This window comes from Symphalangus syndactylus, chromosome 3 (assembly GCF_028878055.3).
Source record: "Symphalangus syndactylus isolate Jambi chromosome 3, NHGRI_mSymSyn1-v2.1_pri, whole genome shotgun sequence".
NCBI lineage: Eukaryota > Metazoa > Chordata > Mammalia > Primates > Hylobatidae > Symphalangus > Symphalangus syndactylus.
In genome coordinates, this window is record NC_072425.2 from 9,182,457 (window position 1) to 9,251,210 (window position 68,754).

Below are 68,754 nucleotides of genomic sequence, written 5' to 3' on the forward strand. Positions count from 1 at the left end.
ATTCACCCACAGCTGGAGTTTGTGCACCTTGCTGTGGATTAAAGCAGAAAGCAGACGTCACTGCAGGAGCTCAGTGACCTCCCCCAGCCCTGCCCACAGCAGCAGCCCAGTCCCAGACTCTGCAGAGCCCTGGACCAGCCAAACCCACCCCAGACGGCCCCTGGACTCCTAGTTGCCTCTTGGCATGCGTGCTCTCAGGGTGAATTTCCTATTGGGGAGTGTGGTCATCCCACAGCCTGCTCCAGTTCAGGTCCCAGCAAGAACCGAGGCTACACAAGCGGCCCCCAACACTGTCCTTTCCTGATGCCTTCTGTAGGTGTGCGGGTCTCATGTACCTGCTGCCCACGCTCACCCACGCAGCCATTCCTGCGGCCACCAGGGCTGCACCAGGTGGTGCATGGGGTTGAGGGAGGTGGGGTGCCAGGGAGGTCACAGGCGACCAAAACCATCTGTGATGAGGATGGCAGGTGGAGAGGGTACCCTGGCATCTCCATGGAGGGAGAGCAGCCCGTGCGAGGGGGCTCCAGCCCCTCACCCTCACAGCCCACCCCCCTGGACTCTGTTCCTTTTCTCCTTCCACTGTCCTGGTATAGGTGCTCCTGTCCAGGAGTTGAGCAGCACCTACTCCGGGCCTCTGCCACAGGGAGGCTGCCTCCCTTGTGATTTTCCGTGTCAGTCACAGCAAAGTCAGAGCCGTGAGAATGAGATCGTTTTTGCCCTTCTCTATGACAGAAAATGGAACAGCTCACAGATGTGGGGATCCACCGGCTACCTCCCACCCCACTGTGCCCTGCCCCTCCCAGCTGGCTCAGCCCCAACCCCCATCTCCCTCACAGCTCCGTCCCCGATGGGCACCTGGAGCCCAGGATCAAACCACAGGCGCAGACCCAGACCACTGACGTCATGTGTCTCTGTCTCTCTGTCTGTCTCTCTCCATCTCTGTCTCTCTGTCTCTGTCTCTCCATCCCTGTCTCTGTCTCTCTATCTCTCCATCTGTCTCTGTCTTTCTCTGTCTCTCCATCTCTGTCTGTCTCTCTCCATCTCTGTCTGTCTCTCTCCATCTCTGTCTGTCTCTCTCCATCTCTGTCTGTCTCTCTCCATCTCTGTCTGTCTCTCTCCATCTCTGTCTGTCTCTCTCCATCTCTCTCTGTCTCTCCATCTCTGTCTGTCTCTCTCTGTCTCTCCATCTCTGTCTCTCTGTCTTTCTCTGTCTCTCCATCCCTGTCTCTGTCTCTCTATCTCTCCATCTCTGTCTCTGTCTTTCTCTGTCTCTCCATCTCTGTCTCTGTCTGTCTGCGTCTGTCTCTCCATCCCTGTCTCTCTGTCTGTCTCTCTCTGTCTCTCCAGCTCTGTTTCTGTCTCTCTCTGTCTCTCCTTCTCTGTGTCTCTGTAGGTCAGAAGGATGGCAGGCCAGACGCATGGAGGAGGGGGCAGAAGGACCTTCCTAGCTCTAGAAAATCCGGCCTTCAGTGCCTCTCTGCCTCAGGCTCACCCGGCCCAGGCCCTGGCTTAACAGGAAGCCCGTCCATGGAGCACCCAGGAGCGTGAAGCTCACTTCCGTCTGTTCCTCAAACTTCCACCCGTAACTTTTATTCCCAAAGGGAAATCTTACGTGCACCCCAGACCCTGGTGTGCCCCTCCCCGCAGCGGCCTCCCCCCAACCACCCCGCCTGTCTCAGACTTTGAGCTGGTGGGGAGGGAACCTGCCCGGGTGTGCAGGACCCTGGGAGTCTGAGAAGCACAGCTGGGGAGCCACTGCTCGGGGTTTTTGAATTTCTGTGGTGTCATCTCCTCATTCCTGCCCCACCTCGCCTCACTGCCCCTTCCAGAACCTTCCCACCAGGTCACATTTACATCAACAACTAGCTCACGCCAACCCCCATGTGAGCCACCTGGGAGCCACGGTCACTTCTACTCACGGTCAAAGTGTAGTCCCCTGGGTGTCTTCTCCCACGTAGAATTCTTTCATGCACTTTCCGTTTTTTCTGAAACAGAAGCAGCCTTCCTTGTGAGATGTGCCTGCTAGAGCTGGCGCTGTTAGGGTCACCTGGGGCATGGATAGGTCGCCGGCCTTGGGTTCGCCCAGGAGGAGCCGAGGGCTGCCATCCCACCTTCCGGGGAGCAGCTCAGACGGGCGGCCCTGAGTTCTATTATCGAGACCCTCCTGGGGGCTCAGGGCTCGGGGGGAGCCATAAGCAGTAGAGAAGCCCAGGGGGAAGGGGCTGGGTGCAGGGATTCAGCCCTGGGCTCTCCCAGGGGAGGAGGGGGTGCAGAGGTGGAGACCTGGGGGCGGGGTGGGCGGCCATCAGAGCCTGTCGCACGCAGGAGTAGGAGGCCTTTGAGCTGCCGTTTTCCAGGAGTTTGATGTCTGACATGAAACACAGACATGGGGGTGCCTCTGCCCTCAGTGATAGTCCTTGGTGACACCAAGCTTGAGGGAGTGTCATGGCCCCTCCACCTGGAGGCAGCAGGGCCTGGTGTCCAGCCTGTGGCAACCCTGCTGTGCCCCTCCTCCCCAGGTCCTGGGCTGTAGCAGCAATGGGAACCGGGCATGCACAGGGCAGGTGTGCACTTTCTCTCATGTCATGTTCTGAGCCAGGGTCTTGGGGGCCGCTGACTCCGAACCCCCTCCCAAGTTGGGCTGGCCAGCCTGGTGTGGCTCCTTGGCCCCCGGTGATGCTGAGGGGGTGGTGAGGGCTCCCTGCATCTTCTCCTGCCTGGGGCTGCTGGGTCCACAGCTGTGGGGAACACAGTAGGCAGGCCTGGCCGACGGCCCCAGGTTCTGAGCCCTGCTTGGACCCTGGCCAGCCCATGGGGAGGTCTCAGGTGGCCCCCACCCCGAGGGGAGCCCAGAGGAGGGAGGGGAAGTGTCCCATGGCTCCTGCGCTCTCCATTCTGCAGGTCCCCTCTGTGAGCACGTTCAGAGCCCTGTGAGTTCTCAGTGCAGTGCCCACGATGGGCCTGACTCAGCTGCCCCCTCACTGCCGCCTTCCCGTGTAGCAGGAGGCCCGTGCCTCAGCATCTCTGCCTGCAGAGTGCCGTGGGGTGCACAGGGTACTGTGGGGTGGCAGGGTTCCAGGACAGGCCTCAGGGGACATCGGCTGCCCCTCCACACCCTCCCCCCAGAACCCCCGGAGCACCTCCTGCTCAGGATGGAAGTCTGGCTGTCATACCGCAGGGCCCAGGCCAGGCCCAGCCCCACGCTGAGGGGCTGCAGCTTCATCGTCCCTGATCATGGCCATTTGGGGACATGGGGCTGTGGGGACGTGGGTCGGCGGGGACATGGGGCTGCAGGGTGGATAAATGGCTGCAGCTGGGAGCTTCTATGCACTGCTTCAGAGGCAGGGTGGCCCAAAGGGAACAGACCTAGGCTGCTCACCCACCAGCAACCTCCCCACCTCACACTACACGCCGGAATCAAAACATGTGGCGAGCCAAGGCCTTCTAGACGCAGAGCCAGGGCCTTCTAAGATGCTTCCGGCCTCGGGTGACATCAGCTTCTGCTGATAAGGTCAGGTGGGGTCTCGGGGCTGGGCTGCCCCCATGAGACTGGGATGGGCGTGGGAGAGCTCTAGACCAGGGCACACCTGAGGGCCCTGAAGTCTCAGCCCCACTGCATGTCACTTGATGGAGGTTCTGCATGTTTCTCTGGGAAGAGGCCATGGCTTTCCCTAAACTGCCAAGGAGCCTGTGGCCACCATGAGCTTAAGAACCACTGGAGATGAGGCTGGACTTTTGCCCCTGGGGCCTTGGACCCTGCCTCCCAGCCTCCAGCCGCAAGTGGCTTCCAGTTGCTTTGGGGACATAGAATGGACGTCACCGTGTGGGTGAGCTGGGTCTCTGGACCATGGCAGCTGGACAGGTGGGGCAGTGGCTGTCGGGGGAGGTGAGCAGAGGCCTTGCTGTGTCCCCGCAATGGCTGCCTGGGAGGCTCTGGCAGCCCTCCTGCTACTCTGACCTGTGTGTACACACGTGTGCCCGTGAACAGACGTGCCCGAGCCTGTGTGTGTGCATGAGTGTGAGTGCGAGCACACACGTGTGATGCATGTCCACAGACACATTTCTGTCTGTGTGGCCGTGAGCACGCGTTTGCTTCTGTGCACAAGAGGAAACCCGAGATTCTCTAGATGTTGTGGGAATGTTCACACTGTCCTCAGAAAGCCACACGCTTGTTCCCAGAAGCGACCTTGACAATGGTCAGCAAAGTGCGCAGGGGCCTGGCCAAGAGCTAAGGGTGGGGCTGGGCTGAGGGAACCAGGCCTTGCACCGTCTGTGGCTCCACAAAGGGCTTTACCCATCAGATCCCAGACACTGAAGCGAGGGGGCTTTCTGAGCAGAGAAAAGGCGGGAAGGAGGAGAGTGACTGTGTTCATTTGAAGGATAAACGGGAGGAACGGCCGAGAAACCCGGTAATGCAGGCGGACGGCAGAGTGGCAGGTAGCAGCTCTGTAGACATCAGCTCACCTGGCACACACCGCGTGCACCTCCAGGATATACTGGCTACTGCGCTGGGTATGCGGAGAGATGGCCACACGCGAGGTCCAGAGGCTTCTGGAACTTACAGCGCAGCTGGGGCCCCACACAAAGCTCCCCAGGTGGGGGTGGGGCTGTGACGGGCATCCGCCTTTCTGAGCGAGTGGGGCGAGGTGATGGGAGTAGTCAGGAAGTGTTTCAGAGGGGGGAACAACATGTGTGAGGGGCCCAGTGGAGCCAGCGACAGCCCAGCCCCCTACTCGAGCGAGCCCCGCCGGGGTGGGTCCCAGAGGCGCAGGGCTGTGGGGGCTCAGTGAAGGTGGGTGGTGGTCCATGAAATCACCAGATGGCTGGGCCAGGCCCCATGAGCTCCTGGCCCCTGGGCAGAAGGCAGGCTCACCTGCATGGTGGAAGCAATTAGTGGATACAGCTGGGTTTGCATTTTACAGGCCCCTATCAGTGTGGCGAGGGGCCTTCTGCAGGCCAGGGTCCCAGTGGAGGAGGGGAAGATCCGGGTATGTCCTCCCAGACCCGTGCTTGCCTGTGGGGTGGGGGCCGCAGCCAGTCCCTGAAGCCCCACTGCTCTGCTGTGGGCTATTCCTGCCCCACCCCATCTGCACACCTTCCTGGCCAGCTGGGAGCCGTTCCACGGGGACCCTGTGAGGCTGCCACCTCCAGCCTCGGAACGGTGACCATCTTGTGGTCTGGAGAGAACACATGTTCACTGAAAACAAATAGCAGGCCAGCTGTGGTGGCTCATGCCTGTAATCCCAGCACTTTGGGAGGCTGAGGTGGGTGGATCACTTGAGGTCAGGAGTTCGAGACCAGCCTGGCCAACATGGTGAAACCCTGTCTCTACTAACAATACAAAAATTAGCCAGGTGTGGTGGTGGGTGCCTGTAATCCCAGCTACTCAGGAGGCTGAGGCAGAAGAATCGCTTGCACCTGGAAGGCAGAGGCTGCAGTGAGCTGAGATCGTGCCACTGCACTCCAGCCTGGGCGACAGAGCGAGACTCCCTCCCCCCAGAAAAAACATTTACGTAGCAATGGGGTCTCCCTATTTTGCCCAGGCTGGTCTTTGACCCCTTGGCTCAAGCAATCCTCCCACTTCAGCTACCCAAATAGCCAGGATGTCAGGTGTGAGCACCCGTGCCCAGCCTATGCCATCAGGTCCTGCCTCTTCCACCCAGGGAATCCCACGGGGACAGCAGGAGGGCAGAGGGGAAACAGGCTCTGAGCAGAGGGAGCCAGGTCCACTCATCAAGGAGTGGCGGACCCAACAGTTGATGATCACCCTCCCCTGCCACACTGATGTCCCAGCCGACATGGCCACCGGCGACCCTGCCTGAGACACGAGAGCTGATCAGGAGCCATGGTTGGCCACTGGCCCGCATCCCAGGTGTGAAGGATAGGAGCCAGCATGGCCCAGGCAGTGTTGGGGACACCCATGGCCCCCTGGGGACGCCACTATCACTCACCAAGGCCAGGCTGGTGGGGCAGAGATGGAGGTCACCTGGCAGACAGTCAGGGCCCAAGCCTGGCCACACGGGCAGATAGCCCTAGAAGCGTCGGGTGTCAGGTGCCCCAGATTCTGCAGCTTCTCCCTCTGGGCGTTTCCATCCAAATGTGCCGCGAGGAAGCTGCCTCCATCCAGGCGACGGCCTTGGCGGTGCTCCAGGAACCTGCTCCTCCATAGCAAACAGTAGAAAACCCAGGCCGGGAACTCCTTTTTGAAAACAAGTGGGAAAAAATAAACAAACTGAAAAGAATTCTGCTGAGACAGCAAGCACAGCACTGGGACGCGCCGGCCACCCCCGAAAGGCACGGGAAGGGAGCTGGGACCCCAGTGTGCAGGTCACCCCGGAAGGAACCAGAAGGGAGGCGGGACCTGGGGCCGACAGGATTCTCCTTCAAGACCTCCTGCCTTGCAGGTGTGCTCGGCAGTTCTCTCCCTCCCCTCTGCCTCCCTCCCTCCCTCCCTGCTTCGCTCCTTTCCTCCTTCCTCATCAGCAAGTCAGCAACACTCTGGAGGCTGAGACCCACCTGGCCACTGTATGCTCTGGGCCTGCTGGGGGCTGAGCCTGAGGTGCCCTATGTCCGCCATCCTTCTTGCCCCGAACGCCCCCTCGGCTTGCTGGTTGTTATGGTCATGACGCCCACCTGTGTCCGAGGGTGAAGCTGCTTTCTTCAATGCACCATCACGGACATGGGGAGGCCAGTGCTGTGGCAGTGTTTCCAAATTAGCTTGACCCACAGGGCACCCCCAGGAACGCCTACCAAACGCCCCCACCTCATGAGGGGCGTGTCTCCCATGCACGGCCAGGGGTGCGCTTTGGGGTCTCAGAGGCAGCCCTATGGAGGCACCCCAGGCTGTTGCGGGGTCTGAGCATGCTGCGGTGGACAGGTGCAGCGGGAGGGAGGCAGCCGTGTGAGTCTCAGCTTCTCCGCCTCTGAGCCGGGCTCCCTGTGCACAGCTCACACGGTGATGGTCACTGTGCCTTGGTGGGCGGCTCAGTGGACCCAGCGAACATCCGGCTCACGGTGACAGCAAAGCCTACCTCGGAAGAATCTGGTTTAGTTAACTGCGACTCTTAGGCTGCAGAGCGAGCAGTGGGGGGCTCAGGCATAGCAGGTGTCTCAGAACTAGGGTTAGGGCCACAGAAAGATTCCCTGGTAAAAGTCCACATGGTCTACTTGGTGGGGCTTCCGAGTCTTGCCTGACAGTTGCTGTCCTCCGGGGTTGTCATACACGCAGATGAAAGCAGGATGGCTGGACGTCTTGGGTCACGTTTTCCACCAATATTTCTGTAAAATTTGGCCCGATTTTACCCAGGGCCCTTCCTCGCAATCAGAGGACTCAGGCGCCACCAAGTGGCCATCATGGGGACGTCAATGGACGGGGCTGCACATCCTCCCGGTGAGGTGAATTTTTGTGTGAGTTAAATCCTTCCCGATTCGAGGTGACAAACTCCTCGGGGGCCACCTGTGGGCTCGGCATCCATTCTGTCCATGCTCCAGCCCCGGGCACTCCAGCTGCCTGCAATGTTGGGCTTGCTTCTAATTTGTCACTGCATTCCCCGTTCTTCTATAGGGATCAGCACCAGTTAGAAAACCCCTGGAGGCTGAGGCAGGTGGATCACCTGAGGTCAGGAGTTCGAGACCAGCCTGGCCAACATGGTGAAACCTCATCTCTACTAAAAATATGAAAACTAGCTGGGCGTGGTGGCACACACCTGTAGTCCCAACTACTCGGGAGGCTGAGACAGGAGAGTTGCTTGAACCTGGGAGGCAGAGGTTGCACTGAGCTGAGATCCTGCTACTGTACTCCAACTTGGGTGACGAGAGCGAAACTCGGTCTCAAAAAAAAAAAAAAGAAAGAAAGAAAGAAAGAGAAAAGAAAAGAAAGAACTCCCCTGGACTTGTGCAGCGGAATTAAGTTGTGAAAACCCTGGAGGCAGATCCGCCATCAGTGGAGGGGATAACTCGGAACACATCAGCAGGGTGTGTGCTGCCCTGTGAGATTTGGGGTGCCACGTGGCCCCCCGAGCCTGGGAAAGAGGCAGCCCCAGGGAGAGGGTGTCCAGAGGATGCGGAATCTATGGCTAATCATCTATGTCACCATCTATGTGGTTGTTTAGGGATAGGGGTCGTTGGGGAAATAAAACCATGCTGAGGCCTGGCGGAGCTGGGGTCACATCAGGCTGGAGTGGGGCGGCTGTCCCAGGTCACGGGGGTCACAGGGGTCCCCATCGGGGGAGGGGGAGCAGCTGTGAGTTACGTGAGATGGGATAGTCAGCGTTTCCAGGGTGCTGTGGCGGCTCCCAGGGCAGGGCCGGGTGATGATCTGGGGAAACAAGGCTCTTCCCTTATGAGGGACCCATGGAGTCAGTGGCGGGGTGGGGACACTGTTGGGAGTGGCCGTGTCCAGTGCTGTCCTGAACACATCCTGACAGACCAGCGCAACCTGGGGAAGGCACCCACGCCTGTGCCCCACACTGCCCCATGAGGGTAATGACACAACACAGTACTCAAAGGCCACCCCATAGATTACAAAGCAGTGTCCTTCCTGTTCACCTCTGGTGGGTAGGTGTTGCATTGCAGTTTTAATTTACGTTTTTCCTGATGAATAACCATGTTAAACATTTATATATATATATACATATATATATATAAAAAATATATATTTTTTTAAGACAGTGTCTCGCTCTTGTCACCCAGGCTGGAGTGCAAAGGCACGATCTCGGCTCACTGCAACCTCCACCTCCTGAGTTCAAGCGATTTTCCTCCCTCAGCTACTGAGTAGCTGGAATTACAGGTGCCCGCCACCACGCCCAGTTTTTTTTTTTTTTTTGTATTTTTTTTTAGTAGTTCCTCTCCTATGTCTCACCTTTTTTGTTCAGTTCCTCAATCCAGGGGAAATCTCTTTATTTCACATTAGCCCAGAAAAGATCAATGGCATTTATGAGCAGATGAAGGTTGATAGCAAAGCTCTTCCTGGTAGCAACTTCCCTCATGCTCCGGAGAAATGCCCCGGAGGTCATGGGGTTTGTGTTTTTTAAATAGTGCAGAATTCGATTTGTAAATAACTCATTTAAGTTTTTATATCAATATTTATTTGATGAGTGGGTTTGTGATTTTTCATATTTTGTCCTTTGTGTGGCCTGGACCTCCAACATGAATGGCAAGCTCTGGCCATCTCAGCAGCACTCCTATCTAGTTCCTGAACATTTTAAAGCCCCCTATAGTGTCTTGATCCCCAAATATGATGGGGCCTACAATACAGAAACCATGAACTCAGCTCCCTCAACCCCTCAGCCCCCGAGTCCCCCAGCCCCCAAGCACCCTAGCCTCTGAGCCCCCCAGCCCCCAAGCCCCCCCAGCCTCTGAGCCCCCCAGCCCCCAAGTCCCCCAGCCTCTGAGCCTCCCAGCCTCCGAGTCCCCCAGCCCCTGAGTCCACCAGTCCCCGAGTCCCCCAGCCCCCAAGCCTGCCCTCAGCTGCATCCCCACGCGCCAGCCAGCACAGAGTCAGGGGACGGGGTTATTTATTGCTCAAAGAGGGACAGCTTAGGACAGGAGACCCCAGGCCGAGGCCCAGGAGGTCCCAGGGTCCCAGGAAACACGCCTTGGTCTTCGGCCTCCTCGTCCCTCCCAGGAAGGCAACATCCTCTCCGTCCGCACAGGGGCCGAGGCTCTGGGACCTGATGTGCACAAAGGAGGTCCCCTGTGACTCTAGGACCCTGCAGGGCACGGGGCATCCCCTCCCAGGCTGGGGGTGAAGGACCCCTGCTTGTGTGAGGGGGAGCCCCCACCTCACCCCCAGCCGCAGGCCAGAGGGGTTGTGATCCCAGGCCCACCTTCCCCTGAGCCCCCCACCCTCACTCACCCCCACCCTGGAGGGGAAGGCCTCATCCCGTGCCCAGGACACAGGAAATGGCATCTGGAGTGGCCAAACCCAGAGACGCGGGCACGTGGCCAGCTGAGCTTTTCCAGAGGCCCCAGGATTCCAGCCCATCGCTCAGGGTCAGCCCTGGGGAATGGACACAGTGGGGTCTGTTCCAGGGGCCCAGAGAGGCGACCTCAGGCTATAGGCAGGGTTGGTACATTACCCAGGAGGCAGGACCGAGCAGGAGTTCATCTAGACACGGCACTGTTCTGTGGGAGGAGAGGGGGCAGTGGGGGCATCAGTGGGAGGGGACACTTAGCTGGGGACACAGCAGCCCCAGAGCCAGAGGTTGGGGGATGACGGGAGGGGGACGGGACCCCACCTCAGGGTGCCTCTGCATCCCCAGGGGAGCCCTGGGGAGAACATGGGAGGGGCCAATGAGGAGTGACGGGTGCTGCCCTGAGTCCTACAGGGCCAGCGGGGGGCTTGGGCTGGGACCGTGGTGGTTTCTCCTCCAGCGGAGGCTGGGCCTGTCCTGGGCGGAGCTCACCTTCCACCTGGGTCATGTCCAGGAAGATCCGCATGTGCATGGGCAGTGTCCGGAGAAAGCTGATGAATTCCTCCATGACCTTGTCGTCCGCCTCCAGGGTCCTGGCTGTGGGGGACGCTGGCTCAGTCCTGGGCCCTGGGAGCTCCAAGGACCCTGCCTGGGGAGGGAGGGCAGGGAAGGAGGCCCCGGTGCCCTGAGGTTGGGCAGAGTTTGGTCTGGAGCAGGTTCTCAGACTGGTCTCCAGGGTTTGGCCACCGGGCCTGCAGGCTCCCTGTCCCCAGGCCCTGCTCCTTGGCTGGGCCCACTCCTCCTCTGCCCTGGGCAGCGCTGGGACCCACAGAGCTCAGGATAGCGTCTACAGGGTCACGGGAGGAGAGCACAGTGCCCGCCTCCCCTGCTATGTCGGGCTGCCCTCCCGCAGCCCAGGGCGGCTGATTTATAAAGCAGGGGGCATCTCCACAGCCCAAAGCCAATGGTCCATTTAGGGGCCCTGGGAACTCCCAACAGCACTGCTGGTGTGACGTGAAAAATGTCACCTTATATTCGTTTTCCAAACATGATTGTTTGAAAGACATTTTAGTATCTGACTTCTTATTTGGCAAAATTATTGAAAATCTCCATTAAGGAAGGCTGTTGGATTTATAGCCACCTGTCGGCCACACAGAGATGGTCAAAGTCACCTGCCCTTGCAGCTGACCTGCAGGGACACCTCCTTCCCGGTGTCCACAGTGGCCTCTGCGGTCCTTGGGGTCTGTGTCTGTCTCTCAAGTCCCCGTGTGCAACACTCCCCTTGTTTCTGATGCAACACTAAGACCCCCTCCCCCTCCTCCCTCTCCCACGGGGCTCCTGGGCTCCTCGGGAAGGCAACCCCAGGGGCCGGGGGAGGGCCGAGGTAACAGCTCCCTCACAGGCCCGCCTTCCATTCACGTGAGGACCGATCTGAACGTCTCATTCTGTGTCCATTTCCCACGGGAACCCCGGGGACTCGGACGCGCACCCAGGTACTGGCAGGCCAGGTTCTGCCTGGGGGTGCTTTCCAGGCAGAGGAACAAACATTCGCTGCAGTCGGTGTTGAACAGGAAGATCCTGTTCTCATCCAGATCTGGAAGAGAACAAGACAGGAGCGGAAATGAATTCTGGGCGCTTTGCTGCAGCGGGAAGGGGAGTGCTGGTCGGTCTCCTGTGGTCCAGCTGGACTTTCCGTGAGGGACGCATCCACCCCGGTGCCCAGCGCCTCCCTCCCGTTTATCTCCCACCACACTCCAGGCCGTGCGCAGCTGCCCCACAGCAGGCCGCCCTTGGGAGCTTCCTTTGGGGCCGGTGTCCCCCTGTATCCCGGCATGGTGTGACTTTCCCATCAGAGAGCTCCCGCACGGCTCACAAGTAACGCCAAGGCGCGAATGGGGCTGGGAGAGGCCTGGCTGTTAACTGTGACCCTCCACGGAGACGCACACTGTCCCCTGGCTCAGGATTCCTTCCCTCATCATCACACCCAGACGACCACCTGGGTGAGCCGCCCTCAACACTGTGACCCAGTGAGGCTAAGAAACGGGGTCTCTACTCTGATGGGGGTGAGACCGACACCCAGCCGTGGCAGCAAATGTGAGTCCTGTGAGTCACCACCACATGCCAGGGCCGCGGGGAAGCGGAGACCCTCGGATCGGGGCCGAGTGAGGTGGGCTCTGCCAACTTAGCCCAGTGGCACCACCAGGGCCCAGCTGTGTCACCAGGGTGGCTTATATGGAAAATGCCAACGTCCCCACCCAGCTGCAAGCAGGGGATGCCGGAGACCCCGAGCGGTGCTCTGGCACAGGTGTCCCTTCAGGGTGCCTCAGTGATTGCGGCGTGCAGCCGTGGCGGAAGTCACATGGAGGGGAGAGTGGGGATACCGGAAGGCAGGACGTGGCTCCTGAGGGGGGGTTCCCTGCTCCAGGCTGGGGAGGGGAGGCCTGGTGAGAAACAGCCCTCATGGCTCTCTGGCATTTTGGATGTAGCGATGAACGAATACAGAATCAAGGAGATGCAGCCTCCGATCCAGTGGTCACAGGGGCCCTGACTCTCAGCAGAGGGCTGGTGCAGTGGAGTCGGGAGTCACAGGGGCCCTGACTCTCAGCAGAGGGCTGGTGCAGTGGAGTCGGGAGTCACGGGGGCCCTGACTCTCAGCAGAGGGCTGGTGCAGTGGAGTCGGGAGTCACGGGGGCCCTGACTCTCAGCAGAGGCCTGGTGCAGTGGAGTCGGGAGTCACGGGGGCCCTGACTCTCAGCAGAGTCCTGGTGCAGTGGAGTCGGGAGTCACAGGGGCCCTGACTCTCAGCAGAGGCCTGGTGCAGTGGAGTTGGAGGCCATGTGGAGGGTGCAGGGAGGGTGGGGACAGGCTGCTGGCTGAGGGGTCACTGCTGCTGCCTGAGCTCAGCCCAGGCGACCCGGCGTCACTGCAGGGAGTGAGACCAGCCCAGAGGGGACCCAGAGGCGGCGCTGCTCCCTGCCGCTGCCGTCACCATCATGACCCGCCCGTGCCTTAGCACAGCCAGGCCAGAGGCCAGGCCCCGCTGTCCTACCCCTTGGGAACCTGGCCGGGGTCCCCGAGCTGCCTGGGCCGTGGCCGGCACTTACAGTCGATCTGGAATTCGGTGGGGTTTTCGGTTTTCTCTGCAATGATCTTCTCCTCAGCACATTGGTTGCTCTCCCTGAAAGGGCTTTGATTCTGTGACCTGTGTGCACAAATGCTGCGGTGGCCAAACTCCAGCCCTGGAGAGGGGGGCAGGGGCCAGACTCCGAGGACTGAGGAGAGAGGGGCTTCCAGGCCACAAGTGCTGGTCACCAGGACAAACGCTGCTCTCAGGAAACCCCTAACATGTGGCCCGGGACCAGGCAGGAGAGGCCAGAGGGAGCCAGGGAGTGCCCTGGAGCCCCGAGGTCAGGAGCCATGACCGTGGGCAGCAGTGGTCCTGGGGTTCATGCAGCAATCGCGGGGTTCATGTCCTCATCTCCCCCAGCCCGTGGCTACGGGGCAGGCAATCATCACAGGAACTGCCTGGTCCCAGGAGACCACAGACCGCAGCAGCCCAGCCTGGCCTCCACACCGGCCTTCTCCGCAGACTGACCCAGGCTGCGTTGTGTGGCCAGGTTGGCCCAGAGCCCTTGGGCAGGGGCTCTGAAGGGACAGGCTACCTCCTGAGTGTCATTCCCCACCCCACTTGGCACCATGGAGGGTCCACAGTGAAGCCCCTGGACCATCAGGAAACGCCTGGGGCTGACCCTGGCTCTGCCCACCCCACGCAGTCCCGGACCCCGGCTGTGGGAGAGTGAACCCCCGCCAGCCATAGCCCCGATGACGAGGAACCCACCATTTGCGCAGGGCGATCTCCAGGTTGCCCTCGGGGGTGGGCTGCAGCGAGCTGATGTAGATCCTCAGAGGGGCCTCCTTCGTCTCCAGGAGGGAGAAGTCGCTGGCCGCCATGGCCATGGAGTGCCAAGTCCCTGCCAACTGAGGGGGCCTTGAGCTGCACGGAGGTCCCCAGCCCACCACGGCTCTCGTCCCCCGTGCAGGTGAGGCTGAGTCCCACCTGTCCCAGCTCCCTGAGGCCGGTGCAGGAGTTGGACTGGACTCATCAGGCTGCTGCGTGGTCCGGATGCCAGAGGGGGCCTCACCCGGCTCTGGACCCGACTCTGCTGCCCCAGAAATGTTCCAGCTAAACTCACTGGAGCCCATCAAAGCACCTGGCAGAGCCCATGGCCTTGTGTCAGGGGAATATTTGGATCCTGGGGGGGCCATGTGGTTGGGGCTGGAGGAAGGCTAGGGGACAGAGAGGCTCTGCTAGGGGCTGAATTGTGCCCCCAAGATTCATATGTTGAAGTCCTGACCACAGCACCTCCAAATGTGAGCTAGGATGGTTTAGGAAGTGACGAAGTTAAACCGAGGTCATGAGGGTGGCCCTGACCCGGTCTGATAGGGGTCCTTAGAGGAGGAGATTAGGACACGGACACCCGGAGGGACGGCCCTGTGAGGACACAGTGGCAAGACGGCATCTACAAGGCAAGGAGAGGAGCCTGGAGGAGAACCAGTCCTGCCGACATCTTGATCTCGTGCTTCCAGCCTCCAGGACTGTGAGAATCGGCTCTGTTGTTCGGGCTGCAGCCTGCGGGAGGCCAGCCCTGGGAAGCTCACAGGGGCCCTAACAGCACAGCCTCCTCTGTTGACCCTCGGCCTTCTAGATCCTGGGCTTCCCGCCTTCCCACAGCCCCCACCTGCCCCAGCCTCCCACGGTAGAGCACCCGCTCCCCCAGCCTCAAACCTTTGGGAGCTCCACGTCCTGCATGGTCTGGAGGATGTCGATGGCCCAGACGCCACAGACCAGGGCCGCGCCCAGGGTGAGCAGGAGGCACTGCATGGCTGCGGCTGTGGGTGGCTCTGGGCTCTGGAGCGAGACGGATGCCGAGGCACTGTGGGCTCAGGGGTCTTATGGAGGAGGAGGGCAGGCAAGAGCCCCGCCCACAGCCTCGCCATGCGATTCCTCGAACCCGTGACTCATCCTCGGCCCGTGGGCAGCTTCCTCCACTGGGACAATGGGAGGCTCTTCCCTGCGTCCACATGGGAACCTCCTCTGTGTCCGGGCTGGGCAGTTCCTGGCAGGGCTTCAGGTGGGAGGGGCCTGGGTCGGGTCCAGGCTGGCAGCCAGTGGTGGGAGCACCTTCTGGGTCAGGGTTCTTGGAAGATGGGGGATCGGAGGCCAGCTCCGAGGACAGCTGTGCCTGGGGGCGGTGGTAGGGCCAGTGGGGCAGGCAGAGGGCCCGAGAGCCCCGTGGCTGCCCCAGGATGCCACAGATGTCATGCCAGTGAGCAGCCGTCTGCTCCACAAAGGGGCCACGAGGCTGCAGCCCCAGCCGGGGCTCTTCCCACCGTGCCCACCAGTGCCAGGTGCTGCCGGCCGGGCCCGGCTGGGCAAGGCCTCCTGGAAAGGCTTTGCTCTTTCCCGATCTCTCTGTGTTTCTGTTTTCCTCTCCTGGCTGGGAGAGCAGCTCCTCCAGCACCCTCGGCCACGGCCTTGCGGGAACAGCGTCTCCTTGCCTGCTCAGTGCCCTCCAGCTAGGATGGGCCCCGGGTGGAGTCAGGTTCAGGGGAAACACTGAGGACCCCGGTGTGCGGTGCTCTTGGCCTCAAGTCTTTGCCGTGAAGTACAATCAACAACAGTGAGAGTGACCACAGCAGTGGTGACGATCAAAACGAGGGTGCCCAATGGCCCGGCCTGTGGCTTCGGCCCTGGGGTGGGGAACGTGGCAGGGGCCGTGTGCGCAGCACACCCAAGCGTGATCCACGTGGATGCGCCTGGTGGGTCATGTCTGCAGCACTGGAATTTTAAGTCTACCAAGGGGCTTCTGTCCCACTCAACTTTGCAGCCAGGGCCACCAGCAACTCCGGAGCACAGGCTGCTGGAGGATGTGTCCCAGTTAGGTTTGGGGGGGATGACGCAAGTTGCAGAGGAACGTGTCTTTCAGGATTCCACGTGTGCAAACCAACACCCACAGGGGAGTGTGTGTGCCCGTGTGCCTGTGTGTGCATACCTGTGTGTGTGTGTGCCTGTGTGCATGTGCCCGTGTGTGTCTGTGTGCAGTTGTGTGTGCTTGTGTGCAGGTGTGTGTGCCCGTGTGCACGTGTGTGTGTCTGTGTGCAGGTGTGTGTGCATATGTGCCTGTGTGTGTGCTCGTGTGCATATGTGTGTGCAGGTGTGTGTGCCTGTGTGCAAGTGTGTATGTCAGTGTGCATGTGCCTGTGTGTGTGTATGTGCCCGTGTGTGTGCCCATGTGCAGGTGTGTGTGTCTGTGTGCATGTGTGTGTGCCCGTGTGCTGGTGCTCGCATGTGTGTGCAGGTGTGTGTGCCCATGCACCTGTGTGCATGTGCCCATGTGCTTGTGTGACTGTGTGTGCCTGTGTGCATGTGCCCATGTGCCTGTGTGTGTGCCCATGTGCATGTACCTGTGTGTGTGCATGTGCCCATGTGCATGTGTGTACATGTGTGTACCTGTGTGTGTGTACCTGTGTGCCCATGTGCATGTGTACCTGTGTGTGTGCCCGTGTGTGTACCTGTGTGTGCCCGTGTGTGTGTACCTGTGTATGTGCCCATGTGAATGTGTGTGCGTGTGCCCGTGTGCATGTATATATCTGTGTGTGCCCGTGTATGTGTGTACCTGTGTATGTGTGCCCGTGTGTGTGTGTGTACCTGTTTGTGTGTGTGTGCCCGTGTGTGTGTGTACCTGTGTGCAGCAGATGCAATGCCTGGAGCTTTCCATTCCAAACAATGGACTTGTTCATCTCTGGGGAGGACTGAGATCAGGGTGGGGGTTGGAAACAAGGAGGGGGCAGGCAGCCACCTCCCATGTGTCCTACGAGGGGAGCAGCCTCCTCTCCAGTGGTGGGGAGACCTGGAGGATCTGCCCTGTCCCCCGCCCAGGCTCGTATGGTCTTTGCAGGTGGCCTGCAGCCTGTGCTTGGGGCCTTGCCTACCTGCGTGCCATTTTCAGCATCTGGGATGGAGGTGAGGGGTCTCCTAGATGAGCTTTTCTTTGCCAGCTCTCTCTTCTGGTTTATTTCCAAAGGACCCCATTTATCATCACTCTGCGGGACAGCCTACAGGTCCAAGGCTGGCCCCGAGACTCCCCCTTCCAAGGGTGGGGGCAGCAAGAGAAGGAGGTGGCTCAGGTGGCCCCAGTCCTCGCTCAGGCAACCTCCTGAGCTGTGGTCCTGCTGCGGGCAGCTTTGCGCAGAGCTGCCTCTAGAGGGACGTGACCTATGGCCTCTGCTCTCCCTGGGGCGGGTGCTACCCAGGACCCTGGCCACCCCACGCAGGGAGGCTCTTGCCTGTGGATCGCAATTCCTGTTCCCGTGGACACTTTGTGGGAAGTTGAAGCAAAGAGGGCTGGAAGTGGGAAGGGAAATGGAATTATTTGACACTCCCTAAGGAGGACCTGAGCTGGACGAGGCTTTAATAAAACCCATGTCCCGCCTCTGCTGCCGCGCCCAGGGCTGCTTCTGGGCCTCGCCTGTGCTAGCTGGCTGAATTCTCGCAACAATCCTCCAAGTTCAGTCTTCCTAGTTTTACCACCTTACAGTAGGTGAGGAAATGGCGATGAACAGGGTTGAATCATGTTGCCTGAAAGTCCCAGTCCACCCGGAACCTCAGGATGTGACCTCACTTGGAAGTGGGGTCTTTGCAGGTGGATGAGTAAGACGAGGTCGTCCTGGAATGGGGGGGCCCTACCTCCAACACAGATGGTGTCCCTGTAAGAAGAGGAGAGGACACACACACAGACACAGAGACACACACACACACACAGAGAGACATCCACAGACAGACACACACAGACACAGAGACACACACACACAGACACACACACACAGATAGGCACACAGACACACAGACACACATACACACACAGATAGGCACACAGACACACAGACACACACACACAGACACCCATAGACACACAGACACAGAGACACACACACAGACATACATATACACAGACAGACACACAAACACACACACAGACACACATATAGAGACAGACACACACACAGACACAGAGATACAGAGATACACACACAGATACAGACACACAGGCAGACACACACACACAGACACAGAGACACACACAGATAGATGCACACGCACAGACAGACACATACACAGACACCCAGTCAGACAGAGACACATACACACAGACACAGACAGACACAGGCACACACAGATACACACAGACAGACACACAGATACACACACATACACACAGACACATACACACAGAGACAGACACACACACAGACACAGAGATACACACATACAGAGACACAGACAGATAGATGTACACACAGAGGCACAGACACACACACACACACAGTGGGACAGAGTGACACACACACGCAGATAGACACACACAGATACACACAGACATACAGACACACACAGAGACACACACAAGGAAGAGACCGTGTGAAGACAGAGGCAGCCAAGGAACACAGAGCCAGCAGAAGGGATGAGGAGGGACCCTCCCCCAGATCCTTGTGGGACCGTGGCCCTGCCCACGCCTTGATCTTGGATTTCTGCCCTCCAGAGCTGGGAGACAGTCAATGCCTGTGGTTAGGAGCTGCACAGTGGGTGGTACTTTGTTAGGTGGCCCCAGGACCCTGGCACAGGCATCTTAGACAGGCGACACGGTGACCTGGCTGTTACGGGACAGGCAGGGCTTGGCTTTTAGAGCAGGGGCAGGCCGAGTGAAAGGAGGTCAGCCAGGAAGAAACAAAACGTCCTATGTTCCAATAAGCTCGGGATGTGCTGGGTCCTGCCAGGCTTGGGGGGGTCTTTCCTGCAGGTTCTCAGAGGCTCCGGCCTATTCCTGTGAACGCTGGAACAAAGCTCGCTTCTCAGGGCACACTTCATTTCCAGGAACAGTGTTCCACAGAAAACCATTTAAAAAGAAAGAAAAGCAACCACTGGCCTCAAGCAGTTGGCCTTGCCCACCTAGGGAGGGAGACTGAGGCCCGGAGGAGGCAACTTAACTGGGTCGCTGACCCAGGAGTGGGACCTGGGAAGAGACCCCAGCCCTTCAGCCCAAGGCCTGGCCCACCCAGCACTGAGTCCCCACCCCTCTCACCAGGACTAAGTTGGGAGCTGGCCTGTCATTGCAGAAGCAGGAAACTGCTTTTCTTTTCTTTTTTTATTTTTTCTCGATACGGGGTCTTGCTCTGTCACCCAGGCTGGAGTGCAGTGGAGCGATCTCGACTCACTGCAACCTCTGCCTCCCGGGTTTGAGTGATTCCCCTGCCTCAGCCTCCCAAGTAGCTGGGATTACAGGTGCCCGCCACCATGCCCGGCTAATTTTTGTAGGTTTAGTAGAGAAGGAGTTTCACCATGTTGGCCAGGCTGGTCTCGAACTCCTGACCTCAGGTGATCTGACCACCCCGGCCCCCCATAGTGCTGGGATCACAGGTCTGAGCCACAATGCCTGGCTGAAATTGCTTTTCTTAGGATGAAATCCCGGAGCTAGGAAGGGTCGAGGGGCTTTGATGCGGCTGCAACACTGCTTCTTCAGCATCATTCCATCGTGGCCCTGTGTTCCCCGGGACCCCTCTCCTGCAGCGGCACCAGCAACGGGGTGGGCAGCATGGACTCGTGAGTGTGAGTTTGAGCTTCACTAGTCCTGCCGGGGCCTGGAACATGCACACTCGGGGGTTACCTGTCCCCAGAGGGGCTCAGTCATCACCAACGTCATTATCCCAGCAGGCAGAACAGAACGTGCCAAGATGGCTCCAAATGCGGCATCAAACAGTGTCTCTTAAAAGCCAAAATACTTCAGCTGTGGAAGAAAGTATGGCAATTCCGCCAAAAATTAAACAAAATTACAGAGGATCCAGCAGCTCCACTCCTAGGTTTACAGGCAAAAGAACTGAAGAGAGGGTCTTCACGGCGTATTTGTACACTTGTGTTCCCGGCAGCATCATCCACCAGCGCCGAGGGGCAGAAACCACCCTATGTGCCTATGGATGGACAATGGCCACAATCAGTGGTCCGTCCAGACAGACAGTGGAATACTACTCAGCCCTGACAAGGACATTCTGACCCTTGATGCAACACTCGTGAGCCCGGAGGACATTACGCAGAGTGAAATGAGCCGCTCACGAAAGGACACGTCTCGTGGTTCCACTCACAGGCAGTCCCCGGGGTCATTAGGTCCACAGAGACAGGAAGTAGAAAGGTGGGTGTGGGGCTGGGGATGGGGAACAGGGAGTGAGTGTTCCATGGAGACAGAGTTCAGCTTGGGACCGTGGAAAGTTCTGGAAATGGCGGGTGGTGATGGTTGCACAACAATGTGAATGTGCTTAATGCCACTGAACAGTGCACCTAAAAGTGATTAAGATGGTGAATTTACGTCATGCCTATTTCACTACAATGGAAACACAGCCAGCCCCCCTGTCTCTCGCATGCTCCCCCATCCCCCTACGAGGCCTTCCCCTGGCCATTCTGGCCTGAGCTCCCGCCTCGGGAGGCGGATTCTGGAATCCCTGAGAGATCTCATCCCCTGCCTCCTCCACTGCCGCCACTGTGGCCCTGCTCCTCTGCAAACACGCTGGTGTGGGCCGGCCTGCTGCCTTGATCTAGAATGTTCTGCCAACAAATATCATGCCGGTGTGCCCCTCACTCCGTGGGAGCCCAAGCTTGTTCGTGTGGAATGTCACTTCCTGTTTGTTTTGTCTTTTTCTTTTAGCACTTTGGTCATAACCTGGCATTTATGTGTCTCCCGTGCCATGATGAGCACACCACGTAGGGCAGGCACTGCATCCACGGGCCGATTCCACCGGGCAGATGCCACAGAGGCAGGCGCGGTGTCTGCGTGAGGATGAAGGGCAAATGCCTGGTGGCATGGGTTCAGTTTAGCACCCGTGACAGGAAATAGCGCCTTTGTGAGCGGCTCGGTGTTCTTCTTCAGGGAAGTTAGTTATGAGACCGGCAGGTGCACCACGAAAGCATAGCTTGCCGCCTGCGGGTCTCTCAAGAATGGCCAAGGCCCGCGCAGCCGCAAAGGGGCACCAGCTGCCCTCCAGGAGGTTTCTTCATCAACGTTTGGAAGCAACTGGGCTAAAGCACCGAAGGCAGGTGCAGGCCCTCGGGGCACCTCTTACACAGCCCCTGGCGGCCCAGGGAGCTACTGTCCCAGCGAGGAAGCAGTCAGGACATCCACCCCAGGAGTCAGGGCATGGACATGGAGCCATCAGTGAAATGGGAGGATTGGCCTCCAGAGGCCAAGGAGGAGGCAGAAGGGGCCTGGCCTTGGGTCTGACACGAGGTGTCGCCCTAGAGGAAGGGAGTGACTCCTGGCAGGAGAGGGGACCTGGGGCATCCAGAAGTCAGAGAAGGGGTGTTCTGACAGTCCTTAGCAGGTGCTGGGGTCCAGCCACTCCAAGACTCAACAACGTGGACACCCCTTCACGGGGTCAAAGGCAATGCTGTCCCACTGCCCTCGGGGGAGGCCTCTGGGGCAGGTGACACTGTGAGGCCATCCCTGGCCAGGGTGGGGAGAGCTTGGACTGAGACCAAACGAGCTCCACATTCAGACAGATCTTTGCAGGAAGAGGGGGCACCTCCCAGCACCACAGCAAGCCAATTAGCCAGCACTTTTGGAAGGAGAGGAGCACCTTCAAAACAAAGGGGCTCTCCTGGCAGTCTGGGGTTTGGATTAAAAAAACACAGCGGAAATATCACTGAGCTCACCAGAATTGCTGGAAATCTTCCAAGACACCCCCCACCCCCGCCAACTTCCCACAGGGGCAGAAAGGAAAAATCCCTGAAGCAAAACCAGCCACAGCAGGGAGCCCAGGGCAGGGAAGCAGCAGGAGACAGCCTCGGGTCGGTGGGACTGAGCCTTAGTGGGGAAGGGCCGGGGCCTGGCCCCCCACCCACAGCCCACCTCTGCCACCAGAACTCAAATGAATGAGGGCACTTTGGGAGGCCTGGATGTGCATCTCCTGAATTCTAGGTTCTTGTATGTAGCTGCCAAATGGACACCTCCCTCCTGATGCCCCACAGCTCTGACCTTCAGGACACCCCTGAACAAGCCCACACCTCGACAAATACCGCTGGGTGTCGCCAACAATATTTCCATCCTCCTCCAGTTGGCCTTTCCATTTTGCCTGTAAGTTATGACTCATCTTTCAGACCTATCTCCTCCTGTCCAATCTCCCTGCCATTTCTCTATTCCCCAACTTCATTAGTGTTTTAAAAATAGGTACACTGCGGCCGGGAGTGGTGGCTCACGCCTGTAATGCCAGCACTCTGGGAGGCCGAAGTGGGTCGATCACGAGGTCAGGAGATTGAGACCATCCTGGCTAACACGGTGAAACCCCGTCTCTACTAAAAATACAAAAAAGTAGCCATGGGTGGTGGTGAGCGCCTGTAGTCCCAGGTACTTCGGAGGCTGTGGCAGGAGAACGGCGTGAGGCCGGGAGGTGGAGCTTGCAGTGAGCCGAGATGGCGCCACTGCACTCCAGCCTGGATGACAGAGCAAGACTCCATCTCAAAAAAAAAAAAAAAAGAAAAAGAAAAAAGAAGGTACATTGCTTGATGCGCCTCCTAGTGTGCTCCCCTTCAGCCCCATTGGTTGAACTCTTTTACTGATTCTGGATATGCAATGGATAGATGAATGGATAAATGGGTAAATGGATGAATAATTGGATGGGATGGATGAATGGGTAGATGCATGGATGATTGGATGGAATGAATAAATGGATGAATGGATGGATGGGTAGATGTATGGATGATCGGATAAAATAAATGGATGGATGGATGGATGCATGGATGGATGGATGGATGAATGGATGGATGGGTGGATGGATGGGTGGATGGATGGATGGGTGAATGGATGGATGGATGAATGGATGGATGGGTGGATGGATGGGTGGATGGATGGATGGGTGAATGGATGGATGGATGGATGGGTGGATGGATGGGTGGATGGATGGATGGGTAGAGGGATGGATGGATGGGTAGATGAATGGATGGGTAGCCAGATGATTAGATGGAATGAATGAATGAGTGGATGGATGGATGGGTCGATGGACAGAGGAGTGTGTGGAATTGAGGCAGGAAAATAATAAAAGGAATTGGAAGTTGGATAAAAGGCAGAATGAGTAAAAGCAGAGAGCAGAAGCAAGGCAAAGGGACGGGTGAGCAAGAAGCAAAGTAGGAGACAGAAACTGAGCAGCCAAACAAAAGTAAGATAAAAAAGCAAGTAAAGAAACTCCATGGCCAGCAAGATCTGGACCAAACCAGTAAGGGGCAGCTCCTCAAAGATAGGCATGCACAGTAGAGAGAAAAAGTATCCTTATCATGACCCTGTATGATAATCATCTCATTAAAGCTCATGCATATGGACTGCATATCATTTATGTACTTAAAATTATGGGATAGAGGCAACGAGCAAGTGCACAAGGGCCAAAGTAACTAAGCAACCAACCTATTAATCAAAAGGTAGATGTTGGCTAAAGATTAGGCAGCCTTTGGAAGAAAAGAAAAAAAAGACACACATAAAAAGACCCAAAGTATACCAAACTAATGCTGATCTCATCTTGCAGAGGTCAGCCCACTCTCTCCTCTCTCAGAGTGCTGCTGTGCTTAATAAACTTTTGCTGCTTGCTTTGCTATTTGTGTGTGCCACGTCAAATTCTCTGTTCAGGACACCAAGAGCCTGGAATTGCACAGCACCATACGGTAACAGAATGAATGGATGGATGAATGGATGATTGGATGGAATGGATGGATAGATGAATAGATGGATGGATGGATGGATGGATGAATGGGTAGATGGATGGATGATTAGATGGAGAGATGGATTGGCAGATGGATGGATGGTGGATGGGGGTAGAGAGGTGCTGAATGGATAGATGGAAGGGTAGATGGATGGGTGGATATGGATATTATATATTGATGTATGGATAAATGGATGGGTGGAGGGATGGATGAATGGTAGATGGCTTCATTTACTTATATTGAATAGGTCATTTATCTTCTCACTTTCATGACTTCTCCCACTTGCCAAGGTGCTTTCATGTTCAGTATCACTTTTGACTCCTCCTATGGCTTCCATTCCTTCCAATCATCCATTCATCCATTCATTCACCCATGTACCATCCATCCACAACCCATCCATCCATCCTTCCATCATTCCTTCCATCCATCCATCCATCCATCCATCCATCCATCCATCCTTCCTTCCTTCCATCCATCCATCCTTCCATCCATCCATCCATCCATCCATCCATCCATCCATCCATCCATCATTCCTTCTCTCAAACACCGTTTTTGGTGCCATGTGACCTGTTTTCGTAGTCATTGCTATTTCCACATTGCCTCAGTGGAGGTGGCAAGAATGAGATGTCATTGTGCCAAGTACTTGATTTTTCTGATCACCTGCTCCACCTGACTACATTCTGATTACCCGCTCTGTCATAACCGTTTTTCACACCAAACCACTCACCCCATCACTCTCTTTAAATTAGCCAATTGGAATTAGTTTAGCCTGTGTGGTCTAACCCTAGCCAATAGCGGAACAACACAGCAGCAGGGGCCACATGAGTCAGGGATAAGAATGCCTTCCCCTCCCTTGTCCAGGTGTGTGCTCACCATTGCTCCATCTATAAGGGTGCACCCTTCTATAGAAGTAACTTGCCTTGCTGAGAATTAAAAAGAAAATTTTTTATTCAAGTGTTATTTCTTTTGTGGCACGGAAACTTTATTTATAACAACTGAATTGCACAAATAATATCTAATTTCCTTAATACATAAAGAGCTCCTACAAGTCAATAGAAAAACTCCAAGAACTCAATAGACAAAGGATATGATTTAATTCTTCACAGAAAAAAATGCAAATGCCTCTCAAACATGTAAAAATAAGAGAATATTCCATGCAGTAACAGCAAAATACACATTCTTTTACAAGGATAAATTTATCAAGAGAATCTGTGAATGCAATGAATCACAGAGTTTTATAATGCGTGGAGCAGACGCTGATATAACTGAAAGGAGAATTGTATAACTCCATAGTTGTAGCTAGAGACTGCAACTCTCCCCGTTCAGTAACAAAGAAAAAGTTGACGGAACATAAAGATATAGAAGGCTTGGTCGTTGTCTCAACCAATTAACTATCAACCACCTATCATTGGTTACAAATTCTTTCCAAGAGCACACAGAACATTTGGCAAGGGAGATTTTATCCTGGACCATAAAACAAGTTCCTCCAAATTTAAGAAAATTGAAATCATACGAATTGTATTTTTGTCAAATAGAAATCAATAGCAAAAAGATATAGGGAAAATCTGCAGATGTTTGGTGATGAAGCTGTCCATCAAAGAAAATGACGAGACAAGTCTCAATCATTTTAGGAAATTTATTTTCCAAAATTAAGGATGCACCCAGGAGACAGGTCTATGCCTTTCTCTGAAGATGATTTTGAGGGCTCCAAATATAAAGGGGAAAGGGTGGGATATTGAGAAGCACACAGTTTTCATATAAACGGAAGGGGAGGGGCAGAGGAAAAATGTGGGGAATCTGCATTTTACATAAGATAACAGAGACACAATGGGGCAGCGGAAACAATCGGATATGCATTTGTGTCTGGCTGGCTGGGGTGACTGCACCTGCAAAGATAAGCTGTCAATTTGCATCGCCATGGCGAAGTTCTAACAGCTCACCAGGAATTTCCCTGTGGGCAAAATAGGGGGAGGTGGGTAGCCTTTCATCTTGTAGCCGGCTGCTTTAGTAACCGAAGTGGGGAGGCAGCTTTGTGTGACCCAGTTCTTAGCGTGACTTTTCCCTTTGGCTAAATGAGTTTGGGGTCCCAAATTTAATTTCCTTTCACAAAACAAACCATATTTAAGTAGCCAAAGGATGAATTTCACAAGGAAAATCAGAAAATATTTTGAGTTGAGAAAAAATGAAAACAAAATATGGCCAGGTGTGGTGGCTCCTGCCTGGAATCCCAGCTCTTTGGGAGGCTGAGGTGGGAGGATTATCTTAGCCCAGGGGTTTGAGACCAACTGGGCAACAAGGCAAGACCCCATCTCTAAGAAAATAAATAAATTTTAAAAAATGTTATAAAGGAAAATATATTAAAATACGCGGAATGAACCAAAGCAGTACTTTGGAGAAAATTTATAGCATTAAGTGTTTATATTCAACAACATAAACATCCTCCATTCAGCAATTTGAGCTAGCATCTGACTAACTAGAAAAAGAATTGTCTAAAACAAAGCAGGCAGGAGGAAATAAACACTCAATATAACAGCTGAAATCAGTGAAATAGAAAACAGAAAAACAATAGAGAAATCAGTGAAACTGAAAGCTGGTTTGATCTTCAAAAAGATTAATGAAATGGATAAATCTCAAGCCAGACTAATCAGGAAAAAGCAGAGAGCTGACACCAATGATTACTCTCAGGAATAAGGAAAGGGGACACCACTATGGACCCTATGGACATTACAAGGATAAAAAGAAAATACTTTGAATAACCTGATGAAAATAATTTTGAAAACTTGGACAAAATGGATAAATTCCTGGAAATATGCGAAGGGTCAAGCTTATTAAAGAAGCAATGGATCACCAGAATTGACCTTACAGAAATGGAATTTGTAGATACAAATTTTCCTAACCACCCTCCCCACAACAACATCTCAAACCCCAGTTGGCTTCACTGGTAAATCCTACCATTTGAGAAAGCAATAATACCTTTCAAAAACTCTTCCACAAATTGCAAACAGAGGGACATTCCCTAACTCATCTTATGGGGCAAGCGTTACACTGATACCAACTAGTTACATACTATTTCCTACATAAGACATACTTTGCTACTGGCTTGAAATAATTCCCTTATCAACTATTAAATTTCTACAATGACTATGATGTCTTCTAGACACTATTTTGTTCCTCCTGTCTTTCTGTTTTGTTTATTCCAGTCACCATGAAAACCCTGTATCCCCCTTACCCTCTAGTGACTATAAATGGCAAGGGTTTGGCTACTCCTAAGCCCCAAGTTACTGCATTATCCTTTCCTGTCTCCCTAAGGACACACCTCTGTATGTGAGTCCTCCCTCAACTATCTACTTCCTGTGTGCTCTCTGTTTCTTACTGGACTCTGACTGATAGAACACTGATATCATTACTAACATGGATGTGACTACTGGGTTGAAGTAAGGATTTCTTGGCAATGCCTTTTGCTCTAGAATATACTCCAAAAGAGGCCAAAGTGTGAATAAACTGGGGTACCATCAGAGAGAACGAGATGCCAGGGTCTCTCTCTGCAGGCTCTGGCAGCAGGCAGCTAGGTAGTTGTCATGTAGCACAATTAACATCCTCTTAACAACACGGTGTGTGTGAGGTCCAGCCACAGATTTTGTAATGAGGATGTGTGTTCCATCCCTGTTTACAGCCACTAATACTGGAAGTGATCAAGCCTCACACAGGATTGCTTTGCAGCCAGCCAAGGAGAACACTTCACTGGAGAAAACAATTACCTGAAGCAGTTTCTTTCCTCTGAAATTGTCGATTTTAGGGTTTAGTTTCATTTGTTTCTGTTTTCATTTTATGGCTTGTCGCCTTTTACTTTTTATTTTAATTTTATATTTTAAATATATAAAATGTTAACTGGCTCAAAAGTTAAAACTGCATGAAAGTTAACACTTACAAAAGGCTGACTTCGATTCCTACCCTCTCCATGCATTTTTATCCGCAGAGATGACCATACTCATTAATTTCCGTTCATTCCTCCTGTGTCTTTTTCCAAATAGGTGTGGACAGTCTTAATTCCATTCTTTCTTATATGAAAGTCAGCAAAGACCATGTACCTGCCTCTTTGCCTCATTTGTCTCACTTAATGACATGTGCTTGAGATTTACTCTGTGTCCATTTGTAGAGAACTTAAAGGGAAGGGGTTTTAATGTTTTTAATAGACTCCAGCATCTGCAGAGAAATCATAGTATTCTTGATCCTTTAATTACACAATTATGTCCAGAGATGTCTTCTGGGGGTGAAGCTCAGGTAGACGCCTCTGTGATTCTCTCACTGTGTGACTGGGTTCCAGGGGCACCGATACTGTTCAGGGTGTTTGCATCGACACACAGGGTGGTGTGGTGATGGAGCCAGCAGGTGCAATGGTCGTGTGTGTGGGTATTAGACCCCCTGCCAGTCCGTGTGCCACCCACCAACTGGGCAATGAGACAGTAAGGGCTTCTGCCCCATGGGCAGTCATGAGAATGAAATGGACTATTTGAGTTTTGTTGTTGTTTTTTGGGTTTTTTTTTTTTTTTTTTGAGACGGAGTCTCGCTCTGTCACCCAGGCTGGAGTGCAATGGCGCAATCTTGGCTCATTGCAACCTCTGCCTCCTGGGCTCAAGCAATTCTCCTGCTTCAGCCTCCAGAGTAGCTGGGATTATAGGTCGTCTGCCACCACACCCAGCTGATTTTTTTTTATTTTCAATACAGATGGGGTTTCACCATGTTGGCCAGCCTGGTCCCGAACCCCTGACCTCAGGTGATCTGCCTGCCTCAGCCTCCCAAAGTGCTGGGATTATAGGTGTGAGCCCCCATGCCTGGGTTAAAATGACCTGTTTGTTATATAGACAGTGCGGACATTCCTTACTGCCGCACAAGCACCAGTTACTCCTGGTAGGGCCTGGTTTTGTGGAGTTTTGATGGAGATATTTTCCCAGCACTAGAAACGAGTGTGGAAGCTTTGCCCCCTCCTCATGCCTGGGACTCTTCACGTTGCCTGGTTTCACGTGTTCCCGAAAGGAGCAGGAGATCCCTGGCCGCTTGCCCGGCTGCTCTTGATGCTGGGGGCCGGGCTGGGACACAGACCCCTGAGCGTGTCTGTCTGTCTGCCTTGGGAAGGGTCCTTACCTACTCTACTTTGTCTCCAGTCTTCTCTGATCTGTTTTGGATGCTTATATTTACCTTGAAATCATCTCTTTTGGATTGTAAAAAATATATTCTAGAGTCAAATAGCATAATCCCTTATGACTCTTTTAATCTATTTTCTCTTAATCTGTGGTCATTGATACTTGCTGGAATATTTTTTCCCAGGTGTTTCTGTCAGGTGAGTTAAATCCCACCATGCCCACCCCTCCCCACCTTGGGGCACAGGTGCATGAATTTGGTACGTTTCTCTGATTTTGTCATTTTTGCTTTTATCTTCCTTCATTCTATTTTCTTACTTTCCTTATTCTAACGCTTTTTTTTTTCTAACAAGAGCTCATTACAGATTCAATGATTTTAATTATTTCTTGCTAACCCATTTCAGTATTAAAGACTATGAGTTTTCCTCTGGGCTCATCAATTCTGATATGAGTGTCCTGGTTTTATTTTTCTAGATATTTCACAAATTTGTGAAGGTGGACCCTTTTATTTTGTAGATAAGAAACTTGAGGTATTTTCTCCACCAGAAGCTGCCCACGCGTCTGTAGCAGCTCTGGTTCTGCCAGGCGGTGGCCTGGGCCTGCCCCTGACCCCAGACCCCTGTCCCTGAATCCCACACCCAGCAGTGACTGCGCATCCAGACAGAACACGCTCCGTGGGTTTATTAATAATCTCTGCCAGAGACTGCCCCCAGGGAGCAGCCTCCCCATGGCCGTGGTGGAGGTGTGCAGCAGGAAGGGGATGGGGACACAGATGACCACGTCATCGTCTTCTGAGCTGTGGATATTATTTGAAAGGGCAGGAGGAAGTCCCACTGCTCTGGAGGTGTGGAAGGGTGGGAGTTTGGTCTTCCTGGAGGCGGAGGCGAGATGTTGGGTTTACCGGTCACTTAAGTAGAGGGAGGAAGAGCAAGATGTTGCAGGGGAGCCCTGGAAGGATGTGGTGGGCTTGAGGACACCCCCTTAAGAATGTGGCACTGAAATCCCAGCACTTTGGGAGGCTGAGCGGGGTGGATCATGAGGTCAAGAGATTGAGACCATCCTGGCCAACATGGTGAAACCCCGTTTCTATTAAAAATACAAAAATTAGCTGGGCATGGTGGCACACGCCGTGTTCCCAGCAACTCGCGGGGCTGAGGCAGGAGAATCGCTTGAACCCAGGAGGTCGAGGTTGTAGTGAGCTGAGATTGTGCCACTGCACTCCAGCCTGGTGACAGAGCGAGACTCCATCTTAAAAAAAAAAAAAAAAGAATGTGGGACCGAGACCTGCAGGTCCCCATCCTCTCATGCCCTTCCATGTAACCATCCTCCCTCCTCCTCCTATAGCCCCCACCATTTCCAACCAACACCCCGAACCCCAAAAGAAAGCATAAGGTCCGACTGTAGGACATGAGCCCGTGACTAATACAATGGCTGCAAGACACAGGCTGGGCTCGTGGATGGGGACGTCAGCAGCCTGGCTTTCTCGAATCACAAGACCAGACCCCAGTTCATTCCTGCAGGGTCAGCCCTGAACTGGACACAGTGGGGTCTGTCCCAGGGGCCCAGAGAGGCAGCCGCAGACAGTGGGCAAGGCTGATACATTACCCAGGGGGCAGGACCAGGCAGGGGCTCACCTAGAAACGGCACGGCTCTGTGGGAGGAGATGGGACAGTGGAGGCATCAGCGAGAGAAGAGACAGCTGGGGACACAGCAGCCCCAGGGCTAGAGAGGGGGTGAAAGGATGGCGGGAGAGGGCGGGACCCCACCTCAGGGTGGCTCTGCACCCCAGGAAGCTGGAGGAAAACAGGGGAGGGGCCAAAAAGGAGTGACCTGAGTCCTACAGAGCCAGCAGGGGGCTCGGGCTGAGAAAGAGGCAGCTTCTCCTCCAGCTGAGGCTGGGCGTGTCCTGCGCGGAGCTCACCTTCCATCTCTTTCAAGTCCAGCAAGTACCATAGGTGCCTGGGCAGGGGCCTGAAAGCCCTGATGAATCCCTGCATGATCTCATCGTCCTCCACCAGGACTCTGGCTGTGGAAGAGGCTGGGTCAGTCCTGGGCCCCTGGGGCTTCCATGAGAACTGGGGAGCTCCAGAGGCCTTGCCTGAGGAGGGAGGCAGAGAAGGAGGCCCCAGTGCTCCGAGGTCTGGCAGAGTTTGGTCTGGAGTAGGTCCCTAGGGTGGTCTCCAGGGCTCTGCCCACCTCGCCTCCAGGTTCCCTGTCCCCAGCTCCCACTCCTCGGCCCGGCCCCCTCTGCACAGCTCAGGATGGCGTCTACAGCGTCACAGGAGGAGAGCACAGTGCCTGCCTCCCCCAGCGCCCGGCTCTCACCAAGCGTGGCTGAGGCTGATCAAGAAGACACCTGTGTGACCCCAGAGGAAACGCTGTGCTCACAAACACGGGGAAGGGCTGTGCCTATGTGGCTATTTTGGTATTCCCGGCCTTCGTTTGGTCGAGAGCATCGTAGGTTTCAGGGCGTTTTGACTGGACGTCCAGTGAGTATTAATCTTTCCACCAAGCCCAGTGCCCTGACTGGCGACCGTCCCACCAGCCCCATATCAGCTCCTTGCTTTGTCAGAGGACTCCATGAACCACTGGAGAAAACTCAGCCTGGCCGGGTGCGGTGGCTCACGCCTGTAATCCCAGCACTTTGGGAGGCCAAGGCGGGTGGATCACTTGATCCAGGAGTTGGAGACCAGCCTGGCCAACATGGTGAAACCCCGTCTCTACCAAAAAATACAAAAATTAGCTGGGCATGGTGGGGCGCACCTGTAATCCCAGCTACTCGGGAGGCTGAGGCACGAGAATTGCTTGAATCTGGGAGGTGGAGGTTGCAGTGAGCCAAGATCGGGCCACTACACTCCAGCCTGAGTGACAGAATGAGACCCTGTCTCAAAAAAACAAAAAAAGCAAACAAACAAACAAATAAAAAAAGCCAAGAAAGAAAAAACCAGCCCAGAGGCACCGAGGTGGACAGGAAGCCAGTCGTCAGCTCCCCAGGGTTCCCAGCCATGGACGTAGCTGCTACCTCTCACCCACGTCGAGCTCATGTGCTGTGAGACCCACCCAGGTACTGGCACATCATGCTCTGGATGGGGGTGGTGGTGTCCTTTAGGCAGAGAAACAGGAAATTGTCGTAGTCAGTATCGAGCAGCATAGCCTCGTTCACCACCGTATCTGGGGAAAGAAGAGAAGAACCAAAAGGAAGATGAAGCCTCCGTCTCAGCAGAGTCCTGCGCAGGCGTGTGGACGTCCCACCACACTAAGTGGCTTCCTCGTCCACTGACACCATGGGACGTGGCCCCTGGTGTGGGCCATGGTCAGGGAAGCCAGGGAGAAAAGGAGAGAAGAAGCAATTTGGAGGGCCATGGAGCCCCGGCTGAGGGGGAGAGGCCAGGTGTGCAGTGGAGAGGCAGACACGGCAGGCAGGGAGGCTCTGACCTGGAGAGATTCCAAATGAGAAGTCATGGACGGGTGAGGACAGCAGGAGACGGCACAGGAACAGGGCACGGGTGAGGGAAGAGGGAGAAGAAATGGACCTTGGAGAGTGGCTCGATTCTGGGGAGGGCGAGCAGGGTCAGAAAGGCCTGAGGCAAGTCCCAAGCATGAGAAGCAAACTGTATTTGCTGGCAAAATGTGCCCCTGAGGGGATAAGAGACCCCAGACCCTCACCACCTCTGTCTTTTTTAAAAAAATAATAATTAACAAAATAGAACAAAATGTTGCAAATTGTTAGGAAGAATTCAGTGGAGCAAGGACATGCTGTAAGCCCCTCTCTCTTCCCCCAAAGAGGCCTGAGAGCTCAGCCTAAGGCCAGAGCTGCAGCCCCAGAGTGAGCAGGAGGCAGCCAGGCCCATGGGAACAGCAGCCCACCTGCCCACCTGTTCACCTACCCACCTGTTCACCTGCCCACCTGTTCACCTACCTACCTGTTCACCTGCCCACCTGCCCACCTGCCCACCTGCTCATCTACCCACTTGCCCACCTGCCCACCTGCCCACCTGCCCACCTGCCTACCTGCCCAGCTATCCACCTGCCCACCTGCTCGCCTGCAGCCTCCCTGGCCTTTTGTGAGGCCAGAGTAAACAGTTCACACAAAGCGCCTGTCCCCTGTGCCTGGGCACAGTGCAGACCCACATCCAGTCGCTGTCATGCCAAGAATTAGTGCTTCCCCTGCCCTCCAGGTAAAATATGCCTCTGGGGTCAGCATCAGGTCGACTGGAGCAAACACTCTGACTCCCTGAAGCAGAGAGAGTTTGGACAGGCCAGACCCCACTCCCTCATCCCCTAGCAGAGCCGCCTCTGGGAGAGCGTGGCTAGCGTGCCAGCACTGAGCCAGCCCTTGGGGCCTGGGGACGCTCACAGTTGATCTTGAACTTCTTTGGATTCTCAGTCTTCTCTCCAAGGACCTTCTTCTCAACACAGCTGTGGTTCTCCCTGAAAGGTGGTGACAATAGAATGAGTGGCCACTTGAATTGGAGTTGTCCTCACTGTCACCCCTAAAATGAGGTCACCGCAGGAACTTCCCTGGGTCCCAGGAGCACTGCAGCCCGCAGCCGCCCAGACCTTCTCCTCAGTCTGACCTGGGGCTGTACTGTGTGGTCGGCTGTTGGCCCAGAGCCCGGGGCAGGGGATCCAAGGGGACAGGGAACGTCTGGAGCCCCAGTTTTCCACCCCACCCTCATGGAGGGGCCACAGTGAAGTCCCTGGCTGTCAGCAAATGCCTGGGGCTGGGTCCAGCTCCGCCCACCCCACCCAGTCCTGGACCCCTGCGGTGGGAGACTGAGCCCCCACCCAGCCCGTCTCAATGACGAGGAACCCACCATCTGTGCAGAACGATCTCCAGGTTGTCCTCGGGAGTGGGCCACAGTGAGGTGATGTGGACCCTCAGAGGGGCCTTCAGTGTCACCATGAGGGAGACGTTGTTGGTCGCCATGGCCATGGAGTGCCAGGTCCCTGCCAACTGAGGGGAACTTGGGCTGCACAGAGGTCCCACCCCACCATGGCTCTCGTTGCACCTGGTGCAGGCAGGGCTGAGTCTAACTGGGATGGGTACAGTGAGCATTGGATGGTTGTCTGCTGTCTACTGGACGCTGGGCTATGGGATTTCCTGTACTTAAAATGACCAGTGTGTGCTAACTCAGGAGTGTTCCAAAGTCCAAATAACGAGTCACCTAGGATACTGGGAAACCAGAGAGGCCACCCTAAAGATGGAGAGCAGGGCTGAGGGCTTCCTGACGTCATGGCGTCCATTCTGCGCTTCCTGTAGGTTTCTGAGATCCTGGGCTTCCCGCCTGCCCGCAGCTCCCACCCACCCCAGGCCTCCCACGGTAGAGCACCCGCTCCCCCAGCCTCAAACCTTTGGGAGCTCCACGTCCTGCATGGTCTGGGGGATGTCCGTGGCCGGGATACCACAGACCAGGGCCGCACCCAGGGTGAGGAGGAGGCACTGCATGGCTGCGGCTGTGGGTGGCTCTGAGCTCTGGAGTGAGACGGATGCCGAGGCACTGTGGGCTCAGGGGTCTTATGGAGGAGGAGGGCAGGCAAGAGCCCCGCCCACAGCCTCGCCATGCGATTCCTCGAACCCGTGACTCATCCTCGGCCCGTGGGCAGCTTCCTCCACTGGGACAATGGGAGGCTCTTCCCTGTGTCCACCTGGGAGCCTTCTCTGTGTCCGGGCCGGGCAGTTCCTGGCAGGGCCTCAGGTGGGAGGGGCCTGGGTCAGGTCCAGGCTGGCAGCCAGCGATGGGAGCACCTTCTGAGCTGGGGCTCCTGGACAACGTCGGGTCAGAGGCCAGCACTGAGGATAGCTGTGCCTAGGGCAGGGGTATGGCTTGTGGGGCAGGCAGAGGGCCTGAGAGCCCCATGGCCGCCCTAGGATGCCACAGATGTCATGCCAGTGGGTGACTCTCTGCATGGTCATAATCCTGACCTGTACCTTCCACTCAGCCATCCCCAGGTGTGCACACCTGTGTCCCTCAAACAGCCAGCCTCTGGACAGGTGCACACTGCCTGTTAGTGCTGTATCTCTCTGACTCACAGGCAAGACGGGGTGGAAATGGGAGGCAGTGGACTTTCAGACTTTGTCCTACAGTCTATATTAGATGCACTTTTTCCCACAGGGAAGCATCACTTTATAACATACAATCGAGCCTGTATCTCACTCCCTGGAGAGCACCTGAGTCCTGAGGCAAGACACGGGTGTCCACTCCCACTCTCCCATCCATCAGAGCAGGTCATTCCGGCCAGGGCAGCTAGTCATGAAATGGTAACTAAAGGCATGCAGATTGGGAAGGGGGAGGTACACCTGTCCCTATTCGCATATAATATCATTGCCCAGGTACAAAACTGCAAGAACTCTACAAAACCCCTCCTAGAACTGAGTGAGGTCAGCAAGGGCAATCGCACAAAAATCCACCGTGTTCCCACACAGTGTCAAGGAGTAGACAGAACCCGAAACTGGAAGTTCGGGATTTGTAATCACACACACAGCATGTAGGCAAAACTCTCACCAAATATGGACAGGACTTAAACTCTGAACCCAATGAAGGAAATCAAAGGCCTAAGGAAGCGGACAGGCACGATGTGTTCTTGGGCTGGAAGGTTCAACACAGCAAAGATGTTAGCTCTCCCCAACTCAACCTAGAGATTTAATGCAATTCCTATCAAATTCTCAGCAAGATATTTTGTAGATAGATATAGATGTGTGTGTGTGTGTATACACACACACACACACACACATTTTTTTTTTTTTTTTTTTTGTGGCAGAGTCTTGCTCTGTTGCCCAAGCTGGAGTACAGTGGCACGATCTTGACTCATTGCAACCTGTGCCTCCCAAGTTCAAGTGATTCTGATGCCTCAGCCTCCAGAGTAGCTGGGATTACAGGTGCCCACCACCACACCTGGCTAATTTTTGTATTTTTAGTAGAGAGGGGGTTTCACTATGTTGGCCAGGCTGGTCTCGAACTGCTGACCTCAAGTGATCTGCTCACCTCGGCCTCCCAAAGTGATGGAATTATAGGCGTGAGCCACCACCCCCCGCCATGTGTAGATATATAGACAAGTTTTTTTCTAAAATGTATATGTCAAGACAAAGGAACTACAATTGCTAAAGCCATTTTGAAGAAGAATAAAGTATAAAGAGTTAGTCTACCCAAGTTTACAAGCACTATTATCGACAGTCACCAAGAGAGTGTGGTATTGGCAGAGAAATGGACACATAGACGAATGGGAAATAGAGAGTGCAAACATGGACTCACACACACACAACAACAGACCTTTAACAAAGCTGCAAGAACAGTGCGTGGGGGAAGTGTTGTCAGAAAAGAGGGTCCCGGTCCAGACCCCAAAAATGGGTTCTTAGATCTCACACAGGAAAGAATTCAAGGTGACTCTCAGGCCACAGTGAAAGCAAGTCTATGGGAAACGACTCCATGCCAGAGCCGGGCAACCTCAGCAAGCAGGAGGAGGAACGCCCGTCCTGTGAGTGCCTCTGCTTGTAAGAAGCTGTAAGGAGTTACAGTGAAACCTGGATCATGCAGATGCACTCGCTAAAGATAGGGGCTCCTAATGCGATCAATGACCATTCGCCCTTCAGCCTCAGCCTGCTCGTTGACGTTATCTGTGAGCAAAAATAAACCCCTGCACTCCCAGGTCACTGGGACATTCTCCAGGCTAGGTGGGAGATGCCCCGTATGGCCATAAATGTTCTGCAGTTATAATTGGTGGTCAGCTTAGTATGTGGGTATTTTCAAACCATAAGCACGCGCCTGTAATCCCAGCTACTCGGGAGGCTGAGGCACGAGAATCGCTTGAATCTGGGAGGTGGAGGTTGCAGTGAGCCGAGATTGGGCCACTACACTGCAGCCTGAGTGACAGAATGAGACCCTGTCTCAAAAAAACAAAGCAAACAAACAAACAAATAAAAAAGCCAAGAAAGAAAAAACCAGCCCAGAGGCACCAAGGTGGACAGGAAGCCAGCTGTCAGCTCCCCAGGGTTCCCAGCCATGGACATAGCTGCTACCTCTCACCCACGTCGAGCTCATGTGCTGTGAGACCCACCCAGGTACTGGCACATCATGCTCTGGATGGCGGGGGTGGTGTCCTTTAGGCAGAGAAACAGGAAATTGTCGTAGTCAGTATGGAGCAGCATAGCCTCGTTATATAACCTTATAGGTGCCTTGTGAATGTCTAGCTATTCGTGTTAAGATGGAGTCACTCTGGTCATGTTTTATTTAAACCAGAGCCCTGGCAAGCGGGAGTCCCTCTAAGAGAAGGACAGTCTTTGCAGCAAATGGCGCTGGAGCAATTCATCACGTGCAATTGATCCCATGCAAACGAAGAACCTCCATCTAAAACTCACACCTGACATATGCATTAACTCGTAGTTTAAAAGTAAAACATAAAACTATACAACTTTTAGAAGAAAGTGTAAGAGAAAATCTTCAGGACTTAGGGCTAGGTAAAGAATTCTTAGACTTGACACCAAATGCAAGATCTACAAAAGAAAAAAACTGATAAGTCATGCTGCATCAAAATCTGAAAACTCTTGCTCCAGAAAGACCTTGTTAAGAGGATGAAGAGGGCCAAGCGTGATGGCTCACACCTGTAATCCCAGCACTCTGGGAGCCCAAGATGGGCGGATCACCTGAGGTCAGGAGTTCGAGACCGCCTATGGCCAACATGGTGAAACACCATCTCTACTAAAAATACAAAATCAGCCGGGCGCGGTGGCTGACGCTTGTAATCCCAGCACTTTGGGAGGCTGAGGCGGGCGGATCACGAGGTCAGGAGATCGAGACCACGGTGAAACCCCGTCTCTACTAAAAATACAAAGAAATTAGCCTGGCGTGGTGGCGGGCGCCTGTAGTCCCAGCTACTCGGAGAGGCTGAGGCAAGAGAATGGCGTGAACCCGGGAGGTGGAGTTTGCAGTGAGCCGAGATCGCGCCACTGCACTCCAGCCTGGGCGACAGAGCGAGACTCCGTCTCAAAAAAAAAAAAACAAAAACAACAACAACAAAAAATACAAAATTAGCCAGGCCTGGTGGCACATGCCGGTAATCCCAGCTACTCAGGAGGCTGAGGCAGGAGAGTCACTTGAACCCAGGAGGCGGAGGTTGCAGTGAGCCAAGATCACGCCACTGCACTCCAGCCTGGGTGACAGAGTGAGACTCCGTCTCAAAAAACAAAAAGAGAGAGAGAGAAAAAAAAAGAGGATGAAGAGACAAGCTACAGACTGGGAGAAAACATTTTAAAGTTTCATATCCAACAAAGGACTGGTGTCTGGAAGATATAGAGAACTTTGAAAATTCAACAGCAAAAATAAAATCCACCTAGAAAATGGGCAAAAACCATGAAGGAACATCTCCCCAGGGAATATCTATGGGTGGCAGATAAGCACCTAAAAAGATGCTCAATGTCATTGACTATCAAGGAGCACCAATTAAGGCCACTGTGAGATATCACAGCCCAGCTATTAGCACAGCTACAGTGAAAAGTAGGGACTTATTAGGACAGCTACAATGAAAAGTAGGGACAAAACCAAATATTAGTGGGGACGGAGAGAAACTGCAGCTCTCACAATGTTGAGAAATGCATACTTTGAGTGCCTCTAAAATGGTTCAGCCATTCTGGAAATTCTAACTTGCTTTTGTTTTTTATTTAAAAATTTTTAAGCTTAAATAATAGAGACTGGGTCTCACTATGTTGGCCAGACCGGTCTTGAACTCCTGGGCTAAAGAGATCCTCCCACCTCGGCCTCCTAAAGTGCTGAGATTACAGGTGTGAGCCACCACGCCCAGCTGGAAGTTTCTTTTAAAACTAAGCATATGCTGGGCCTGGCGTGGTGGCTCACGCCTGTAATCCCAACTTTGGGAGGCCAAGGGGGTGCGGATCACCTGAGGTCAGGAGTTCGAGACCAGTCTGACCAACATGGTAAAATCCCATCTCTACTAAAAATACAAAAAATTAGCTGGGCGTGGTGGCGTGCACCTGTAGTCCCAGCTATTCAGGAGGCTGAGGCAGGAGAATCGCTTGAACCTGGGAGGTGGAGGTTGCAGTGAGCCGAGATTGCGCCACTGCACTCCAGCCTGGGTGACAGAGCAAGACTCCATGTCAAAAAACAACAACAACACAAAAATAATAAGCATATGCTTACTATACAGCCTGGCAGTTTTACTCCTGGGCATTTATCCCAGAGAAATGAGATAAATGGACACAGAAAACCCTGTACACAATTGTCCACAGCAGCTTTGCCTGTAATAGCTAATAACTGGAAACCACCGTCCGTGAATGAATGGTTTAACAGACAAGTACATCCGCCTAATGGGAGACTCAGCCGTAAAACGGGGTGAACTGCTGATACCCACAGCAGCAGGAGGGTGTTCAAGGGAACCACACTGAGTGAAAAAGGCCAATCCCAAAAGGTTGCATACTCTAGGACTCTGTTTATACAATATTCTCGAAATGACATTATAGAAATTGAAAGCTGAGGCCGGGCGCGGTGGCTCACGCCTGTAATCCCAGCACTTTCAGAGGCCGAGGTGGGCGGATCACGAGGTCAGAAGATTGAGACCATCCTGGCTAACACGGTGAAACCCCGTCTCTACTAAAAAGTAGAAAAAATTAGCCGGGTGTGGTGGCAGATGCCTGTAGTCCCAGCTACTCAAGAGGCTGAGGCGGGAGAATGGCATGACCCCGGGAGGCGGAGCTTGCAGTGAGCCGAGATGGTGCCACTGCACTCCAGCCTGGGCGACAGAGCGAGACTCCATCTCAAAAAAAAAAAAAGAAAAGAAAGAAAGAAAGAAAAAGAAAAAAGAAATTGAAAGCTGATTTGTGGTAGCCAAGGGCTGGGCCTGGGGAATGGGTGTGTCTTTAAAGGGGTAGAACAAGAGATCTCTGTGGGGATGGTACCATTCTATATGTTGATTGTGGCAGTGGTTACACACATCTACACACGTAAAAAATTGCATAAAACCACACACACACAAGCGAATAGAAAACTGGTGAAATACGAATAAGACCTGGTTCTGCACGATGTATGGTTATGTAAATTTTCACACAGTAGTTACGTGAGGTCTCACTGTAGCTATGCACAGCAGGCAAAGGGAACGCAGGACCCCTCTGTACTATTTTTGCGGTTTCCCATGAATCTATAGCTATTTCAAAACAAAAGCTAAAAAATAACAACACAACTCAAACTTCCTCTCCTGGCTAACATACAATAGCGGGTATCGTATTTGCTCACCTTAAACAACTAGAAATCCAGGAGATTTCGGAAGCATTTTGCTTTCTGGATATTTGACAACAGGCAGCAAAGGACCATGATCCCTGAGAGACACAACACAAGTGCTGAGCTCTGTGACCCCAGCAAGGCCTGGCTCAGGGCAAACGAACCCAAACAGATCCCAGGGCCCCACCCCACACACACTAAGGAGAAGAGTATTAGAGTGTGGGGAGGCGGAGGTACTCGACTATGCTGGGCAAAGTTTCGGAGAGAAGAGGCTGCACGGAGCGCTCAGGAGACACACAGAGGGGCAGGGAGGAAACCTTGGAAATGGTCAACTGAGTGACCCTTAGAACTCACACAGCTGAGGAGAAAGCCTTCAGAATACACGGGGCAGCGGGCAGAATTCTCAAAAAGAGAGTGCATTGGTAGCGGGGTTAGCAAGGGCTGTTCTGAACTCATTAGAATACAATTAAAAGCAAGTATTGGGAAGATCCAACACATTAAAAACAATTTAACTGCAGCCACAGAGAGTCTATTATTATTTAATGAAAAACAAATTTGAGTGCGTTATTTCTTGCTGCATAAGAAATTATCTCCAAACACAGCAGCTTCAAACAACGATTTCTGAGGGTCAGGAGTGGGGAAGCGGCCCAGCTGGGTGGTTCTGGCTCAGGGTCTGCAATGAGGCTGTGGTCATGTTCTGGGCCAGGACTTTGGGCTCTGGAGAATGTCCCGGAACTGGTGGACCACAATGGCTGGTGGGAACTTCAGGTTCCTGCCACAGGAGCCTCTTCCTGGGGCTGCTTGTGACACGGTTCCCCACCGCAAGGGGTATGAGGACCAGTGGGGCTTGATGTCACACTCTGTGTCTGATTCATGCGCCATCCCTTCCTCCTTGTCATATCTATTAGAAGTGGATCACGAGGTCCAGCCCACACTCCATGGAAGGCATCAAACAAGGGAAGCCATCCTGGAGGCCAGCTGCCACGTCAAGAAACCAACAATGTGAAATCCACAAAGTAAATATGACATCCAGTTAACAATTACCAGGCAGGCAATGAAGCAAGAAAATATGAAACGTAACCAGGAGAAAAATCGAGTGATAGAAACAGATCCAGAAATGACAGTGATGGTGGACTTTGCAGATCAGGGTGTTAAAGACCCATTATAAATATCTCTATGTGCTCAAGAGGGTACTGGAAAGCAAGAGCACAAGAAGAAGCACAGTGGAAGGCATGGAAAAGACCCAGGAAGGAAAATGGTGCTTCCACTGTGGAAAACAATTGGCAGCTTCTTAGAAAGTTAAACACATCATTATCCCATGACCCAGAAACTTTGCTTGAATTGAAAACAGGAATTCAAACAAATATTTGTGTGTGTGCATATTTGTGACTGCACTGCTCAGAAGAACCAAAAGATGTAAACAGCTCAAGTGTCTATCAAACAATGAGTGGACAAAAAGCATGGGGTCAGCTGGGTGAGGTGGCTCGTGCCCGCAATCCCAGCACTTTGGGAGGCCGAGGTGGGTGGATTACCTGAGGTCAGGAGTTTGAGACCAGCCTGGCCAACATAGTGAAACCCCATCTCTACTAAAAATACAAAAATTAGCCTGGCATCATGTTGATGTGCACCTGTAATCCCAGCTACTAGGGAGGCTGAGACAGGAGAATTGCTTGAGCCTGGGAGGTGGAGGTTGCAGTGAGCCGAGATTTTGCCACTGCACTCCAGCCTGGGTGGCAGAGCAAGACTCCATCTCAAAAGAAAAAAAAAAAGCAGAGAGTCTATTCATATGGTAGAATATTATTCAGCTATAAAAAAAGAACAGGGTACTGGTCCATGTTACAACACAGAAGAACCTTGAAAACATGCTAAGTGAAAGGAGCCAGTCACAAAACGTCACATGTTGTATGATTCCATTGATAGGAAAGGTCCAGAATAGGTAAATCCTTAGAGACAGAAAGTGGGGGATGAATGCTGCTGGAGATGGAGCTTCCTTTGGGGGTGACGGGAACATTTTGGAACTAGGCAGGGGTCATGGACAGGCACCAGGCTGTGTGGACTCATTGCTACACGATTGTACACTTCAAAACGGTTATTTGACACTGTGAATTTCACCTCAGTGAAGTTTTAAGAAATTTAAGGGGAATAAAGAACCAGATGGAAATCCTAGAGATGGAAAGCATGGAATTTGACATGATGAGTACACCGGTGGGTTCACAGCAGGTGGACCAAGGGAAGCAGGGTGGGCTTGGGGCCCAGCAGCAGAGCTACCCACAAGGAAGCCACAGGAAAAGGGCCGAAAGGGACGGGGGTCAGGTACCCATGAGACAACCTCAAAGGGTCTGACCTACACAGAGTCCCAGCAGGGAAGACAGAAAGGGCTCTCTTTTTCTCCGATGGCCCCTCTCTCCACTCTCAGGCTGGCCTGGTGCCCTTCCTTTGCCAGATTTCCCACCCAGCTGTGAGCTTAAGCTTGAGGTCCCCTGTTCCCCCGGAGCGCCCTGGCAAGGTGGTGTCCCAGGTCTCCAAATTCTTCCACTGCTGAAGCTCCTGCTGCCTGGATCTGCCCTTGCCCCAGCCTGGTCCACTTCATGACTGTGCAACCGCGAGCAAAATCCTTAATCCCAAGGCTCTGTTTCTGCATAGAAATGAGAAGAGCGCCCACGCCACTGGGTTCTTCCAGGAGTAAGCGACATAGGCATGAAAAGCTGGTGGCACAGTGCCCGGAGCAGAGCTCAGCCGATGGGAGCAGCTTGTACGCTTGGACTCACCTTGATATCCCTGTTGGGACCAGGACCCTCGGGAGTGAGGTTGCCTTGGAGAGGCCTGGAAGCTGCCGTGTTGCTGAAATAACATTGGAAGAGGTCATTTTCAGCACCGAGTGACTAAGGCTGACCTCAGAGACGAGATGGGAGAGAGGGTTGGGGTGGAAAAGATGCAGAGGGAGCTGGGAAGGGAGCTAGGCTGGGGGCACAAGCTGAGGAGCATCCGGAATGCCACCTTTTTGAGATGGTTTGTGACAAACGTGAATGGAGGCAATGGGCAGGTCCACGTCTCCGCAGGGATGGGCATGTTTCCTGCCCAACACTTTCTGTGCGAGTTTCCTAAAAGCTGGTGGGTGGGTGGGAACCGTCCAGGAGCAGGGCTGAGGGGCTCGGGGGTGGACCAGGAAAAGGGGGGCGGGGTCAGGAGGCTGCGTGGGAGGCAGAGGAGTGAGGGCGGGGCTAGGAGGCTGCGTGGAAGGCAGAGGCGTGGGGGCGGGGCCAGGAGGCCAAGTGGGAGGCAGAGGCGTGGGGGCAGGGCCGGGAGGCAGAGTGGGAGGCAGAAGCATGGGGTGGGCGTGGTGACAGCGTCTGGTTTGGTCTCCTTACTGTCAGCCTGAGGGGCCAGAGATGCTCCAGGGGCAGGCAGGAGAACCTGTCCCAAGATGACCCTGGGTCCATCAGCAGAAGAGGAGCCTGGCCAGGGGCCGCCGGGGGCGCCCACCCTGTGAGGCCTGAAGGGCCAGGTCAAGCCTTTATGTTGGGGGGTTGACATAGGAGGATGGCCGGGCAGGAGTGGACAGAGCTTAGGTGCTGACCCGTCAAGGGCGGGTGACATGCCCTTGCCCGAGTGCTGCCTCGTCTGATGACCTCAGTCTTGGCTGCTGGGGGGTGAGCAGCCCGCAGCTGACCAGCACTGCCCCTTCCCAAGACAATCAGGAGGTCCTGAACACAAACAGCCCGGCCCCGGCCTCTAGGCCAACTCCCACCTCGTTCCTGGCTCCCCCGAGGATCCACATCACTTGACCTCATTCATCTCCTGTGCCCAGGGCCTCAGGGCTGTGGGTGCCACCTGGGACTGGCGGGCCCCAGAGCCTTTGTGTGGGGGAATGGGGAGGATGCTGACCAGGGGTTGGTGAGGAAAGGGCAGAGGGGAGCTCTGTCTTCAGGCCTAGGTGGACCAGAACGTGACCAGCCCTGACGGGGAAAGGAGGACGTGGGGTCACAGTGGGTGGGGAGGGGCAGGTGCCCTGGGGCAGGATGGAATGGCTCGGGAGCTGGACGTGTCACTACAGGGAGCCAGGGGTGCCTGGACCACTGGCCTCGACCCTGGGCACATATCTGGGGCCAGGTCATTTTCACGTCCGGGATGAGGACACAAAACTGAGGGAAGCTTCAGCCGGGCCCCTTTAACTGTCGGTGCCGGGGCCGGGGCCGGGGCCGGGGCCTGACCCTTTCCAGGGCTTTACATTTCGTCAAAAAGCAAACCATCAGTGAGCCAAGATTGCGCCACTGCACTCCAGCCTGGGCGACAGAGCGAGACAACGTCTCAAAAAAAAAAAAAAAAAAAAAAGCAAACCATGAGCTTTTGAAAGTCTGACATTACTGGCAAACACGTGGTTTTAATGTAGCCTTTCATTGCAAAGTGAAAAATTCCGAGTGGAATTCTATCTGACACATGGGAGAAGCTTGAAGGAGATCAGCTTCTTCAAAACCCACAGCCCGGCAGGTGAGGGAGGGAGTCTCAGGCAGTGTGGGTTGGGCAAGACCTCATCCCAGAGACACTCCACCCACCTCCCTAAGCTGCCCAGGCACCCTCCATGGGGAGTGGCACCCCCTCCTCTGTCGGGCGGAAGTCAGCAAAGACACGAGAGGTGGGCTCTGGCCGAGGTCCCCCTGGGGCTCCCAACAGCACTGAGACTCTAAACCCATCCAGGTGCCCATCCTCGGAAACGTGCGTCCCTCCCTGCCCTGCCCAAGGCCCTCACCTCTTGGGGCGGTGGGAACCAGCCGGGCCTCTTGGCTTGCAGCACCAGGATCAGGCTCAGCCCCATCTCTACTAAACATACAAAATTTAGCCAGGCCTGGTGGCAGGTGCCTGTAATCCCAGCTACTCAGGAGGCTGAGGCAGGAGAATCGTTTGAACCCAGGAGGTGGAGCTTGCAGTGAGCCAAGATGGTGCCACTGCACTCCAGCTTGGGTGACAAGAGCGAAATTCTGTCTAAAAAAATAAAACCAAAAACCAAAAACAAAAACCGGCACTCTTTACAGAAACCTAACAAAACCCAGAGTTTATACATCATTCAAACTGTTCAGGATACAATCCAAAATTATTATACACATGAAGAAAGGAAAATGTGACCATTCTCAAGAGAGAGGACTGACTCTGAGCCAACATGGAGGCAGCAGAGAAACAGCAACTGCAAACAGCAACCAAATGGATATTCTAAAACTAAAAATCACAACATATGGAATAAAAACTCACCAGATACAGTGAAGAGAAAACTTCAGACGCCTCCGTCAACAGGAAGATATATTAATAGAAATAATCCAGCCCTATGAATAAAGAGAACAAATATTGAAAACAGAAAGAGCTTGAGCCCAGAAGTTCGAGGCTGTAGTGAGCTATGATTGTGCCGCTGCAGTCTGGCCTGGGCAACAGAGCAAGATCCTGTCTCTTTAAAGAGAGAGAGAGAGAGAGAGAGCCTCAGAGAGCTGAGAGACAATAGACAATATCCAAAGGCCTAACACCCGTGTAATTGAGTCCCAGAAGGAGTGGAAAGCAATCATGGGCAGAAGAATCATTTGAGGAAAAAATGGATAGAAATCTACCAAGTTTTATGAAATGACAGATACAGAAAGCTTAGAAAACCCCATGCAGAATAAACAGAAAGAAAACACATTAGGTACATTAAAGTCAAAGTGCCAAAAACCAAATTTAAAGGCAGAATTTTAAAGGAACCAGAGAAAAAAGACACATTATATACAGCAGAAGCCTGAGCTGACTAAGCATTGAGATCTCACCAGAAACCATGCAGGCCAGAGACAGGGAAACCACATCTCTTAAGTGCAGAAGGAAAAGAACTGCAGTCCGGAGTTCTTTTTATTTTATTTTATTTCATTTCATTTTTGAGAGAGAGTCTCACTCTGCTGCCTAGACTGGAGTGCAGTGATGCGATCTTGGCTCACTGCAACCTCCACCTCCCGGGTTCAAGCGATTCTCCTGACTCAGCCTCCTACGTAGCTGGGATTACAAGCATGCGCCACCACGCCTGGCTCATTTTTGTATTTTTAGTACAGACAGGGTTTCACCATGTGGGCCAAGCTGAATTCCCGATCTCAAGTGATCTCCCACCTTGGCCTCTCAAAGTGCTAGGATTACAGGCGTGAGCCACCACGTCCAGCCGAGAATTCTGTGCCTGCTGAAAATATCCTTCAAGGGTAAAAGCAAAGTGAAACACGTGCAGATATAAGAAAATGCAAACAATCTGTGGGCAGCAGCCAGCAATATAAAAAATGCTATTAGGTTGTGTTGGTGCAAAAGTAATTGGGGTTTTTGTCATTACTTTTAATGGCCAAAGCTGCAATTACTTTTGCACCTACCTAATAAAAGCCATTTTTCAGGATGGAGGGACGTGATCAGCATGGAGACAGAACACTCAGGATCAAAGAGCACTCAGCACGGAAGGTCTGTGGGTACAGAGAAAACACCCTGTCTGTTCCTTTATCACACGTGGGACTGCTTCAAGCAAGCTCTGCAGTGCTGCGTCACGGCATCTCCAGCATATGCAGAAGTGACACGCGTCAGCAATGACATGAGGGACAACACCTGTGCGGTCACAAGGTCTATGACATGAGGCAGAGCGGGGAGGATGCACCTGTGTGGTCACAAGGTCTAGGACATGAGGGAGAGCGGGGAGGACGTACCTGTGAGGTCACAAGGTCCATGAAATGAGGGAGAGCGGGGAGGACACACCTGTGCAGTCACAAGGTCTATGACATGAGGCATAGTGGGAAGGACGCACCTGTGCCATCACAAGGTCTGTGACATGAGGCAGAATGGGGAGGACGCACCTGTGCCATCACAAGGTCTGTGACATGAGGCATAGTGGGAAGGACGCACCTGTGCCATCACAAGGTCTGTGACATGAGGCAGAGTGGGGAGGACGCACCTGTGCCATCACAAGGTCTGTGACATGAGGCATAGTGGGGAAGATGCACCTGTGCCATCACAAGGTCTGTGACATGAGGCATAGTGGGGAAGATGCACCTGTGCCATCACAAGGTCTATGACATGAGGGAGAGCCTTGACCTCCTGGGCTCAAGCAATCCTCTCACCTCAGCCTCCCGAGTATCTGGGACTACAGGTGTCTGCCACCAAGCCTGGCTAATTTTTTTTTTTGTAGAGATGGGGTCTCGCTATGTTGCCCAGGCTGGTCTCCAACTACTGGCTTCAAGTGATTCTCTCACCTCGGCCTCCCAAAGTGCTGGGAACATAGGCATGAGCCACCATGCCTGGCCAGAATCGAGTGCTGAGGCCTGGTTAGGGGCCCGCCTCTTCCTGAACAGCTGATTGGTCCACACAGCAGCCAGGCCCTAATCAGATGGCCCCACTTGGGGGCCACTCCCCACCAGCCCTCATTGCCCCAAGGCCAGGCACCAGACAATCAGGGACAGCTCCTATGCCCTGGAGCAGAGAAATGACTCATGTTAGCTGTCTACAGGCAGCCGGTCACCTGCTACCCTTTCCGCTCCCTCCCCTGAGCTCCGCAGGCTACTGTCCTGTCCCGAGCTCAAGCCACCCCGTGTGGCCCTGCCCGGCAGCCGCCCTCTCCTGCGGAGCAGCAAGTCACTAAGAGTCTGCCTCTCCTCGCTCCCAGAGTCACTGTGCGATGTTGCACCATCAAAAGAAACTTTAAATCCTACAAACTGCCAGGGTCAGGAAAGGTGCCTGCGCCAGGTGGGACCTCTAGTGGCTGCCCCCAAGCTGGGAACTTGCTGTCCCAAACCTACCCAGGCACAGAGAGGGACAGCGTGGAGCCAGACCCTGGGGGCAGTGCTGGTGTGGTTCGCCAGAGGACAGGACTGGCTTCCCCGGTGAGCTCAAGCCCGAGCCACACCCTGCCTGGAGCTGCTGTCCCCTCCCCCCACGTCCAGCCTCACGGACTCAGTGTCAGTGCCGAGGGCCCTGGTGGCCCTGCCAATCTCTTCTGGGGTGGCAGCTGCCCTTGGTCCCAGGCCTTCCGGTCTTACTTGTGTGGGACCGAGGAGTAGAGCCCTGTCCCCTCCCCGCAACCCCTAGGGCCTGAGCTCAGTAGGCGGCTGACCTGCAGGAAGCACCCCCGGACCTTCAGGCCCAGCCTCCAGCACACATCCCCCTGCCAGGCCCCTCCCACCATTGGCCTGTGGCACCCACCAGGGAGAACTGTGTCCAGACTGGTCCTCTGTCTTTCCTCCCGCTTCCCTCCCACTCCCTGCACCCAAAGGAGCACCCAGCCAGCACCCCCCACCCTGAGGGACCCCACAGACAGGCGGAGTCACCAGGAACTGCTGAAACTCTTTATGGAGAACCAGGAGAGGGGGCGCAGGGCGGGAGGAAGGCGGGGGGTGGTAGGATGGGGTGCGGCCGGCTGGGTTCTGCAGGGCTGGGGACTTTTTCCATGTGCCTGTGAATGATGGAGGTGCTGGATGGTGCCGTCCTTGGGCTGCTGAGGAGCCAAGGTGTCCCCTGCCCTGGAAAGGGGGGCAGGGTGAGTGAGGCCACGACAGCGAGGGTGGGAGGGGGATATGATGTGGGGGTGCATGCGGGCTCTTGGGTGCTGCAGTGTGGGGGCACATGTGAGCTCTCAGGGGCATGGTGTGGGGGGCACATGTGAGCTCTCAGGGGCATGGTGTGGGGGGCACATGTGGGCTCTCGGGGGTGATGGTGTGGGGGGGCACATGTGGGCTCTTGGGGGTGATGGTGTGGGGGGCACATGCGGGCTCTCAGGGGCGATGGTGTGGGGGGCACGTGCTGGATCTCAGGGGCAATGGTGTGGGGGGCATGCACCGGGCTCTCAGGGACGGTGGTGTGGTGGGCACATGTGGGCTCTTGGGGGCCATGGTGGGGGGGGCACACACGGGCTCTTGGGGGCTGCAGGTGGGGGCTCCAGCCTCCGGATTGGAGCAGATGGAGCAGGGACCACCCCCGCAGGCTGCTGACAGAGCTCCCTGCTGAGTGAAGAGGCATCAGCCTGACTGCAGGCCAAGGGGAAGGTATGGGAAGGACAGCGATGCTGTCCAGGATTCTGGCTCTGCCCACACCTGGGCAGGTGACCTTGGGTGAGTCTCTGAATCTCTGGTCCCCTCGTGCAGCCAGCAAGGGTCCCATCTGACGCAGCGAGCACAGGCACGCCTGTCACTTTGCTGAATCTTTGAGCAACTCCTCGGGTAAGCGGAGTCACAAGGATGGCTGAGGGTGAGGGGTGCTGAGGAGGAACCTGAATCTCCTGCCTGCTCCTGCCCGTGGGGCTGCAGCCAGCAGCCAGCAAAGGCGGGCTTAGTGCTGTGGGCTTCCCAGCTGCCCAGGAGTCACGCCCAGGGCAAGAGCGCCGGCTGGTGCCTGAGTGCGGGGAGCTGAGGAGCAGAGCTCCCACCTGCCTGGCCTATGTGGGGCATCTCCCACCCGGGTAGCAGTGCGGTGGGTGGGACAGACACCAGGGCCTCTTGAAGCGCCACTGAGCCTCAGGGCTGGATTTTCTCAAATGTCCTCTAAAGTTGTTCACTCACCCTAGTCGCTCCCTGGAGAGCAGGTTTCTGCAGGAAAACAAAGCACAGGCGTCAGGAGACCCCAGGAATGCAGTCAAGACAAGGGCCCCTCATCAGCCACCAACTCCACCACCCCAGGAAGGACAAAGCCAGAATTAGATGCAGCACAGTTACGTGCTCGTGCAACACAGCTCTGCTGACGTCCCCACTCGGGGTCATGGGGGGCTCTGCAGGGCCATGCCTCCTACCGCTCTGCCTCGGGATAAGGACGCTCTCCGTGCTGAGTCCGCGGGCTCCTGCGGCCTTCTCAAAGTCCTCCAAGGCTTCCAGGTTGTTCTCAGGGTCTCTGCCTGTGGGTGCCAGGACGAGATGTGGGTGGTTGAATCAGAACTGGGCAGTTGCTGGCACCCTATCCCGGCCTGGAGGCCTGAGCTGGGCTGGGGAAGGGGACCTTGCCCACCACAGGGGGACTTGAACCCAGAGACCCTCAGGCTGGCAAAGTGGGACCAGGGTGCCGTGCACGGCTGAGAAGGCTCCCGCGGCAGCAGAACTGGGAGAACGGGAAGGGCTCTCGGTCCATCCCCAAGCATCTCCCGGAGTGAGGATGGACGGTAGGACAGGCCCGCCCTGGAGGAAGCGCCTCTCTCCTCTGGGGCACCAGGGTCCCATTCCTCTGTCATTCGCACACCCCTGGCTCCAGGGAGAACTGAGGAGCCTTCACGGGCCTCATCCTCCGACCCGGATGGCACCGATGCGCCACTGTCTGTGGGAGCCACCGCGTCCAGAATTCAACCCCTGGAGCTGGAATGTTCTTTTCACGCAGACTCCTGCTCACTTCCCCATTCCTCTCCCCAGCTGGACACCCCACAGGAACGCGCTCAAGGATGACGCTGCAGGGAGCTGCCCCGGGGGAGGGCCTGGCTCACTCTGGGACACGTGTGACCTTTGAACCCCTGTGCCGACAGCCGTGGCTCCTTCCTGCCTCTGCTGCAGAGACGGAGGCTGGGGCATCCCAAATCCTGAACTCCAGGGGTGGGAATTGGGGCCTTTATCAGGAAAACTCATCCTAAGAAAACTGCAGTGGGTTCCTGGGTCCCAGTGGCTTCTCCCATGGGGAAGAGGGTGCAGGAGGCCGAGGGAGGAGGGAGGGCGGGTGGAGGCATGGGTTGCAGGGTGGGGGTGCAGGACCCACCCACGAGCTTCACCCCTCGGATTGGCTTCCCGTGCAGCTCGCCCTCACAGTAAAAGATGTAGTGGTCCTTCACGTGCGACCTGATGATGTATGCCACGTGCTTGCCCCCATCTGCAGAAGGACAGCAGCACAGTCCTGAATTAGCCACCGGGGCCTTCAGAGAGGATCCAGGGACAGCGTGCGTTGCCAGGCCCAGCAAGCCCTGCAGCTCCTGCACCCTCCCAGCCTCCCAGAGCTCCCCGACCCAGGTTCCCCACTGGGCCTGAGCCCCAGGCCATGGGACCCCCACTTCCCAGGAACCTGATGCACCCGAGAGGCGGCCACATCCCAAACCAGTGAGTCACGGGGGCTTCCTCCGGGTGTGAGGTCTGCGGAGGTGGGAGTTGGGGTGCAGCCCCCCGCAGCCAAATACGACTCTGCTCCTGGCCCTGCCAGAGCCGCAGCCAGGGCTACAGGGCAAGCCCAGAGGGTCCGTCCCGGGACAAACCTGCCACACCTGGTGTTTGGGGTCAGGTGTTCAAGTCTCTAACGCACATTAACCAGTGGGAGAGGAGAGTGGGCTTTTAGTGGAGTCAGAAGGCAGCAAAAGGCTTCCCAGGCCAAAAGGCCACCCCAAAAAGGCACTGGCTGCCCCCGCACATCCGGCGTGTGTTTGAATTCAGGCTCTGGCTCAGGCTCCGGGACTCACCGGCCGTGTATTTTCCCGGCTCGTCAGTTTTCTCCAGGACGACCTTCATCTCCTGGCACCGGCCACTTATCCTGGAAAACAGAAGCCCCTTGGCGAAGCAGCCCTGGCCTGTGCCTGCCCCGGCCCTGGAGCGACCACGCTGCAATGCCCTGCAAAGGTGGCCCCGAGTCTGCCACAGGCCCATGGAGGAGGGTGCTTCTCTGCATCTCAGACCCAGGCACCAGCGGCCCCTCCAGGTCACACGCGGCAGTTCCCGGGGTCTCCCGAGGTGGCCAGGAGCTCTGCACCCTCCTCCTGGTGGCTGCCTTCCCAACCCCCCGGCCCCCAACACATTTCCTGCCAGAGGCACCGAGGCTGCCTGGTTTGCACGCAGTGTCTGTGGCGTGGGCCTGAGCCTCATCCCGCCAGCTGCATTCTTCCTTTTAGAGACATTCAGGGACAAGCCCCATATCCATCATCAACTGGCCCAGAGAGGGAAAGGTTCAGTGAGGGGCTTTTGGGGAAAAAAAAAAATCAGGGTCATTGCCAGGGTCAATGAATTCCTACGGGTCAGTCCCCAGGACCAGAGAACAGGCACTGCATGCCACTCAGGAGGGAGCTGCAGGGGTGAAATCACACAGGTGGGAAGTCACGGATGTGAGCCACGTGGGTGAAATCACACAGGTGGGAAGTCAAGGATGGGAGCCACGAGGGTGAGATCACATAGGTGGGAAGTCACAGACGTGAGCCACGCGGGTGGAAGCAGCACAGGTGAGTGCTACACAGGGACTTCAAGGGGGTCTTCTCCACGTTGTCCTACGCCCCCTCTTGGTCATTCCGCAAGCCCCATCCCTGCACTTCAAAGCGGAAATTTACTGCCAGGACTGGCTCTGACTCTGGTCGGGGGTAAACACCTTTTCCCAAAGGGGCCTGCATGTCACCAGACATTTCCTAGTCAGAGGAGGAGGTGGGCGGTACCAGCGCTGACGCTGGTAGCCCACAGGGTCTGATCCCGGGCCTCTGCCCCCTCAGGCGCCCTCCAGCCAAGGCACCTCAGTGGCACAGTTTGCCCTCAAGCATTGCAGGCAGGGCTGAGAGGGGCCTCCCAGCAGGTCTGCCCACCTCCCCAGCACCAGAGCTCTCCTGGGTGGGGAAAGGGAAGGCCCTAGACCAGGTTGCAGGTGCCCAGAGGCTGGCAGACACTCACAGCATGGTAGCCTTGGCTTCCAGGTTGCCCCCTTCCAGGGCTGTGAGGGTCATGGGTGTCACCGATTCCAGATTCATCTCAGGGAGCTCCCTGTCCACCGTCATGGCCTTCAGATACCACGTCCCTGACACCTGGAGAAAGTTCCCCTCTATCAGGCTCAGGCCGACCGCTCCAGAGCCTCCCCCTTCCCTGGCCTGCAGCCCCCAGACTCTACTGACCCCAAGGGCTGGGGACGGGGAACATTCCCCAATCTAACCCACCCAGAAAACACCCAGCACCCTCGCCAGGCCCACTTGAAGGTGGCTCCAGCCCCCGAAAGTCGGAGCCCTCACCCCCAGGGGAGAAGCGAAGTCAGCCAGACCCCCACCCTCCCAGCCCTGCCCACTCTGTGCCCCTGCACCACCTACCCCGCCATCCCAGACCCCTGCTGCCCCACCTCACCGTTCCCTCGGGGCAGGACTTTAATGCCCAACCCAAAAATGAAGGTCTCCTTGGATGGGGGAGGTATGGGGGTCTCCGTCCAGTCTCAGCCTCGCCCCATGCCCCCTCCAGCCCACCCTTCCCATCCGGGCCTCACATCCTGAATCTCCTCGTCTGAGGCCAGGAGGTGGTGGGCCTGCAGAGCAGCAATGAGGCCGAGGCTGACGGCCAGGAGCAGGGGCTTCATCTCCGGGGTCTGAGTCCACGGCTGCCTGACAGGTCGCTTGCTGGGGCTGGGAGAGGCTGTGCTACTCCTCCCACAGCCACCCTTTATACCGTTGGGCTCAGGGTCCCCCAGGGACCTGGCACAGGAGACTGACCAATCCCTTCCTGGATGTAAACCATGGCCAGTTCTGCAACGGAGCAGAAAACGTGCCATTGTTGTTGGAGGCTGGTGAATAACAGCTTGTTAATTCCAGAGGCTCACCTGGACAGGACCAGGTCCAGAGGAGCGGGTTTGCAGATTTCACCTGAAGGAAAACTGAAGGGAGTGAAGGGCGTGCAGGCCTCCTGGGGACATGTGCAGCAGTAACAGATGCCCTCCAGCCATCCCACACACGCTGACGTGCACATCGCCAAGGGGGTTTGGGGTTGGAGTCCGAGGGCCATGGGCTTGGGGCTCGGCTGAGCTTCCTGCATCTCTGGGCCCGTTACTTGGCCTCAGATTCATCATGGAAAAACAGGGACCCTCCTGTGTGAACACGGTACCATGTGCATTTAAAGAGGGTGTCCACTCTCCTGAGCGAGGTGTGCAGTGAGGACCCTCTCTGCTCCACACACAGAGCAGCAATAGGCCAGACAAGACCAAGACAGGTGTGCGCATGTGTGCGTGTGTACATATACACACGCACACACCCACACTCACTCACATAAAACCAGGAATGGAGGAGAACCACAGGCTGGTGATGGGGCAGAGCCAGGGGCCTGTCAGCTCCAAGTCCCAAGGCAGGCAGAGAGGGCCTAGGTCCAGCTCCTGGGAGTGTTGGGAGGGGCTTCCCTGACTCCAGAAAGGAGGCTGAGAAACCCTTCCTGACACATCCCAGGGCTGTGACTTCTTATAACTTAGTGGAGCACTGTGGGCATAGGAAGGCAAGAGGACATCGACACAGCCTCAAGGGCAGAAGCTGAGACAAGCCGTCCTCGGAAAGGGTGACTTTATCTGTGACATCCTCCACATCACTGCAGAGCAGAAGCCTGGGACCCGGGGCAGAGGCTATGAAACACTGCTAGACAGAGAACAGTGACAACAAGATGGCAGAGAAAGGCAGAAATGCAGAGACACAATATCCTCCCCTTGAAATGAGCAAGGCCAGGTTCCAAATTACCCAAGGAAACACACTAAGAAAGGCAGGCTAAAAATGAGCAATTGGTACAGGAACCTACATCAGCTAAGGAAAGTCTGATATACAGTTTAAAACTGCAGGAGTATGATCAAGATGCCTAGTGATTTAAAAATATGCAAAGTATAAAATTAGAAATGGCTGGAATATAAGAAACAAGGAGAAACGAAATAGAAATAATTACAAATCTTGAAGATGGATAATAAAGTGAATAAAAAACTCAAGAGACAGGTTAAATTCCAGACTTGACATAGTAGAAAAGAGACTTAGTGTCATGGAAGATAGTACTAACAAAATCAATGAAGACAGAAAAATTAGAAAGAGAAATTGAGGTGTTACAGATAGATTCAGTCTCCAGCCTGGAGCTAGTAATAAAATGAGTGGAGGAAACCAACCAGAGTGCAGCAGCTCTGAAAACACAACACACACACACATATACACACACACGTACACACACGCACATGTGCACACATACAAATACACACCCGTACACATGCACACATACATGCACACACACACATGCAGACATACACATGTGCACACACACCATGCATACATACACACATGCACACACATGCACACATACACACATGCACACATACACACATGCACAAAGTTAACACACATGGAGAATAGATCAGGAGTCTCCAATATAAAGAGAATAGGAATTCCGAAAGAAAAACATTTTCTAAAATTGCAACAAAGCAACAGAATGGCTCCTAATTCTTCAGAATTGAAAAGACATGATATCCCAGATCTAAATCACCAAGCAATGATCAAAATTGAGAAATCCACTCCTAGAATATTACGGTGAAGTGCAGATCATCCAGGAGAGGAGAAAAAAAGTCAAAACGACCAGAAAGAAGAGCCACACTACATACCAAAAAAGCAGATGTGGGCTGATGGCAGACTTCTCAATAGCCACGCTACCTTCCGGAAGACAGTGGAGTGACCTCTTTAACAGACCCAGGGGAAATAACATTCACCTTTGAATGTTATTCTCAGCACAACTTTCATAAAATATTGAAGGCAAAATAAGGACATCTCAGACATTAAAAAACAACTGAGGCCCAGCGTGGTGGCTCACGCCTGTAATACCAGCACTTTAGGAAGCTAAGGCGAGGTCACGAGTTGGAGACCAGCCTGACCAACATGGTGAAACCCCATCTTGACTAAAAATACAAAAATTAGCCAGGCATGGTGGTGTGCACCTGTAATCCCAGCTACTTGGGAGGCGAAGGCAGGAGAATTGCTTGAACCTGGGAGGTGGAGGTTGCAATGAGCTGAGATCATGCCACTGCACTCCAGCCTGGGCAACAGAGCAAGACTCCCTCTCAAAAAAAAAAATAATAAAAATTAAACAACAACAACAACTGAGAGCGTCTACCACTCACTGGTCTCCATCAAAGGGAGTTTGAAAGGGAGAATTTTAGCAAGTCTATAGCAGACCGAGGTCGGGGGGACAAATGATGTCAGCAACGCAAACTACCTGCTGGCTGTACAAACACGAATGGTGCAGACTTTGATGGTGGGGGAAAGGTTCTGTTTTAGTGGATATTTAAAGAGTGCTAAATGCACGCAAAACACACTTGTGCCCACATGCATGGGTTCATACGAACAAAAAGATGCACATTAAGCACAGGAGGATAGTGATGTATGGAGGGAGGGAAGTGGGAAGGGGTGGGCAGGGATAATAAATTTTCAAAATACATAAAGAAGGCTGTTAGACAAAAGCATGATTTATTTTTTCATCAGTATAGATGAAAAGGGGGCCAACATGAAAACAATTAAAAGCACAATCACAAGAAGACGAATATTCATGAATTTGAAGGCATACTGCCTCAAAATGCAAGAAGCCAAAACAGACTGAAGAAGAAAGGGGTCAAATCCACAGTCGGAACAGGAGACGCCAGTACTTCTCCATTAGAAACAGAGGGCGAGGGTTTTAAAAGTTCACACCCATTTCGGAGCTTTGGAACCAACATTGTAAAGTATACAAAGGCACTGCCTCAAAAGCTAAACAATTATACTGTTATAATTGTTACAATGAACAATTTTAATTGCTAATTCTTATTAAATACACATGGAATAGTTTCAAAATAGGCCACATACCAGGCAATATGGGGAATTTCACAGAACGACACAGCAGAGCCTGCCCTTTGTAACTACAAGGCAATAAAATAGAATAAACAATGAACAGAGTTTTACATAAAGAGAAATATGAACTTGAAGTCTGTAGCCTTAAAAGCATCTATTATACAATAAAGACGTCAGAACAGAAGTCCTCTCTGCGAAAAGTTCTTGGTCATGAACACGCACGAATGCCTGGCCAGCTCTGCGCTCCTTTGTCAGGACAGAAGTCCTCTCTCTGTGTGAAAAGTTCTTGGTCATGAACACACACGAATGCTCCGGCCAGCTCTGCACTCCTTTGGTGGTCACCTCGCAAAGGAGAATTGATCAGAGCTGCTGCTTACGGGGTGACACCCGTGGCAGCATCACCACACACACATTGTGACGGCGGCTGCCTGTGTCAATCAGCCCCCAACCGATGATGAGAAACGAACCTGAACCTCACGTCAGAGGGAAGGCTGAGTTATCTTTCCATTCTCTTCGTGAAAAATTATTTTCATAGGAAGCAATAATCAAGGGGTAGCAGCCAAGAGATATAGAAAAAATAAGTTTGATAGAGGTATGCCTGGGAGTAACTAATCAAATCTTTTTTTTTCTTCCATTTGATGATGTTTAGTGCACCTATCAGCTTTTTCATGTGTGAGCCTTGTGATTTTTTTATCACTTCAAATAAATATTTATTTTCATATCTAATTTGGATTTCTATTGCTATTATTATTTAAAGTAACTCCTAAAGTTTACATATATTTTAAGCCCCACAAAATCCATCTACTCCTGGCTATATCTGTGAGTTTAATTTCCTTTTAAAATAATCTGAATATATACCAATGAGATTTTCTAATGCTGGGCATGTGCGATGGGTGTTTTTGTTCTCGGCTTGTTCTCTGGGCGCTGAAATAGTCAGGATTAGGACAGCAGACCATGAAGAAAGTGCCCGGATGTGCTGGTACCTGTGACTCAAGAGAAAGGGAGGCAGCGTGAATTACACGTTCTTTTATTTGGGCTCTTGCTGCTCCCACGTTACTGTCACAATATTTTCCGTGGAGTTGAAAAGCAAATGCCTCAAGGCAAGCACAGAGGGTGCAGGGGTTGGGATGTCCCGAGGGTGGGGCTGTGGGCAGGGCCTGGACCCCCCGCACTGCGGCTCCTCCTCTGTCCCCAGGGTTCTGTCCTCGGTGGCCTGCAGGGCCTCTGTCCACTGCCGGGCCACTGACTAGGCTACAGAGAGACGGTGACAGTCAGGTTTCTCGGGTCCCCCGGGCTAGAGGAACACGTGAGCCTTTCAGCCACCCCGTTGACCACACATAGGACAAAGGCAGAGCGGCCGCCTCGTCACGGAGGATGAGCAGCCCCTTGTCCCGTCTCCTGGAGGCTGGTGCTCAAATGAGTAAAAGCAGGGAGTCCTGAGGTTCTTCCTGCCCAGACACAACGCCCTAGTGAGGTCGCTTCCTGACACGCGTTTAAAGGATACACACGTGTTATAAGTCGTAGAACGCTGGAAGAGGGGAGAAAATCACTTCCAATCCCACCTCCCCAGTGACTCACTCGTGAGTTGGAACGGTTTCCTTCCTGTCTTTTTTCTAACAGGGCGTCTTGCGTGGATGCGGTGACATAGATGCGTCACCTGCCTGCGACCGAATGAAGCCGCAGTAAGGACACCCAAGGGCCTTGTGGCATCTCTCCTGCACGCTGCACTTCCCCGGGGCCAACGCCAAGGGCAAGGCCAGCCGTGGGGGGCAGCAGCCCCTCTGCTGGACACGGCGCCTGCCCCAAGGCCGAGGCTCCAAACTCGGCCCCCCACTGAGCATCTGATTTCCTGAGTCCCCCTCTGAGGGCTCCGGGATTTGACCTCGAAGTTCCCGCCAGCCTGGGTCTGTGTGTTTTAGGCCTGTGTGGCCTTCCCTGTCTATGCCCTGCATCCACCAGGCCGCTGTCATCCTTCAAAGCCCAGCCCAGTCCCACCTCCTCGGGGAGGAAGGGGCCCTGCCCGCCTGGCCTCCAGGGCGTCTTGGGCCAGGGCAGCCGCCGTGGTCAGTGCACATCCCCGTCACACATGGCTGCCTGTCCTGAAGGAGCCCAGTCATCCTGACAGGACTCGGCCCTCTCTGGCCACCCAGGGTCCCTCGCCCTTCGGGGCTGGGCTCAGCAGAGGATCTTGGGGCTCAACTGGGCTGAGTGGAGTCGCGGGTGGTGGAAGTGAGGGGCACTTGGCCATGGGGCCCCGGGAGTGGCAGGGGGCCCGGGGCGCCTTGTGGAGGGGCTCCTTCCCGGGAAAGGTCGTGCCGTGTTTGTGTTCCGGCTCTTTCTTCTGCCTGAGTTCCTCTGAGGCCCTGGCTTATCTGAACACAGGACCCTGTGTGCCACAGCATGCACCAGTCACGGTGAATGTCACACAAACAGGAACGTGCCTGGAGGCCACCTGGACCTGTCCTCCTGCCCATCAGCTGCCAAGGTAATGCTGTGGGCATGGCTGTCCCCACCTGCTTCCCCACTCATGGAGCTCCTCATGGGCTCAACGCCCCCCTTCCAGAAGGCTGGTCCCAGGAGGAGAGTGGCAGGCAGTGCGGCCAGCATGGGGTCCATGAGCCAGGGGGTGGAAGAGGCCCTGTGACACGGGTAACACACTAAGCTCCTAGTCCAGCTCTTCTGGAGGACCAAACGCCCTCACTCTGCACCTGGGGAAGGGGTACACAGAGGGCTTGAGGCCAGCGCAGGAACTGCCCCTCAAATCTTGCTCCGGGATTGGCACTTTTCTGGAAGACCCCAGGAATAAGGAGAAGGAAGGACAGGCAGGAGGGAGGGAGGGAGTCCCAAGCCAGGTGCCACTAAGAGGGGGTGGCGTGACCCTGTCCAGGTCGTCTTCTGGGAAACTGAGGCCCAGCCAGACAGAATCAGGTCTCCTGGCCCCAGATACCACCCACTACTCAGGCAGCTGCTGCCTGGGAAGCTGAAGATGTCTGAAGTGGGGGTTTCAGACCGTGAGCCACGTGGAGGGAGGCCACGTTCCCTGTCCTCCCACCTGCACACTGCCCTCCCCCGTTGAGCTCCAGGAAGCCCTCTCTGGGGTGGGGGTGGATGCTAATGTTGTGTGCAGCTCTTTGGTTCGGTGACTCCTTTTTGGTGAAAGGGCTCAGAGATGCAGCTAAAGCCTGTACCAGCCTTACATTCCCACAAAGGAGCTGTTACCCTCATGCCCCTTCAATGGGAGAGGAAGGTGAGGCTGGAAACGGTGAGTAAGGGGCCGAGCTCGCTCAGAAGCTGGTATGACCCCAGGCTCACACCCGCCAGCAATGTTAAGAGGCACTGAGAGCTGAGAAGGTCTGAGGGTGCCATGCTGGGAGTGGACCAGGTCCGACCTGCCCCCTCCTCTGAGACCCTCTCCTTCCCTACTGTGTTGGCATTTGAAGCCCATGGTTTCAGCATCCATCACAGACCCCACCGCACACCCAAGCGCTGCTGAGGACATTAACTCCTGCTTTTGAATTTTCAGTGCTTTCTGATTATTTGTAGACTCAAAATCAGAAGAGGCTACTTGCCCTAAACAGAACATGGTATATTTGCATTGCAGCAATTTGTCTACAAAGTCACCCCCTCCAAAAAAACAAAACAAAACAAAAGAGAAACCTTCCTAGGGATTTTGACAGGGCTGCCATCAGGTGTGTAACTGATTTGGGGATAACTCCCCCATCCCTTTGCTTTCCATTACCCTGTGGCCCCCGCGTCCCTCAGGGCAGGTGGCCTTTGCCTTGTGAGCATCATATATTTTGGGGTGCATTTCCTGGGCATCTGCTAGAGCAGTAGGTGAGAATGGCCCCAGTGGTACTGGGCAGATATGAGCACTGGGACGATGTTAGTGCAGGAAGTCGGGGCCTGTCAGGGCTGTTGGTGGCTGACACGGCATATATTCCCCTCCCTGCATCCCACCAACACACCGGCACCCTCATGGATGGTGACCACGCTCCCCGCTCTGGGGTGCATCTGATTGATCTAACGGGGCACCGTCCCTCTGTGATTGCTCTGGAATTGGCCAGGGAGCTCAGAGAAGAAACACACAGAGGGCATCTGAGAACCACAGCAGGGGCTCCAATTGGGATGAGCCAGCCCTGGGGACCTTGAGGAGAGAGGCAGGAAGCGCCCAGTTCTTGACGCCATCCCGGAAGCCTGCCCCACGCCTGTACTCCAGCCACGTGGGCCACGCAGGGCCAGGCAGGCTCAGTGGTGTGAGGCAAAGCACGGTGTCCGGTGTGGATGCCGCATGTGTTGAGCCAACTGTGCTGTGGACAGGGCACTGTGGACAGGGCACAGCAGACAGGCAGGGGATGTGGGCACCGGGAGGGGGAGTCATGGCTGGTGTGATTGCCCCTGGAGAGGGGAGTGCTGGACAGCGAGAGGTCAGGGAGGCGTGGGGGCTTGGGACGGCCACGGGCCACGTCAGAGCAGCACTGCTGCTGATTCCCAGCAACACGGAATGAGGCCTCTTGGCAAAGTAACAGGACGTATCTTTGAAATGGCAGCAGCTGACCTTTAAAACAGTGGCAAGCCGTGCCTGTCTCAAAACATTTAAATCCTCACCCCAAACCATTATGCAGCTCACTGCACCCATGGAAAGCCAACATCAATACCTGCGTGCACGCTGGCCTCCCTGGCTTGGCTGTTTTATGGGGAAATGGGTATTAATCACGCAGCTCACTGCACCCCAAGAAAGCCAACGTCAATACCTGCACGCACACTGGCCTCCCTGGCATGGCCGTTCTTTGAGGTCACTGGCTCGAAGCCCCCAGCACTGCCAGACCGGGAACCTGGCAAACCCAGGAACTCCAAGGCTCAGCTCGACAGCCACACCCTTCCGCAGGCCAAAGGAAGCAAGAGCTTTCTCTTTCACACTGTTCTCAGGGATTCATTGTCTTTGTTTCTGTTTTTTGTTTTGTTTTGTTTTGGTTTTTTTGGGGGGAAGGGAACCATGTCACAGGTTACTATAGAAACAACCCCCAAACTAGACAGGTGAAGAAGCTGTTGCTTCTCTGGGAGGCTCTTTGACTTGAACCGATTGTGGGGTTATTCTTTAGAAAACAGCTGGTTTTGCTCTGGGAACATTTCTAAGTTCTTTCTTCTTCCTTTGCCTCAGTTGGGAGCAGCATGGCTTCTGGATCACCTCTGATCCCTTCCTTTTAACAGCTTTGTTGACATATAGTGTACTCATCATAATACTCATCCACTGTACAATTCAACCACTCTTAGTGCATCCGCAGGCCTGAGCAGCACGATCTGGCTTTAGAACGTTCCCACTACCCTAGAAAGGTCTCTCGTGCCCCTGAGCAATCAATTTCCAATCCCCTCCCCAGACCCTGGACACACAAATCCACTTGCTATCTCTAGAGACTTCTCTATTCTGAACATTTCATGTAAGTGGGATCATACATATGTGGGCTTTTGTGTCTGTTCCCGCCCCGCCCCCGCGAGTATACTGTCTTTTTTTTGTTTGCTAGTTTGAGACAGAGTCTCACTTTGTCGCCTAGGCTGGAGTGCAGTGGCGCGATCTTAGCTCACTGCAACCTCCACCTCCCGGGTTCAAGTGATTCTCCCGCCCCGCCCAGCCTCCTGAGTAGCTGGGACTTCAGGCATGCACCACCGCACCTGGCTAATTTTTGTATTTTTAGTAGAGATGGGGTTTTGCCATGTGGCCAGGCTGGTCTTGAACTCTTGACCTCAGGTGATCGGCCCGCCTTGGCCTCCCAAAGTGCTGGGATTACAGGCATGAGCCACTGCACCCCACTGAGTATACTGTCTTCAAGTTTCATCCGTGTTGCAGCCTGTGTCACACCTTCATTCCTTTTCATGGGTGAATAGTGTTCCATTGTATGGACAGATCACGTTTTGTTTCTCCATTCACCAGTTGATAGACATTTTGGCTTTTCCCACTTTTTGGTTATTATGAGGAATGCTGCTATGAGCATTCAGATACAGAACATATGTTCTCCATTATCTTGGGTATATGACTAGTCGTTGAACTGAGGGTCATCAGCCACACTACACTTAACCATTTAGAGAAATGCCGGATTGTTTTCCACGATGGCTGCACCATTTCACACTCCCACCAGCAACGCAGAGGGTGTCAGTTTCTCCACAGGATGACAATACTTGTTCTTGTTCTTTGTTTTGACTAATGCCATTCTACACGGTGTGAAGTGGTATCTCATTGTGGTTTTGATTTGCATTTCCTCAATGACTCACGATGCTCAGTAGCTTCATCCATCTTTCTAAGTGAAAAGCAAATTCAGGGTGAATATGCTTCTTGGGTGAAAAGCATATTCAAATATATTTTACTTTCTTTTTTTTAGTTTGAGTTGTTTGTCTTCCTGTTATTAGTTGTAAGGGTTCTATCAGATGTATAATTTACAAATATTTTCTTCCAGTCTGTGGCTTCTCTTTCATAATGGGTATTTCTTGAATCACAAAAGTTTTAAACTTTGAGGACATATTTTTTTTATGGATTATGCTTTTGATGATGTGTCTAAAAACTCTGGCTAACTTAAAGTCCTGATGATGTTCTGTGTTTTCTTCTAGATGTTTTACAGTTTTGGCTCTAACATCTAGATTTATGATCCATTTTGAGTTAATTTTTTCAATATGAGGTACAGGCCTAAATAAATCTCTTTCATGAGGATATCTAATTATCCCAGCATCATTTGTTGAAAACACTACTCTTTCCCTATAGAACTGCCTTGGCACCTTTTCAAAATCAGCTAACCATAAATGTCAGCGTTTATTACTGGACTCCAACTTTAGTCCGTTGATCTTTGTGCCCATCTTTATGCCAGGATGACACTGTCCTGATTGATGTCACTCTAGGAAGTTTTGAAGAGAGAAATGTAAGTCCTCCAACTTTATTCTTCTTTAGAAAAAATGTTTTGGTGTCTCATATACATTTTAAGATCAACTTGTCAATGTTTGGAAACAAGCAAATCCGACTGGGATTTTCTTAGTGATTGAGTTGAATCTGTACATCAATTTGGGAATATCTGCCACCTTGACAATACCAAGTCTTCTAATGCTGTGGAGTATCTCTCCACTCATTTACGACATCCTTAATTTCTCTCAGCAGTGTTTTTTTTTTTTTGAGACGGAGTCTCGCTCTGTCACCCAGGCTGGAGTGCAGTGGTGCAATCTCGGCTCACTGCAAGCTCCGCCTCCCAGGTTCACGCCATTCTCCTGCCTCAGCCTCTCCGAGTAGCTGGGACTACAGGCGCCCGCCACCATGCCCGGCTAATTTTTTTTTGGTATTTTTTAGTAGAGACGGGGTTTCACCGTGGTCTCAATCTCCTGACCTCGTGATCCGCCCGCCTCGGCCTCCCAAAGTGCTGGGATTACAAGCAGTGTTTTATATCTTATAGTTTTCAGTATGCAAGTCTTCTTCTTTTGTTAAATTTGTTCTTTTTTAAAAAAGAAAAAATACGTTGGCCAGGTGCGGTGGCTCACGCCTGTAATCCCAGTACTTTGGGAGGCCGAGGTGGGCGGATCACAAGGTCAGGAGATTGAGACCATGCTGGCTAACATGGTGAAACCCCATCTCTACTAAAAACACAAAAAATTAGCCAGGTGTGGTGGCAGGTGCCTGTAGTCCCAGCTACACGGGAGGCTGAGGCAGGAGAATGGCGTGAACCTGGGAGGCGGAGCTTGCCATGAGCCAAGATCGTGCCACTGCACTCCAGCCTGGGCGACAGAGCGAGACTCTGTCTCAAAAAAAAAAAAAAATAAATAAATAAATATATATATATGTTGTTCTTTTGAGGAATATTGTGATTGGAATTGTTTTCTTGGCTTAATTTATGGATTGCTTATTACTAAGATAGAGAAACACAGTTGATATTTGCATATTGATCTGGAATCTTGTGATCCTGCAGTACTCATTTATTGCAGTTTGTTGTTGATTCCTTAGGATTTTCGACACACAGGATTATGTTTTCTGTTAATAAAGGTCATTTTACTTCTTCCTTTCTAATTTTGAACTTTAATCTCTTCCTTAATTCTTTTTTTGTTTGTTTGTTTCTGGTTTTCGTGCTGTTGCTTGTTTGTTTTCGTTTTTTTTTGCCATATCATACTGGCTATAACTTTCATATACTCAGAGGACCATGCTGTTAAATGTATAAACATTTATAATTATTTTATCTTCCTGAATAATTAATGCTGTCTTCATTATGAAATTCTCCTCTTTATCTCTAGTTAACACTTTGTCTTAAAGTCTATTTTGTGTGATATTAATATAACTCCTCCTGGCCGGGCCTGGTGGCTCATTCCTGTAATTCCAGCACTTTGGGAGGCTGAGGCAGGCGGATCACCTGAGGTCAGGAGTTTGAGACCAGTCTGGTCAACATGGTGAAACCCCATCTCTACTAAAAAAAATACAAACATTAGCTGGGCCTGGTGGCACATGCCTGTAATCCCAGTAAAACGACCCCAGATCTCATGGTTATGGTTTGCATGGTTTTTCTTTTCCCAACATTTTGCTCTCAACCTATTTGTGTTATGAATATGAAATGTTTCTGCTCTAGGCTCTAGATAGCATAAAGTTGGATCTTGTTTCTCATCCACAGTGTCAGTATCTGCCTTTTGATTGAAGTATTTAATCCATTTACATTGAGTTCAGTTATTGCTATGGTTGGATTTATCTCTGCCATTTGGCTATCTGCTTCCGATGTGTCTCATGTCTTTTCTCCTTTCCTGCTTCCTTTTGTGTCAAGTAGGTTCTTCTTTGAATATTTTTTCTGCCCCTTCTCTTTCTCCTCTCCCTGAACTCTGATTATGTGAATATTAATATGTTGATTGTTTCCCACAGGTTCAAGGCACTGTTCCTTTCTCTTCCTTTATTTTTAGTTTTTGATGTCGGCCTTCAGATTGGATCATTTTTACTGATCTACCTTCAAAGTTCCCTGATTCTTTCCTCAGATCTGCTGTCAATCCCTTCTAGTGAATTTTCATTTCGATTATTAAACTTTTCAGCTCCAGAATAGCTATTCAGTTTTTTAATTAATGAGTATCTCCTTACGTATTTTCTCTAATGAGTCATTTTCATCATACTTTAATTCTTAACATGGCTTACTTTAATTCTTTTTATTTTGAATTCTGGCTTCCTAAGTGTTGTTCCTGGGTCACCATATCTTAGTGATCAGCCAATACCTGGTCAGAGGTGGTGCCCAAATGCCTTGAGCCAGTAAGCCTTCCGCTTCTTGCCTGTGGGTCTGTGTGTGGAGTGGGGAATGCATTCGAGGTTCTGGCAGTTTACCAGTCTGCCCTGGATGTTCTTTTCTTTTGGGCCTCCTCCTGTCTCCTCTGAACATGTGTAAGGCCTCATATTTAGCCAAGGATGAGTAGAGAGCTAGGACCCTCTCTGGTCTTTCCTGGGTGGACACAGCCCTGCACATGAGCAGAATCTTCTAGATCACCAGACGCATGTGGCAGCTTATCAAGGCTCATGTGTCTGTCTTGTTGTTTCCTGATTCTCACTCAAGATTCTGGCTAATGCGCCTTGGATCTGGGAGAGCTGGGGTGGCCATGCTGCTGCTGACCCACCCATGTTTCCTCAGCCCACCTGAGTCCACCTGCAGCTGCGGGAGCTGGTCTCCATCAGGCCCCGGCATCCCCTGAAACGCCTGCATGTGTCCTTCCTGTGGGCTCTCTTGGGCACCACGGGGGCTTCCTCTCCTATACACTGCACCACCCAGCAGAGCAAGGGCATTAATCTCCCAGGGATAACCCTCCACTCATGGGGACAGAGGCCATCCAGGTGGGACCTGGACACCCTGTGAGGCTGAGTGTTGTCCCCACTGCAGGGTTTGCTCAAGGCCACTCACCAGCTTCATACCTCCAGGCCCACCTTCCCAGGTCCTCCCTCGGGCTTCCTGGGATCATCTGCAGCAAACAACATGTCCTCGAATCCCTGTCTGCTTTCAGAGACCCAAACTCTGCCAAGGTTCCACACTGGCTGTGACCAGAGCAAGTGTCTCCACCTTCTGGACACGAGTGTCCTCATCTGTAAGATTTTCCTTGTGCTTAATCATGGAAATCTTTCAAGAAAATCATGGCTTTAAACACCTTCAATAGATCAAAAGGCATCCTGAACATTTGCCTCTGTGCCTCTCCACATTCTGTTCCTTATTTCCACACTGTTTAATCGGTGCATACACACTGCTGTGGGTTCAGGGAGGTCTGGGAGGGCAGCTTCATGTTTGTTGATTGAATGAGCCCCAACCAGCTCCTTCCCAGATATCTGAGTGGCCCTTGGGCTCTTCAGCCCTCCCCAGAGGGTCCTGCTCTGCTATACCTAGGATGGGAACCTCCCACATGGAACCTGGAACATTCTCTACAGGTGGGAAAACTGCTTTGCACATACAAGTGAGGCCTAGGGCAGACAGCTTCCCCATGGAGGGGAGAGGAAAATCATAAATAAGAACACCACAGCCCGGGCAGCCCATTCCCCAGGGCCAGGCGTGAGCAGAGCGCTTTCCACAGCCCATCCCACCCAGGCTTGACAGCAGCCTCACAAGGTCCTCTTAGCTCCCAGTTCTCACACAAACCAACCGAGGCTCAGAGGGGGGAAGTGGCATTGCCAAGACCCACAGTCAGTGGGTGTGGGAGCGAGGAACCCCTGCGCGGTGGAGCGGGACATGCTCGCCTGTGGAACAGCAGGTCCAGCGTCTGTGGAGTGGGGGCAAACCTTCCACACGTACCCAGGAAAGCAGGAATGAGGAATGGTCGCTGCTCTGCCCCCAGGTGACGCTCTAGCTTCTCTGTGGAGCTTGTATGGGGACTCCCACCCTGCAGGTCTCATCCAGGAACAGGGCTGACTCATTTTCACTCTGGGGTGAGCCAAAGGGAGGACGGCCCAAACATATGAACAGGAACAAAACACAGTCGCTCATCGCCATCATGTGAATTGGAGAAGTCCAGGAAGAATTTCTGGGCTATTCCTATGGGAATATGAAAAGTCACTTTGCACCTGGCCAAGCTGGGGCCGGATGGTGGTGGGGTGAGGGTGGGAGGAGGCCTAGGGTGCTGAGATTGGGACTGGGGGCCGCTGGAGAGGCAGAACCCTGGGAGGACCCTGGGAGCCACCTGGTGGCATCTGGGCAGGAGGCCTTCCCAGCCATCCAGGGGCCCTGACTGTGGAGACCTCCCCTGCACACTTGCACCCCCAGCCAGCGCTGGCCCTTGTTGGTGTCGAGGAGCCCCTGTCCCTCACCTGGGGAGAGAGTGGGGGTCGCCCCCTTGGCCAGTCTCCTGCGTGGAGCTCTGCAGAGACAGTGACCTAGGAACATCAGAGCCCGGCCCAGCCCTTGTCACTTCTGCCCACCTGACCTTCCGCTCCCCGGATCGGGCACAGAGCCGTGTCTGTGCAGACCTCCAGCCAGGATGACATGAGATCCGTCTCAAGGGCTGGGGCTCACATCAGCAGAGGGCATCAGCTGGCCCAGCTGGTCTCGATCCTCATGGGCCCCTAAGCTCCTGCCTCAACACCCTGCTCTTGCCCAGGGCAGGCTCTCCCGTCTTGTCCCCTCCCCCCACACACCCAGGGAGGGGTGCGGGGGATCAGAGTGGAAGCCTGGCCTGTGCTGACCTCGGGGCTGCCCTGAGCTCCTCCAGGCAAATGGGGATCTTCCGGGCCTCAGGGGTGGGAGTGGCCCAGCCTCAGCAGGGCTGGAAAGGCTCCTTGGCCCTCCCCACCCCACCCTGCCTTGAGCCAGCTCTGCCCGGCCCATCCCCTGGTGGCTGCCTCTGGTCTTCCCCACCATCTGGGACACCAGCTGGTCCGGGCACAGCCTTGCCATAGTCCAGAGACGGCCACCTCTAATGGGGCCTGCAGGCATTGTGACCGTGGGAGGAAAGGGCTGGGGGGCCCCTCTCCCCACTCCTGGGGCAGCCCCCTTGCCGTTCCCCAGCCTCAGGCACTCTCATCATCTCCTTTGGCCTCTTCCGGGGGCTCTTGGGGTTCATCTCCAGGGTGGAAAACTTGGAGGGCCCCTCCTGGTAGAGTCAAGGATGGGGTCAGCGAGACCCCATCCCCTCAGCCCTCAACCTTTGTTTCACCCAGAGCCCCTCTGAATCCTGGGAGCTGGCTCTTTCCACTTCCGGAAGGGGCCCTCAGGCCCACCCTGGCTGTCCCAGCGTGGCC

The 68,754-nt window shown here is 53.9% G+C and overlaps 3 protein-coding genes and 1 long non-coding RNA gene across 9 annotated transcripts in view; 1 reads left to right on the forward strand and 3 right to left on the reverse strand.

Annotated features, from left to right (window-relative positions):
- Positions 1-9,512: 9,512 nt before the first annotated feature.
- LOC129478272 (beta-lactoglobulin-1-like) lies at positions 9,513-14,800 on the reverse strand. Its single transcript, XM_055269903.2, has 7 exons — positions 14,701-14,800; positions 13,753-13,892; positions 13,019-13,116; positions 11,404-11,508; positions 10,407-10,511; positions 10,080-10,125; positions 9,513-9,671 (listed from the first exon to the last, which is right to left on the reverse strand). The coding sequence occupies exons 1-6, from the start codon at positions 14,794-14,796 to the stop codon at positions 10,109-10,111; spliced, it is 561 nt and encodes a 186-aa protein (XP_055125878.1). The 5' UTR covers positions 14,797-14,800; the 3' UTR covers positions 9,513-9,671; positions 10,080-10,108.
- Positions 14,801-29,608: 14,808 nt separating this feature from the next.
- Positions 29,609-45,376, reverse strand: LOC129478273 (glycodelin). The gene is made up of 10 exons (XM_055269904.2): positions 45,311-45,376; positions 42,835-42,907; positions 40,082-40,164; positions 34,195-34,317; positions 33,659-33,798; positions 33,199-33,272; positions 31,902-32,012; positions 30,763-30,867; positions 30,476-30,492; positions 29,609-29,789 (listed from the first exon to the last, which is right to left on the reverse strand). The coding sequence occupies exons 4-9, from the start codon at positions 34,288-34,290 to the stop codon at positions 30,476-30,478; spliced, it is 543 nt and encodes a 180-aa protein (XP_055125879.1). The 5' UTR covers positions 34,291-34,317; positions 40,082-40,164; positions 42,835-42,907; positions 45,311-45,376; the 3' UTR covers positions 29,609-29,789.
- A 3,055-nt stretch (positions 45,377-48,431) lies between these two features.
- LCN1 (lipocalin 1) lies at positions 48,432-53,619 on the reverse strand. Of its 6 annotated transcripts, XM_055269910.1 has the most exons (6): positions 53,216-53,363; positions 52,639-52,769; positions 51,453-51,523; positions 50,765-50,875; positions 49,821-49,922; positions 49,347-49,620 (listed from the first exon to the last, which is right to left on the reverse strand). In XM_055269910.1, the coding sequence occupies exons 1-6, from the start codon at positions 53,303-53,305 to the stop codon at positions 49,595-49,597; spliced, it is 531 nt and encodes a 176-aa protein (XP_055125885.1). In that variant the 5' UTR covers positions 53,306-53,363; the 3' UTR covers positions 49,347-49,594. The 6 variants fall into 6 exon arrangements, 5 of the variants coding, with proteins under 5 accessions (XP_055125885.1, XP_055125883.1, XP_055125884.1 ...); XM_055269908.1 differs by lacking the exon at positions 53,216-53,363 and adding an exon at positions 53,546-53,619 and having other exon boundaries at positions 49,347-49,922; positions 50,765-50,899; XR_008656373.2 differs by lacking the exons at positions 52,639-52,769; positions 53,216-53,363 and adding an exon at positions 48,432-48,558 and having other exon boundaries at positions 49,594-49,922; positions 50,765-50,899; positions 51,453-51,991.
- Positions 53,620-68,367: 14,748 nt separating this feature from the next.
- The window catches only part of LOC129478700 (uncharacterized), a 3,162-nt gene continuing 2,775 nt past the window's right edge, over positions 68,368-68,754 (forward strand). The window contains exon 1 of the long non-coding RNA XR_008656451.1: positions 68,368-68,754. This exon is cut by the window's right edge and continues 217 nt beyond it. This is a non-coding gene — a long non-coding RNA (uncharacterized lncRNA).

Excerpts from the sequence above, each read along its gene's own strand:
- LOC129478272 (XM_055269903.2), bottom strand. The coding sequence starts at position 14,796 with ATGCAGTGCCTCCTGCTCACCCTGGGCGCGGCCCTGGTCTGTGGCGTC. Across the intron at positions 13,117-13,752 it reads GAGATCGCCCTGCGCAAATG|GTCACAGAATCAAAGCCCTT; the intron begins GTGGGTTCCTCG and ends TTGTGCACACAG. Across the intron at positions 11,509-13,018 it reads CACCGAATTCCAGATCGACT|ATCTGGATGAGAACAGGATC; the intron begins GTAAGTGCCGGC and ends GTTCTCTTCCAG.
- LOC129478273 (XM_055269904.2), bottom strand. The coding sequence starts at position 34,290 with ATGCAGTGCCTCCTCCTCACCCTGGGTGCGGCCCTGGTCTGTGGTATC. Across the intron at positions 33,799-34,194 it reads AGGACGTGGAGCTCCCAAAG|TTGGCAGGGACCTGGCACTC; the intron begins GTTTGAGGCTGG and ends AGTTCCCCTCAG. Across the intron at positions 33,273-33,658 it reads GAGATCGTTCTGCACAGATG|GGAGAACCACAGCTGTGTTG; the intron begins GTGGGTTCCTCG and ends ACCACCTTTCAG.
- LCN1 (XM_055269906.1), bottom strand. The coding sequence starts at position 51,852 with ATGAGGCTCAGGCCCACGCCACAGACACTGCGTGCAAACCAGGCAGCC. Across the intron at positions 50,900-51,452 it reads GCCGGGAAAATACACGGCCG|GACTGTGCTGCTGTCCTTCT; the intron begins GTGAGTCCCGGA and ends TGGCTAATTCAG. Across the intron at positions 49,923-50,764 it reads CCGAGGGGTGAAGCTCGTGG|GCAGAGACCCTGAGAACAAC; the intron begins GTGGGTCCTGCA and ends TGGCACCCACAG.